General features: G+C 48.1%; 6 protein-coding genes across 9 annotated transcripts in view; all 6 read left to right on the top strand.

Annotated features, from left to right (window-relative positions):
• The first annotated feature begins 1,410 nt into the window (after positions 1 to 1,410).
• Positions 1,411 to 16,110, top strand: LOC131568682 (keratin, type I cytoskeletal 14). Of its 3 annotated transcripts, none has more exons than XM_058820787.1 (8): positions 1,411 to 1,940; positions 3,422 to 3,504; positions 4,014 to 4,170; positions 4,677 to 4,838; positions 5,495 to 5,620; positions 5,709 to 5,929; positions 15,636 to 15,685; positions 15,874 to 16,110. In XM_058820787.1, the coding sequence occupies exons 1-8, from the start codon at positions 1,434 to 1,436 to the stop codon at positions 15,969 to 15,971; spliced, it is 1,404 nt and encodes a 467-aa protein (XP_058676770.1). In that variant the 5' UTR covers positions 1,411 to 1,433; the 3' UTR covers positions 15,972 to 16,110. The 3 variants fall into 3 exon arrangements, with proteins under 3 accessions (XP_058676770.1, XP_058676772.1, XP_058676771.1); XM_058820789.1 differs by lacking the exons at positions 15,636 to 15,685; positions 15,874 to 16,110 and adding exons at positions 6,496 to 6,533; positions 6,893 to 7,148; XM_058820788.1 differs by lacking the exons at positions 1,411 to 1,940; positions 3,422 to 3,504; positions 4,014 to 4,170; ... (1 more) ...; positions 5,495 to 5,620; positions 5,709 to 5,929 and adding exons at positions 11,751 to 12,280; positions 13,856 to 13,938; positions 14,214 to 14,370; ... (1 more) ...; positions 14,874 to 14,999; positions 15,088 to 15,308.
• A 5,751-nt stretch (positions 16,111 to 21,861) lies between these two features.
• LOC131568545 (keratin, type I cytoskeletal 19-like) lies at positions 21,862 to 25,166 on the top strand. Its single transcript, XM_058820640.1, has 7 exons — positions 21,862 to 22,386; positions 22,712 to 22,794; positions 23,020 to 23,176; positions 23,262 to 23,423; positions 23,730 to 23,855; positions 23,951 to 24,177; positions 25,079 to 25,166. The coding sequence occupies exons 1-7, from the start codon at positions 21,862 to 21,864 to the stop codon at positions 25,164 to 25,166; spliced, it is 1,368 nt and encodes a 455-aa protein (XP_058676623.1).
• A 6,618-nt stretch (positions 25,167 to 31,784) lies between these two features.
• LOC131568568 (keratin, type I cytoskeletal 19-like) lies at positions 31,785 to 36,687 on the top strand. The gene is made up of 8 exons (XM_058820669.1): positions 31,785 to 32,402; positions 33,329 to 33,411; positions 33,757 to 33,913; positions 34,085 to 34,246; positions 34,682 to 34,807; positions 34,912 to 35,138; positions 35,442 to 35,587; positions 36,357 to 36,687. The coding sequence occupies exons 1-8, from the start codon at positions 31,833 to 31,835 to the stop codon at positions 36,380 to 36,382; spliced, it is 1,497 nt and encodes a 498-aa protein (XP_058676652.1). The 5' UTR covers positions 31,785 to 31,832; the 3' UTR covers positions 36,383 to 36,687.
• Positions 36,688 to 41,199: 4,512 nt separating this feature from the next.
• Positions 41,200 to 46,263, top strand: LOC131568579 (keratin, type I cytoskeletal 19-like). The gene is made up of 8 exons (XM_058820679.1): positions 41,200 to 41,746; positions 42,610 to 42,692; positions 43,205 to 43,361; positions 43,749 to 43,910; positions 44,367 to 44,492; positions 44,640 to 44,866; positions 45,331 to 45,449; positions 45,990 to 46,263. Exons 1-8 carry the CDS (start codon positions 41,255 to 41,257, stop codon positions 46,013 to 46,015), a joined length of 1,392 nt encoding a protein of 463 aa, XP_058676662.1. The 5' UTR covers positions 41,200 to 41,254; the 3' UTR covers positions 46,016 to 46,263.
• A 6,851-nt stretch (positions 46,264 to 53,114) lies between these two features.
• Positions 53,115 to 58,765, top strand: LOC131568638 (keratin, type I cytoskeletal 9-like). 2 transcript variants are annotated; one of them, XM_058820738.1, is made up of 9 exons: positions 53,115 to 53,699; positions 53,785 to 53,867; positions 54,346 to 54,502; positions 54,911 to 55,072; positions 55,350 to 55,475; positions 56,192 to 56,418; positions 56,721 to 57,055; positions 57,499 to 57,600; positions 58,485 to 58,765. In XM_058820738.1, the coding sequence occupies exons 1-9, from the start codon at positions 53,115 to 53,117 to the stop codon at positions 58,508 to 58,510; spliced, it is 1,803 nt and encodes a 600-aa protein (XP_058676721.1). In that variant the 3' UTR covers positions 58,511 to 58,765. The 2 variants fall into 2 exon arrangements, with proteins under 2 accessions (XP_058676721.1, XP_058676723.1); XM_058820740.1 differs by lacking the exon at positions 57,499 to 57,600.
• A 6,541-nt stretch (positions 58,766 to 65,306) lies between these two features.
• LOC131568637 (keratin, type I cytoskeletal 14-like) overlaps positions 65,307 to 67,749 on the top strand; it is a 5,827-nt gene continuing 3,384 nt past the window's right edge. Inside the window, exons 1-3 of the mRNA XM_058820737.1 lie at positions 65,307 to 65,996; positions 66,739 to 66,821; positions 67,259 to 67,415. Coding sequence (XP_058676720.1) covers positions 65,307 to 65,996; positions 66,739 to 66,821; positions 67,259 to 67,415 — 930 coding nt within the window. The remainder of the gene's footprint in view (positions 65,997 to 66,738; positions 66,822 to 67,258; positions 67,416 to 67,749) is intronic.

A 67,749-nucleotide genomic window follows, 5' to 3' on the forward strand; every position in this document is an offset into this window, starting at 1 on the left:
TTATTGAGAATGCCATGGCTGGAGCCAGGCAGGCCGGGCTGGGTGTGCAATTTTCCACCGCACACAACAAGAGCTGGCATCACATCAGCGAAGGGCTTTTTCCCCAAGAAAGAATCAAACAGAGCAGTCCCACATTTCCTGCTGCTTTGCTGTTTTTTTCCACGCCAATACCTGTCCAGATATGTTACTGCAATCATTCTGCTCAGTCCTTCAGTGGCCTGGGGCAGGTGTGGCCAGCACTGTCCCTCTCCTCTGTGCCACAGTGGACAAACTTTGGAGTTTGCAAGGTTGGGGTGTGTTGAGCTTTGCCCATCACCACTTTTGATAGAGGTGATGCTGCTCTTGCTACCATTGGCATCACTGTCTTCAGCTGCAAATCTGTAGGAAAAAGCCTAGAGCACAAACACTGATAAGGATTGATTGATCTTCCTGCTGATAAGGATTTATTCTACTCTTCCCATTGATAAGGATTGATCCTTCTCTTCCCATCAGGAATTGCTAGTAACCTGCTCTGCTCTACCTCTATCTTGTAGTTTCAGTCCCTCTCCTCTGATTTAGGATGTTTCAGCATTAAACCGTGCCTCGGTGTTGTGGTACAGGACTTTTTAGCTTCTACACATTTTTTAGAAGTTACAAGCAGTTTCTGTGGGATTTGGGAAAGGTGGTGAAGCAAAGCAGGTACTGCTGGGAAACATTACTCATCCACCCTTTAAACTGACTGAAAACCCACTACTGCAGGGACTTTCCAGTCTCTGTAGGGAGATTCAGCCCAGGCTGGTACATAAGCAGAAATTGCTGGAGTTTATTCTCTTTTAAGCTGTAAGATTTCTGCCAAATCCTCTATCAGTACACAAATCCTGCCAGGTCTGTGCTTGTCCTGCAATAAAGGTCCTGACAGGAAAGTTTCCATCCAAAGTTTCCATCCGGCTTTGGCTTGGCCCATGTAAAGATTATGGATGCACAGAGCTCTTGTGTGCATTTGGCTTTAGACTCTTTAAAAAAGCTTTCCTTGGGTTTAGACTCTTTAAAAAACCAAATAAACAGATTTGTAGATGTTTGCAATGATACTTGCAGGTGACTTGGCGGATAACAGAGGATTCACTTGTGTTACTCCAAGAGGGAGCAGCGGGTGGAGCAGGAACGGACACTGGGAACGCCAAAACATAGCCCGGAGCAGGGACCGGCACCACGCCAGGCGCTGGGAATCAAAGAAGAAAAAGGTCCCATGGTGGATGTGACAAAAGATGTGAAATCAAGGAGAGGAAAATGATGATTCTGGAATTTGGCTTTGGCTGTCAGGGGTGTCGAAAGGCGCCGGCAACGCCTCCTGGCCGGGCTATAAAGGGCCCCGAGGCAGCGGAGCGAGCACTCGCTGCTGCTGCTGCTGCTGCTGCGCTGCCGAGCCGCCTCTCTGTGCCCCTGCAGCCTCCAGCATGAGCACCTCTGTCCGCCAATACTCGTCCTCCACGTCCCTCAAGGGCTTCGGCAGCCTGGGGGGAGGCTCCAGCAGGGTCTCCTCCGTGCGTGTCGGGGCCGGGGGGTACCGGGCCCCCAGCGTGCACGGCGGCTCCGGCAGCTACTCCGTGTCCTCCCGCGTGGTCCCGGGGCTCGGCAGCGCCTTTGGGGGCAGCTACTGCAGCAGCGCAGGAGGGGCCCTGGGCGGCGGCTTTGGGGGCGCCTATGGGGCCGGCTTTGGGGCCGGCTTTGCGGGGGGATTTGGAGGCTTTGGGGGCGGCGATGGCATCCTGCCGGCGGGGGAGAAGGAGACCATGCAGAACCTCAACGACCGCCTGGCCAATTACCTGGACAAGGTGCGAGCCCTGGAGGAGGCCAACACCGACCTGGAGGTGAAGATCAGGGAGTGGTACAAGAAGCAGGCGCCTGGTCCTGACCGTGACTACAGCCCCTACTACAGGACTATCGAGGAGCTCAGGAACAAGGTAGGATGCTGGGGTTAACGTGACATCTTCACCAAAGTCACTTTTAAAGAGAGTCACTTTTAAACCTTTTTCATGTTACAGCCGGAGGGGAGAGGTTTATCAAATAGCAGGTAATTAGTGTGAAATGAAAAGCAGAGCTTTGGAATAACAGTCACTATGAACAGCAGATCACCAGGCACCAGAATGGGGCTTCTGTTGACTGTTCTGGTGTAGGGAGAAAGATGGGGCAGGAAAGGACTCCCATAGTGATTCAGGTTACCTGATGATACTTGCTGCCACACTGTCACCTCCTGCCTTCCTTTTCACTACAGGACTATTGAGGAGCTAAGGAACAAGGTAGGATGCTGGGATTATCACTGTGGGATGTGTCAGGGAGGAAGCAGAGAAGATGACTGTTACCTCTGTAATTAGTCATTACTAATTATGTTGTAAAAAGCGTCCCAGTGGCATGTGTGGAGTTCCCGGCTGGAAATTAGAGATGTCTCAATCTCAGCTTTTGGTTACATCCTCCTGAGTGGGACAAGTGGCAGCTTTCACTGGCAGGAACAGATCTAAGAGGATGTAAGGCAAAAATGAAGAAAACAGACAAGTCTGCACTGATCTTGTGAGTTCTTGGGAGTTTAAAATTAAGGTGCAGGGAAATTTGCAGCTGTGGGCGAACTATGAAACACTGATGTCATATTTGGAAACACTCAGGCAAAGAATTTGCAAACTTGTTTCAGCTCCTCCTGTGGTGGAGATTTAGATGATAAAAAGATGGAACTGACCAATAAGAGTCAGAGTTTTTTGCCTCTTTTGGCAATTACTGCCCCAGGGCTGGAACGGTACAAAGTCCCCAGCCCAGGCAGCTCAGGGGGGATTCCTCTCTGTTTGATTGGAGTCCCAGCATACCATTTTGGAGGAAATGCTCCAGTTTACATTGTTCTCTGTTACTTCCCATGCATGAATTGCCCCCAGGGATTCCAGAAGCTGTGGACAGCTGGAGCTGCAGAAGTGCTGGCAGAGGATGCAGGGAGCTCATTTTCCCCCCTCTCCTCAACAGAGTTCTCCTCCCAGTGTGGGTTATTTGCTCCTGCTTTGGTAATATGAAAATCAGAATCTGTAGGCACCTGCTCACTGCCTTTTGCTCTGTTTCTGCTGCCAACCAATTAAATCCATCCCAGAATAAAGTGTAACAAGCACAGACACCCCACTGGTCCCTCTGACCTTTGCACAAACAGCACCTGCCCTGGAGGATAGGAACAAAGGCCACCATCAGATCTCACACATTTTATGTGGCCTCACTGCCTTTTGAAATGCTTACTGGTGGATTTTTGGAAAGGGAGCTCATGGAGTAACCAGCAGTCAGTCTCAGCTGCATCTCACTTGTCCTGATTCCAGACTTCTGCTAAGGAAATGCCAAACTTCCCCAGAAGTGTTGTTCCTGTCCCAACACTCAGCCAGGAGGAATTCCTGACACTCTTTTATCTTTCACTGCCCAGGTGTTGGCGGCCACAGTGGACAATTCCAACCTCCTGCTGCAGATTGACAATGCCAGGCTGACAGCAGATGACTTCAGGACTAAGTAAGACACATTTCCTGGAAAAAAAATGGACTAAAGTGTGCAGGGAAGTTTGATGAAATGAGGAGAAAATCTTGTCCACACCCCAGAAAGGCAGTGTGGAAGCAAAGCCTTCAAAATGAGGGTGCAATTTCCAAAGCAGATGGTTCTCTCAGCCTTACAGGCACACAGGGATTATGTTGGTTCTTTCCAAACCCACAATTTTATTCCTGTTGCTGATTTATCTCTGGTACAGAGACCTTGCCCTGTGCCTCACTGTGCTCTTAATGTGAGTGTGCAACTCCACAGAGCCCAGGGCAGTACCAAAGCCTGGTGTAAGGAGCAGGGTGATGTTATAGACTCAGGTGGACACTTCTTTATCAGTTTCCCCCCACTTTGCTCAGAGCTTCCCCTAGGAAAATTGTCAATGGGGCCATGTCACGATGCCAACAGCAGTGTGGAGGCACAGACAGGGGCTGTGTGTCCAGCTGGCAGGGCTGGTGCAGCTTTGCTGAGTGTGTTTGTGCCCCCAGGTTTGAGTCGGAGCAGGCTCTGCGCATGAGTGTTGAGGCCGACATCAACGGCCTGCGCCGGGTGCTGGACGAGCTGACCCTGTCCAGAGCTGACCTGGAGATGCAGATTGAGAACCTGAAGGAGGAGCTGGCTTATCTGAAGAAGAACCACGAGGAGGTGAGCACAGAGTCAGGCTCTAAAAAGGCCACTCTGGGTAGTGAAATTTGAGTTCTGGTCCAGCCTTTAAGGCTGTGCTGGGTTCTGAACTGCTGGGCAGGAGGTGAGAAGTGCTGGTGAGGCAGCAGAGGGGATGCTCTCTGGACAGCAGCACATCCTCTCTGGAGCCTGTGGAAATCCCATTCACCATCTGCCACATTAGTAATACCCATTGTGGCTGTTAGAGGTTTATTAATAGCCCTTGCAGCTTCTGGCTGGGAAGGACAGTTCCCTGATAAATGAACCACCTACAGGCACTGCTTTATTCTCTGGAAAATTAACTCCAGTGGGGATTTCACAAGAATTTGAATTATTTTATTTGTGGTCATGGAGCAAATACCCCAATTTGCTCCCTTTTGATCAGCCCCCAAATGCTCACTTTGCTGAAGAGCTCTTTCTCAAGAGGAACATTTTAAATGCTGGTTCTTGAATTGCATTATGATGATGTTCTTCTCCTTTTCTGTCAGGAAATGACTGCCCTGCGTGGGCAGGTGGGTGGGGAGATCAGCGTGGAGATGGACGCTGCTCCTGGCATCGACCTGACCAAGATCCTGGCGGAGATGCGGGAGCAGTACGAGAGCCTGGCGGAGAAGAACCGCAGGGACGCCGAGCAGTGGTTCTTCAGCAAGGTGAGGAGCTGGGGCTGAGCACTGAGCACAGGGCTGGGGCTGGGGCTGCTGTACAGGGGGAGTGTGGTGGTCTTGGAATCTGCTTTCTCATACAACATCACATCATCATTGGAACATGACGAGAATAGTGGAATAGAATAAGGAGTTGTAGTGGAATCATATTGTTTGTCCTGAGGTGGTTAGGAGAGCAGCAGCTGCTCCTAGGATGGGTCAGGGGCTAGGGAGGGTCTACTACGTGACAAAATGTGCTTGGTGTGCCACTGAGAGTTAGGTATTTTCGTGTAGGTAAAGGCTCAGTAGGAGCACGAAGACATAGGCTTGGATTATCGCTACTGCTACCTCTAGGATGGCTAGTAAGAAGAGAATTAGTAGAGTTAGAAGCTAAACTGCTGGTGTTGTGGAAAGTAGGGCTGCTGTGGCTGTAGAGATGAGTTGGATGAGAAGGTGGCCTGCTGTGAGGTTTGCTGTTAGGCATACACCCAGTGCTAACTAGGCTTGTTGTTTCCATTAGGATTAGGGCTGGGATTAATGGAGTTAGAGGTGCCTTCTGGCAGGAGGTGGCCTAATGGGGCGGAGGGTTGGTTTTGCAGTCCTGTTAGGAGGGTGGCTAGTCTTAGGGGGAAGGCCAGGGCTCTGAGGGCTTTGCCTCTCTGCAGACAGAAGAGCTGAACCGGGAGGTGGCCATCAACACGGAGCAGCTGCAGAGCGGCAAGACGGAGATCACGGAGCTGCGGCGCACGATCCAGAGCCTGGAGATCGACCTGCAGTCGCAGCTCAGCACGGTACCAGGGCTGGGCATGCAGGGAGGGCAATGCAGGGCTGTGCCCACCCTGGCCACCCCCTGAGCCCATCCCCGTGGCCGTCCCGCAGAAAGCGGCGCTGGAGGGCACCCTGGCCGACACCGAGGCGCGCTACGGCACCCAGCTGGCCCAGCTGCAGATGCTGATCACGGGCGTGGAGGAGCAGCTGGCCGAGCTGCGCTGCGACATGGAGCGCCAGAACCACGAGTACAGGGTCCTGCTGGACGTCAAGTGCCGCCTGGAGCAGGAGATCGCCACGTACCGCCGGCTGCTGGAGGGAGAGGACGCCCAGTGCGTGAGGGGCTTCGCTGGGAGGGCTGTCACTGTCATGTTTTCTGAAAAATCCCTGTGCCAGGATTTCTTTTTGAGTTTCCTCAGCTTCCCAGGAGAAGAAATGCTGGCGAAGGGATTTTTCGGAAAATATGACAGTGACAGAGGGCAGCTGGGAGGAGATGGATCATAGCAAAGGAAATAGAAAGTGAACCACCTGCATCCCCTGGAGGGTTCTCTCAGCCCATTCCCTGACCCATTGCATGCAACAGTGGCTCTCCTTTTAGTCCCAGCAGTCCACAACAGCTCAGTGGTTTTAACAGCCCTGCAGCACCCCTGGGTTCCAGCTGCCACCCTTCCATGTCTGTGTGATCCCAGGCAGGTGCTGCACTGGTGTCTGCAATCCTGTGTCACACACCCATCCTTAGCAGTTTCTTCCTTCAGTTGGGACACTGGCAGTTTCCAGAAGCATTTGAATCATGTATTAGTACATAGTATTAAGGCAGGGTTTAAATAATGATCTCATCATGGACATTACTCACTTTTTTCCTGTTTCTCACCTCCTTTTCCTTGTTCTCCTCCCATAGCATGTCTTCCCACTACATCTCGCAGCCTGTGAAAGAAGGTAAGGACAGGTCTTGGCTGAAACTCTGATCATACACAGCTCTCATACCCTCACCCACCTTCTTAGCACAGACTGCTTTTACTTTTCTACTAAAGTTACTATTTGATTATATTTCCAAAATTTGAACTTATATACAAAATTTTACGATACAACAAATTTATTATATAACAAACATCACGATATACCAAAACATGTGTCAGAAATTACCTGAACAGACTGAATCTGTACAATTTAGCAGTGGGAATGCGGTGCTATATTGGGTTTCTGATGGGATGACTGTAGTAATAAATCTGTAAGGTCTTTAAGGCACTTCCTACTTGCTGCCATGGCAGTAACATCTCCTTCTTTCCCCACTGCAGGACCAGTAACCACCCGCCAGATCCGCACCATCTTCGAGGAGGTCCAGGATGGGAAGGTGATCTCCTCCCGGGAGCAGATCACCCAGGCTGCCCACTGAGGCACTGCCTCTTTTGCTGCAGACCCTGCCCAGCACAGCCAAGCAGATCCCAGCTGATGTGTTCTTGCCATATGGATCACCAAAAGCACCTTCTCCCACCATCACCCCCCTCCTTACCCTCTCTCACCCTTCTCTCACAGAAATCAAATAAAGCTTCTCTTTGCATTCCTGCAAACCCAGGTCTGGTCTCAATGCTCTTGGGCAGTCCCACTCCTGCAGCTGTGGGACAAAGCTGGGAGAAGCAACATTCTCCATCCTTGGTGTCCTGATGGTGGGGCCTGCACACCCACACCTCTGTAACTCCTGAGACCTGGCAGCTTCAGGGGAGAGGGTGTGGGGGGAGTTTGGAAAGGAGCTGATCTCAAGGGGGTGGGAGATGAAGCCTGTGAGAATCACAGACTGGACAAAGCGCTGCTCCCCCACTGCAGTGCCCAGCAGCAGCAGGGCTGAAGCTTTAACCCAGCCAGGCCAAGCAAGTGAACAAAGCCCAGGTGGTGCAGACAGGACCCTGTAAATGCCATGCCCCAGCTCTGCCCCAGCAGCTGCTCCTCATTCTGGATCCCAAACTTTGGGGTGAAACAGTCTGATCTGCAGGCAGGACAGGGATCTGTCAGGAGGGCTGCTGTCCCTCCAGACAGCCAAACTCAGCTCAATTGGGCTTCTGCTTCCAAAGGCGCCACTGAAGGGTGAGGAAAACACTGATGGGAAGAGAAGGGTATGGTCTGTGCAAGGAAAAGGATTAAAATTCTTCTGGGAGCTCTTGTGGCACTCCCCGGCTGCCGGTGGCTGCTCCTGACACAGCAGTTCCCACTGCTGACAGCCAGCCCAGCGTTCCTGGAAAGCCAGTCCAGACACATTCTTGGCTGCATTCTGACACATTTATTACTTTGTAAATCCAACTTCTAACTCAATGAAATGAATCAGAGCAGAGCGACTGAATGAGAGTGAGAGCAGAGCTGGCCACACAGCTTTGAAACCCTTCTCCAGAAATCTGTCTGGAATGTAGGAGCAGATAAGAGAGAAATTCTTTATTTTCCCCCAAACATTGGAATGATGCCTGCAGTGCACCATCTGCCCTGCAGCCAGGCTGGCAGGGCTCCATGGTTTTGAGGCCCCCAACCCCCTGCCCTGCAGCTCTGCCCAGTGCCTGGGCTGTGCCCTCCCTGTCTCAAGCTACATCAGGGAAGGTACAGGTTGGATATTAGGAATTTTTTTTTTTCACTGAAAGAATAATAAAGTACTGGAATGCTCTTCCCAGGGAGGTGGTAGAATCACCAACTCTGAATGTGTTTAAAAAAAGACTGGACATGGCACTTGGTGCTACAGTCTAGTTGAGGTGTTAGGGCATAGGTTGGACTTGATGATCTTAGAGGTCTCTTCCAACCTCATTATTCTCTGATTCTGGGATTCTGAGATTCTGGGATTCTGAGATTCTGGGATTCTGTTCCCTTGGTGCAGACCCCTGTGACTCTCATGGGGCATTGGCTGCCCTGAGCATCCCCAGCATCCACTAGCCAGAGGAGACACGGTTCTGGTTTGAAGTTTAATGCTGATGATCAGTGAGCTCATCAGTGGGTTGGGATAAAGGCTGCTGCACATCATGGCTGATCCACGGGTCAGCAGCAGCACAATTCCCAAGCCTCCCACCCCGAGGCACTCCCAGCCCCAGCACCTCCACGGTCCTGCAGACTGTGTTCCCTCCACTCCCACAGCCCCGAGGAGAGAGCCCAGAGCAGCCCAGGGACTCTCCCTGGGGGAATTCGTGTCCCAGAGCTGGGTAAAGACAGGGCTGAATTGCTCAAGATCAGATACCTGAGAAGGGTCGGGACAGACACAGCTTGCACAGCCACACCCCATTCCAGGTCACCTCTTAGGGACCCTGTTGTCCCCACGGGTGGTGCAGGGACCACCAACACGCCTTGCAGCCCCTCTGAGTCCCCTGCCATGCCTGTGCCCCTCTGGCTGTTGCAAAACCCAGTGCAGGGATGCTGTGGTGCCTCTCTGGAATTCACCCTTGCTTTGTGTTTTCCTCTGGTAAAAGTCTTGGCACACCTGTGTTCCTATAGAAACAACAAACAACGCTTTGCTAATGAAATCCCCTGCTTTAATTACTCCGGCACAGTGTGAGGGAGGTGTGGAAAACAGATGTCAATTTTCTCCTGCCTTGAGCATTAATAATTAGTCCTGACCTTAGGAAACCTCATGGAGGAGGGAGCTGCAGGGGTGGCTCACGCTGACAGACAGCAGCAGCTTGAGGCAGGTCTCAGAAAGTGGGAATTTAGTCCAGAAAGATGGTTTGACTTCTCAGGCAACACTGAATTCCTCTCACAGAAAAGACCACTTTAGAAACATACATTAATGCATGGTTCTCAGCTCATTTTAGGAAACTTTTTGATGATAATTTGATTCCAGGGCAAACTTTATAAACATATAAAAAGAGGAAAATGGTATTATCCAGGTAGAATCTGCATCTGCTGATATGTAATTTTGGAGCCAGAACTTCACCTCCATTTTCCCCCAAAGTAAGACCAATTGTGTGTTTGAACACCATTGTGCTACCATGAAGCTCCTGTTATGTCGTAGGACTGGAATTCTGATTTTGAATAATATTAAAAATGAGATTACAGTGTGCACGTGCTCAAGAAGAGAGGCAGGATCTGGTTTCATACTCAGCCTTTTACTTCAAAGGGTGTGATAGAAGCAACATGCAGTCCTTGTGGTTGTGTTCAATGGGAGGTCATGGAAATAACGTCCTTGAGTGCTTAATGTAGTTTTAAGTCTTAATTAACGCTCATGATTTTAATTGCTGCCCTGTGGCATTACCAAAGTATCACAGATATTCTGGGCTTTTATGGCATAGCAGATCAATGGCAAACAAAAGATGAAAGGAAAGGCAATTGCCCATAGAGGAAGAACCGCGCATCACCTGTGTGACACACAGGTGACAGTGTGACACTGTGCCACTCTGAGGGGCTTCGCTCAGGGCAAGGCTGAGCGTTTGGACTCACACAGGGGCTCTGCACCGGTTTTGTCTCTGAGATTGCCCTTTGCCCACATCCCCGCTGCAATCAGAGAGCACAAACCGCGGCATTGCCCGGGCAGAGGTGAGGAAATGAAGACGGGGACGAAGCACATTCCTGGCATTGCCACGTCCTGGCCGCCCCCGCCTGCTGCTGCACCTTTTCCATCCGCACCTGGGCAGGACGAGCGGTGAGTGGGCGTCCCCTGGCACGGTGCCCGGCGCTCACACGACAGCAACACTCCAGGGGACAGAGCCAGAGCCAGCAGAGGCTCTGATCCTCCAGCTCTCTGATCCTCCAGCTCTCCGATTCTCCAGCTCTCCGAGCTGCACGGACTTGTCTCCATCCACCAGTGAAGATAGGGAACCTCCATAGCAGCCACCCCTGATATTCCAAGGACACATCCCACTCCTGTACCATCTCCAGCTTTCTGCAGATGGAGGGGAGGGAGTTGTGCCCTCTGAGCTCGTCAGCAATGTACCTTTGTTCTTCCTTCCATACCCTTTCTCCCCTCCTTTGGCAAGTGATCTAAGGAAGAACTTGGCTGTTGGGAAGGGGCTGTTTGGGCCTGTCTGCAGAGACAGCCCAACAATCCACCGTGTGCACACATGAGCAATCCCTTCCCCTCCACACCCTGCAGGATGAGCCAGGCACACTCACATTGGTGGGTTCTTCCTGGGCCGTGGGTCAGCAGGGCCTGGCCACACCGCTGTGCTCAGTTCTGGAGCCTTTTTGCTCGCCAGAGGTGATCTCTGTCTCTCCTGAAGCTCTGTTTAGATGGGAAGCGTAAACTCCAAATTCACAGTGAAGCTGTTCTGCCTGCTCACAACTGACAGAAAAACATCACAGCAAACATCACTGGCACCAGCTGCTGAGCTGTGCTCCTATTCACAGCACTTACACACCAAAAGCTTTTTCCTTATGTCCTTCATCTACTTTCTGCTGTCCCACATTTTCCGTGGAGATCTCATAATTCTCAGCTAGCCGCCATACCCTGTCCTTTTGGGAAGGTTTGCTAAGCTCACAAAGAAAACAACCCATCCTATAACCTTTCCACAGTCCCCCACTCTTGGGTGGTCTCTGAAGTGAAGACTCCAGTGAGCCCCGGAGCACAAATTCCCTTTTCTTTGCTTTGTCATGACTGCTCATCCCTCTCCCTGCGGATAAAAGAGCGGACTTGTATTTCCAGGATTGGCAGCCAAGTTCCTTCCAGCACCATTGTACTCAGGGGCTTTGGAGGTGCATTCAGGGTCTCACAAAACAGCTGCTGTCCCTGCAGGTGTGTGTGTGCAGCCAAAGCAGGGACAGGAAACTGTAGCTGGGACAAAAAGCCACAGTAAAAGAGATGCTGAGCTATTCCCTCAAATCCTGCACCGCTCTGTTTCAAAGCTCACCGTGCAGAGGGAATTAAATCATAGCCCTGAGCAAGGAGCCTCCTCCTTTTAATCACACCTGACAATTTACTTGGAAACGGAAGAAGCATAAAGATGCCCTTTGTAAGAGAAAAAGCTTCAAGTGCAATATGACAAAAAGCGTGAATAGAACAAAGGCAAAAATGACGATTCTGGAAGTTGGCTCAGCTTTTATGAGTGATGGAAATCGTCGGGAATGCAAGGAGAAAAAAAAAAAAGGAAAAAAAAAAGTGTGGCAACGCCTCCTGGCCGGGCTATAAAGGGCCCCGAGGCAGCGGAGCGAGCACTCGCTGCTGCTGCTGCTGCTGCTGCGCTGCCGAGCCGCCTCTCTGTGCCCCTGCAGCCTCCAGCATGAGCACCTCTGTCCGCCAATACTCGTCCTCCACGTCCCTCAAGGGCTTCGGCAGCCTGGGGGGAGGCTCCAGCAGGGTCTCCTCCGTGCGTGTCGGGGCCGGGGGGTACCGGGCCCCCAGCGTGCACGGCGGCTCCGGCAGCTACTCCGTGTCCTCCCGCGTGGTCCCGGGGCTCGGCAGCGCCTTTGGGGGCAGCTACTGCAGCAGCGCAGGAGGGGCCCTGGGCGGCGGCTTTGGGGGCGCCTATGGGGCCGGCTTTGGGGCCGGCTTTGCGGGGGGATTTGGAGGCTTTGGGGGCGGCGATGGCATCCTGCCGGCGGGGGAGAAGGAGACCATGCAGAACCTCAACGACCGCCTGGCCAATTACCTGGACAAGGTGCGAGCCCTGGAGGAGGCCAACACCGACCTGGAGGTGAAGATCAGGGAGTGGTACAAGAAGCAGGCGCCTGGTCCTGACCGTGACTACAGCCCCTACTACAGGACTATCGAGGAGCTCAGGAACAAGGTAGGATGCTGGGGTTAACGTGACATCTTCACCAAAGTCACTTTTAAAGAGAGTCACTTTTAAACCTTTTTCATGTTACAGCCGGAGGGGACAGGTTTATCAAATAGCAGGTAATTAGTGTGAAATGAAAAGCAGAGCTTTGGAATAACAGTCACTATGAACAGCAGATCACCAGGCACCAGAATGGGGCTTCTGTTGACTGTTCTGGTGTAGGGAGAAAGATGGGGCAGGAAAGGACTCCCATAGTGATTCAGGTTACCTGACGATACTTGCTGCCACACTGTCACCTCCTGCTTTCCTTCTTACTGCTTGTGCCCCATAGCTGCTCCCTGTAAGGCTCCTGATGGAGCTCTCAGCAGGCAGGGACTTTTTATCTCCTGGGCCTGTTCACTGCTGAGTGATATGCAGATGAATAGTCATTCTCACAAGTATCCTACGAATCAGATTTACCCCCCATCCTTTGAGGAGGGTAAAGGTAGAAGTTAAAGTAGAAAGAAAGTGTCCTATGGGATGTTGTTCTTTGGCAGCTGTAGACACAGAATCCAGTCCAGGATTGGAACACTCTGGGCTATGGTAGGTGCTGAAATCAGGTGTGTGCTCTGCTGTAAAATTCAGCAGATGAAGTCATGGCCAAGGTAATTTCTGTCTTCCAAGCAGCTCCCTGGATGATTTTAAACAAAGTCCTTCAGCCAGAGCACCAGAATCTGCCCATCCCTCCCTGGCCTGCCATTGCTTGCCCCCCTCAGCCCTTATCACTCATCCTGAGTGAGCTCAGGCTCACTGAGGGAATGAGGTGTGGGCGGTTGGGCAATGTCATACCTGGTCTGTAAGAATAAATTCCTGGGAAATGGGGCAGGGTCAGCCCCTGGAGGGAACTCACATTCCTAAAATTTCTTGGGCTTCACCCTCGGGGAAAGGGCTTGCCTTGATGCAGGAAGCTCCTCTGCAGATTCCAGCATGTCAGTGTGCTCTGATGGAGCACAGAAATATCTGGAGGCAGGATTTGAGTGATGAAGTGCTGGGTCTCACAGAAACCTTCTGCTCCTGATCCAGGGGAAGGCAGATCCTTCCCTCCCTCTCCCCTGTCAGCTGGGAAATGACCACATCAATATTCCTGGATTATTCCTTGGATATCCTCTGAAGCAGGAGAATTTACAGTTCTTCATTAGCTTGTGGCTACAGAAATTCCTGCTCACTAAATGGCCAATCATTTTCATAATGTCAGAGCAAATACTTGCACCTCAGGTGTAATTATGAAAGCCAAATGAGGTAGGCACAAGGCACTCCCTTCCTTCCTCAACCCTTTTTCCTTCTTAGCTGGGCTGCTCCCATTCCCAAAGCCTGGAGTGCTGCCAGGGCTCAGCATGGCATGAGCACCTGGAGGTGCCACCTGGGCATGGCAGTGTTCCCAGGAGACTGAGCCTGTGCTGATGGGAGATGGAAACGAGCACCCCATCTCCTTCTCTGCAGAGCCCACATGGAAGTCCATGGCCCAGTGCTGCTCCAGCCCTTCTCTGGATGGGATCACTCAGTGTTTGAAATGACTTTTGAACTCTTTCACTTATCCCCCATCAGATTCTTTCTGCAACTGTTGAAAATGCCAACATCGTCCTGCAGATCGACAATGCCAGGCTGGCAGCAGACGACTTCCGAACCAAGTGAGTCCAACACCTCCAAGAGCTTTTGTGAAAAAGGGGGGAAATCCTGGCTGTTCAGGGTGCTTTTTATCTGCATCTGGGGTTGCTCCACTGGAGTGGGAGATTTGGGAATAGTTCATTTCTTCCTGGGCACAGCGCTGCTATTTCTTCACGTGAGAGCTGTGCACACACATTGAATTAAAGATTCTTGGCAAAAATACACTGAGCTGGGGAAGGAAAAGATAAGAAAAGTGCTGTATCAGGTGGGTATATGCAGCTGTGTGTGTTGTCCCAAGGTTCGAGTCGGAGCAGGCTCTGCGCATGAGTGTTGAGGCCGACATCAATGGCCTGCGCCGGGTGCTGGACGAGCTGACCCTGTCCAGAGCTGACCTGGAGATGCAGATTGAGAACCTGAAGGAGGAGCTGGCTTATCTGAAGAAGAACCACGAAGAGGTGAGCATGGAGTAGGGCTCAAATTAGGACCTACAAACATTCCTTGTGCACCAGGGAAACAGTCAGGACAAACACACAGGAGTCTCTGGAATCAGAGCTGTCAGGAGACACTAGAGCAGGAAAGGGGAGAGATATAATCCCTTCAGGCAGGACCTCCAGGAACTCTGTGGGGTTCCTGCACTGGGTTCAAATAAGAAATTTCTCACCATGGGAAGATGACATGTCACTCTGACATGTGTTGTGTCTTTTTTGTGTCAGGAAATGACTGCCCTGCGCGGGCAGGTGGGTGGGGAGATCAGCGTGGAGATGGACGCTGCTCCTGGCATCGACCTGACCAAGATCCTGGCGGAGATGCGGGAGCAGTACGAGAGCCTAGCGGAGAAGAACCGCAGGGACGCCGAGCAGTGGTTCTTCAGCAAGGTGAGGAGCTGGGGCTGAGCACTGAGCACTGGGGCTGGGTTCGTGGCTGGTGCCAGGGCTCTGAGGGCTTTGCCTCTCTGCAGACAGAAGAGCTGAACCGGGAGGTGGCCATCAACACGGAGCAGCTGCAGAGCGGCAAGACGGAGATCACGGAGCTGCGGCGCACGATCCAGAGCCTGGAGATCGACCTGCAGTCGCAGCTCAGCACGGTACCAGGGCTGGGCATGCAGGGAGGGCAATGCAGGGCTGTGCCCACCCTGGCCACCCCCTGAGCCCATCCCCGTGGCCGTCCCGCAGAAAGCGGCGCTGGAGGGCACCCTGGCCGACACCGAGGCGCGCTACGGCACCCAGCTGGCCCAGCTGCAGATGCTGATCACGGGCGTGGAGGAGCAGCTGGCTGAGCTGCGCTGCGACATGGAGCGCCAGAACCACGAGTACAGGGTCCTGCTGGACGTCAAGTGCCGCCTGGAGCAGGAGATCGCCACGTACCGCCGGCTGCTGGAGGGAGAGGACGCCCAGTGCGTGAGGGGCTTCGCTGGGAGGGCGGTGGGAGGAGATGGGTCACAGACAGACACAAAGTGCCCAGGGTGTCAGCCAGTCAGAGCTTTCAGGGCTGGTTTCTCTGTTCACACCAGATGTGTATGCCCAGTGCTCTGTGCCTGGTGTCTGGCTGTAGTGGGGGTAGCTGCTGTGGTTCCTCTGTCCCTCAGGAGAGGCCAAGTGGAGCAACACTTTTACCTCCATGAGCCTTCTCTGCTTTTCTCCTGCCTGAACGCAGAGCCTGTGTAGCAGCAATAATCAGTGTTGGTCCCTAACATCTCTTTGGTTTTGTGCTTCTCTTGTAGCATCTCCTCCCAGTACTCCTCAGCCATGTCCTCACACTCTGGCAGAGACGGTAAGAACCCACCTTTCCACTCAGCCTGGTTCTTTCTCCTTCCCAGTCAAAGCAGAGCTGTTTAAAGCAGCATTTCCCACTCCCTTGTGGAATTCCCACCAGCTCTTGAAGAATATTCACAATCTGATAATGTTTCAAGGAATTTCTCTCCTTCCTGCCGTGAATAATCGTCACCCTTTCCTTTGCAGTCGTGACATCGTCCCGCCAAGTGCGCACAATCGTGGAGGAGGTGCAGGACGGGAAGGTGGTGTCCTCCCGGGAGCAGGTGGCACTCACCACTCGCTAGGACAGCCCCTGGCCCAGGAGAGCATCAGACTGAGCCAAGAAGTGCCTGAGGCCATGTGTGCTCCCTTCACCTGCTCTTCCTCATGTGTTGCCCTCATTCCATGCAGGTGTCTCTGGACACACTTAATAAAGCTTTTTCTTCTCGCTCATGCAACTGCAGACTTGTCTTGTCTGATCACTGACATGTGATCCCTCAAAGCCTCTGGGTTCTGTGTTCATGCCAGGGAAAGTCCTGAGAAACCACAAGAAGCCAGTGAGAGGAGGGGAATGGAGGGACATGGGTTCCACCTGGAGGGACAGGGGCTCTGCCTGGGACAGCTTTTTCCTAATGAACTCAGTGCTTGTAAATACATGGGACTGGCTAAGACATAAACTGTGTGATGAAGGCAATTATGGAATTATGAGGTTTGAGGTCAATGTGCGACACAACTGGTAATTAAAGCCAACAAAATAAAGCTCAGTTCTCACACACTTAAGATCATAAAAAGTCACTTTCTCCTGTAAGCTGAGCTTAGATGGCTTCAGCAAGGCTGCTGCTGTCAGATGCTCTCTCTGAGACATGAGCCCAGCATCCAGCTGTTGGCAAACCTCATCCCTACAGGCCTGCTGTCTCTTTTGACTGCCTTTAAATCACACTGTCAGGCACAAAAACTTTTACAGGGCTATTCATGCTGCCCCAGGGCTGCACTTGAGGAACTAAAGTAACCATTGCTTAATCTGCACAGGGATGAGCAGCAATAATTTCAATCACTGTCGTGTGTAACAGATCACTGCTAAAACCCTTCCTGAAACTACCTGAGAGGTAGAAATGATGCCTGAGGCTGAGCTGCTGCTCAGGATTAGTGACTCAGCTGGGCAGCAGCAGGTTCTGGCTGTGCCTGTGCCCACTCGCCTGCTGGAGAGCGACCAAGGGAGAGCCAGAGAGGAGAGGAAATTGTTTTAGAGCCAAAAACCTGATGGAATCACTTTGATCCAACTTCATGCTTTCTAGTCTGTGGTAGCTGGGAGCCCTGTGCATCCGCTTATGTCCATCCCACACCTCAAGGACACAGATCTGGGCTCAGACCAAAGTGAGAGGGAACAGTTTGCATTAAATCAGCTTCCCTTATAACAATGGACAGCTGAGGCTCAGCTTGCTCATCCTTTGGGTGATCAGTGCTTCATTCACCCTCCCTGAGTCTCCCCACAGCATTACAGTCCCCAGGGTGCTCCCTGGCCCCAGCAGGTTTGGAAAGAGCTGATGATGTCACACTGGGCATGACAGGACAGGCAAAGGAGAGGAAAGGAGATCGAAGAAGTGGGGAACCTGCCAGGTCTATCCAGAGAAGGGAGTGTGAGATTTTATCATTGTGTATCATCATTCAGCAATTACAGAAAAGGGCAGGAAACGAGACACAGAGAGTGCAGAGTTCACGGACTGTATTGTGCTTCTCCCTTTCCTGGAATGACAGATCTTCTTTGGGGAAAGTCTTCCAGGCCAAACAAACCAGAGCTATCTCAAAAATGAAAACCAGATCAAGGAAAAATGTACCTGAGCCTCAAGTTATCTCAGACTCTCTGGCAGCAGGCAAAGCTGCAGGCTGGAAATTCTGAGCAAACTGCTAATGTGCTGCCATTTTTTTTTTTTTTTTTTTGCATCAGAAGAGTGTTGTAGTGTTGTTATACTTTAGCTGTAAATGGCTTTTTAAGTCTTGAACCATCTGCAGAATGCCCCAAGTGTATGAACACAGAAAAGCTTTCTGCAAACCACAAATATAACTGATTAAATAGAAGTAGGAGGCTAAAAGGAGACGTCAGTCCAAGAGTGATTTCTGTGCTGGCAGCACAGAGAGATGGGGCCCCTTCTGCAGCCAAAAGGGCACAGGGGAGAGATGGATCCCGCAGAACACTCAGTCATCTCTGGGATCTGAGATATTTCCATCAGCCAGCAGGAGCAGCAGAGATGAATCCTGAGGAGAGCTGGGAGAGCTGATGGAAGAGCCTGGTTTGTAATCAGTGGATTCAGTTCCCCTGGGAGGACCTTATCAGGGGATATTCATCAACATATATTTGCATCAATGAAAAAGGCTTTAATTCTGCACACAGCTCAGTGTAACCCTGTTATCACAGGCAAGAGCAAAGTCCAAGCTCAGCACAAATGATCTCTGTGTGACATTATAGTGCTCTGAAGAAGGAAAGTACCACAGAACTATAATGTAACTTACTGCTTGTTATTTACCCTTTGCTACACACATTTGTGTCTGTGAAACAGGGACAAATTATCTCTCCAAGAGATGGACACACACTGGTTTTGGAGAGCATTTTACAGATTTGCTGCAAGCTGCAAGTACAAGAAGAAAAGTCTTTTTAGGATTCAGTTGGGAATCACAGAGGCAAGACCTCATTGAATGACGGTGAAACTTTATGGACAACAAAACAAAAAAATGGAAACTTTAAAATGGAAAAGAAATGAAAACATCCTTTAAAGGTATTTCATGATGGAGACATAGAGAGAAATCAATGGGACGTGCCCGTGTCAAGAGTAATATAAAATAGCAAGAACACAATGAATAATACTGAATTAAATGCCATCTTTCCAATCTCTAAAGCCCCATGTGCTCCTCAGACAGTTGTTTTTACAATGCCCTCGAGGAGGAGGATAGTTGTTATTGTTGTTTCCATCCTACAAAGGATGAAATCGAGACTTGGAGGAGCTGAATGATTTGCCTGGAGTGACTTGCAAAGCTGGGATCAGACCCTGGAGCACCTGGTGTCACCAGAAGATGGAGATGAGCCCCAGGACAGCCAATAGCAGGCTGACAGAAAGTGGCATGACAGGTACATCACCAGCCAGATAAGCAAATACTTTGTAAATACTTTGTAAATTGAGAACACCAGGATTTTCCATAGGTTAACATGGAAATTCAGCTGACAATGAGAGAGAGGAGCTCGGGGTGCCTCTGGAGGAGCCTCTCCCTGGCCAGGCTGGTGGGTGCTGGCAATGCCTGGCTCCAGCTCCTCCCCTGGCCCTCCTGTGCCTGGGCACCAGCAGGGATTTGGGGTTTGGTGCTGTGTCTGAGTCACTGAGTCCTCAAGGAAGTCCTCTTGGATGTGAAAACACCTGGTGATTCAGGGAGTGTTTGTAGTAACATGAAATGCTGGATCTCCTTCTTGGGGGCACATTAAACTTCATCTGCATTAGCCTAAGAAACAGTCTTAAGCCTTAAAAGATATCCTGAGACTCCCAAAGATTTCCCTGCAGGGAAATCTAATCTTTCCCATTTCCATTGTCCTGTTGAGTCTGATAATTCTGCTGTAGAGGACTCTTGGGAATAACTCCAGCATGTCCACCCTCTGCCACCACCCCACTCTGTCACACAGCCCAGGACGCCGATGGAAACCTGCAATCTGATCCCTTCCTTTCTGTTTTGTACAAAGCTCATTACGTGGGAGCAACACCTTTGCCTGGGGGAGGCTCTTCTGCTCATTTGTTACTTGAAGTAGTAATTTTTCCTGGTCAGACCTGTGCTGCTGTTCCTGAAATGCCCACGGGAGATCCTCATGAGCCGTCATTCCTCTGCTCCCCTGTCATTCCTCTGCTCCTCTTCCTCCCTGGGGTGCAGCAGTGCCTGCGAGGGGCTCCCAAGTCAGGCAAGGACAGCTCATCAGGGCATTGCCCCTGGCTGCCTGCAGGGATGTGGGGAGCAAATTTCCGTCTGCAGACTCCAGCCGGGAAGTCAATCAAGGCCAATTCTGGCAGGAGCCTTCCATTAGGCATGGAGATGCCGTCATTAGCAGATCTCCTCATCACAAAGTGAAAATGGCTTTAGTAAAATGAGGGCTATGACTGCTGGCAGGGCTTGAGGTTTGTTCTCATGGAAAAGCAAGAGCTGGTTTTAAAGAAAATTTTGAATTTTGGAAAGGAATAAAGCTGGCATGAAGAACGCACAATTCCAAGAAAATAATAAAAAATTACTGTTCTCCTTTACAAAAGCTGTAGGAATTCTAATCATCTTTGGTAAAGCCTGAAGGAAAGAGTGAAAGAGAGAGAGAAAGAAAGAGAGAGAGAGAGAGGAAGAAGGGAAGAAGGAAAGGAAAGGAAAGGAAAGGAAAGGAAAGGAAAGGAAAGGAAAGGAAAGGAAAGGAAAGGAAAGGAAAGGAAAGGAAAGGAAAGGAAAGGAAAGGAAAGGAAAGGAAAGGAAAGGAAAGGAAAGGAAAGGAAAGGAAAGGAAAGGAAAGGAAAGGAAAGGAAAGGAAAGGAAAGGAAAGGAAAGGAAAAAGAGAAAAAGAAAGTTTGGGTTGGGACCTTAAAGACCATCTCATTCTACCCCCTATCACTTCCCACTGGACCAAGTTGCTCCAAGCCCCATCCAACCTGGCCTTGAAAAATGAAGAACCATATAAATCTTGATTAAATGAAATTAAATGTTTACTCAGCAGTCACTTTATAATTCTTTGGTAGAAAAAAGACCAGTTGTGATCAGGCTGCAGGTGGGCAGCCCTGCCTGACCCTGATCCCTGGCTCCAGGCAGGGTCTGGCCATCACTGTGGCACCAGAGCACCCTGGCTTCCCTTCCTGATGATGGCTCTAACCAAGGATGGGCCCCCACAGAACCACCCCAGAGTTCAGGAGTGCTGGATTTGCAGTGTCAAGATAAAATTGAGCTTAATAAACTTGCCCAAATGGCAGAAGCAATATTTGTGAGCTAGGCTGCACCTGACACATTCTTTATGCCACGTGTCCAGGTGACCTGGATGCCAAACCCAAAGCTGAACCACACGTGGGTGAGAGCCAGCCAATATTAGCATTGTTATATTAATGTTATTAATAAAATGAAAGATTCAGATGACAAAACATTTTAATTATTTCCCTTCTTCCTTAATTTAACATTCCGGAAATAAAAAATTAATTTAATAAACTTTTAAAAATATCTTTTCTGTTGTCCTTTCTAAATTTAACACCTAAATTGTACTGGGGAGTTTTCATGGTGCTGGTTAGAACTGGATCAGACTTCTGTAGAGTCATGCATCTCCTGAAATTCTCCACATTACTGCTTCAGAAATCTTATGAAACATCCTGTGTGGCAGTGAATATTCAGTGGACCGCATGTTTGGTGTCCAGGAAATATCCTTTCATATTTTAGATAAATACTTGACTATTTTGTCTACTCTTTAAAGCAGCAAAACAACCCAGACCTCTTCAAGGGGATGTTTTGATGGATGTAGAATAAAGAGAAGGGATAAACCAGCCCTGGTACATTCCAGGGCAATATTCCTCTGCGCTCTCCTGGAGCATTTGAGCTCTAAAGACCCAGACCAGGGGCTCACTCCACACCACGTGGAATGGAACAGACCTTGCTGCAGGCCCAGGGTGGTCTCCTGGCCCTGGTCCCAGGGACTGAGGCCAGCTGAGTGAGGGGACACCCTCGTTTCTGGTCACAAAGGGGTCGAACAGGCTCTGTCAGATAGGATGCCTTTCCCACAGCTTTCACTTTCCGGGTAGGCTCGCCCACGCCGGGGATGGATAATTGCTGTGGTGCTTCATTCCCCGGGCACTCTTGGGTATCGTCGGGTTTTTGTGTCACTGTTGTTGAGTTGTCATCACAAGCCAGACCTGATGATTCAGGAAGTAACATTTTTGATGTAGTTTTGAAACACGCTTCTGTTAACCAAAGCATCTTTCTGTTGTGGGATTTCTGGAGACAAACGCCTTTGGGGAATTATTTCCGGCTGAAAAAAAAAGAAAACACCTCCTAGCCAGGTCACAAGGAGGAAGAATAAACAGCCCTTCTCCAGTGGCACGATCCACAGGCACTGGTATAAATAGAGGACCAGGGGACAGAGGTATCACAGTTGGATCCTGCAGACACCTGAGCACTTGCCTTGGGCTCTGTTGGCTCTGCACACACACCATGAGCTGCACTGTCAGGCAGGTCGTCACCACCTGCACCCAGGGCAGGGCCAGCACGGGCAGCAACGCAGCTGGCACTGCCAGGAGGGTCTCCTCTGCCTCCTCGGGCAGACACGCTGCCTATGACTTGGGAGCTGTGGTTGGCAGCTTCTCCGGCGGCAGCGTGAGCGAGGGATTGCTCGGGAAGCAGCTGAGCGCCGGCAGCGCGGCTGGTGGCAGCTTCGGAGCCACCCAGAGGGCTTGTTCTGCCCTGGGATTCAGCACAGGAGGAGTCTGCACTCGAGGTGGCTTCCCCAGGGCCGGGGCTGGCTGTGGGGATGGGATCCTGTTTGCTAACAACGAGAAGGCGACCATGCAGAACCTCAACGACCGCCTGGCCTCGTACCTGGACAAGGTGCGGCTCCTGGAGGGGGACAACGCCGACCTGGAGTGCAAGATCAGGGAGTGGTACGCCAAGGTGGGGCCCATCTGTGAGCCACGGGACTACAGCTGCTACCACAAGGAAATCGAAGACCTTCAAAACCAGGTAAATCCTTGTTTGTCAAAAAAATCCTGCTATTTCTTTGGGCTTTGCTTTCATATTTGCACAGAGCCTGTCAAAGGGCAGAGGGAACAGCTCTGGAGCAATGGTTTATATTAAATGATGGTCTATGGGAGGAGGATTCAGCATTTACTGAGCACTGATGCTTCAGCAAAGCTGGGTCCATCCAGTTGGCACATGGGTTTCCCTGATTAATAACCCCAATATATGGAATTATCATAAAATACCCCAGGTAAATGTTTCCTCTAGGGTCTTCTGGAGGCAGAGGAAGATGCAAGCCCACATATTCCTCTTATGATTTATTTTCCAGATCCTGTGTGCAGCCATGGAGACTAACAAAATCCTTCTGAACATTGATAACAACAGGATGACTGCTGATGACTTCAGAGTGAAGTGAGTAAAGTCCCCTGCTGGCCCATGGAGGGGCAGGTGAAGGGTGGTGATGGGGAAATCCCAACCCTCTGCCTGTCACACTGCATAGTAAAACAGATCTCTGACACCACTGGCAATGTTCATAGCACTGCATGTGTGGAGGGAAAGAACTTGTTCCTCATTTTTTCCCCCAACCTCAACGGAAGGCCTTGCCCTGCTTTGCTGACATGCTGACCTTGGTTTAAGGTATGAGACCGAGTGTGGTCTCCGGCAGAACGTGGACGCCGACATTTGCAACCTCCGGCCCGTCCTGGACCAGCTGGCCAGCTGCAAGACTGACCTGCAGCTGCAGTGTGAGGCTCTGACAGAGGAGATGTGCTGCCTAAAGACCAACCATGAGGAGGTCAGCTCTCTCAGGGCACTGAGAAGAAGGAAAATCTCCCCAAAAGTGGATGGATATTACTGATACAGGCACGTGTTTCCTGCAGGAAATGAGCTGTCTGAGGAAACAGGCCACTGGGGATGTGAGTGTGGAGGTCAATGCCTGCCCTGGCCCAGACCTGAGGAAGATCCTGGAGGATCTGAGGTGCCAGTACGAGACACTGATGGAGCGCAACCGCAAAGAGACGGAGCAGTGGTACGCCTGCAAGGTACCTCGTGTCCTCAGAGCTGCAGCCAGCTCTGCCCCAAGGGGGAAAGGGAAAAATGAGGCATTAGGAGGTGTCCTAATAACAACAAGTGTCACAAATGTGCTCAGATCTAACTGTACTGCCCGATTTCTGTGTTCATCCACGGCAAAGCGGCCACCACGTGGTGTCACTGGGTCAGAATGGAATAAACAGGGTGTCAGCCTTGGGTGTGCTCAGGGCACTGCAGGGTGTGGGGAGGTCCTGGACACCACGAGATGCAGCGAGGAGGTGAGGAAAGGGCTGTTCTTTTCTTTTCTGACCTTACAGGTGGAGGAGGTGAATCTGGAGGTGGTCACAAGCAGCCAGGAGATCGAGTCGAGCAACAAGCAGGTGACTGAGCTGAGGCGTCAGCTGCAGGCCCTGGAAATCAATGTACAAGCCCAGCTCACTATGGTAGGTGATGCCACAAGGATTCACAGCTCCAGCTCTCGTGAGCAGGGCTGTACCTGTGTCCAAACCAGGTACCTGTGAGTTTGTTCCATTCTCAGAAAGAAAACCTGGAATCCTCTTTGACGGAGACCGAGTGTCGCTACAACAAATGCCTGGATGAGCTGCAGAACCAGATCTCCTGTGTGGAGCAGCGGCTGGCTGAGATCCGAGCGGAAATGGAGTGCCAGAACCAGGAGTACAAGACCCTTCTGGACGTCAAGTGTCGCTTGGAGCAGGAGATCCAGACCTACCACTGCCTGCTGGAGGGTGGCCAACACGACATCATGTATGCAAACAGAGCTGGGCACCCTAAAATCTCTGTGCTTTGCCTTACAGGGATATGAAAATCCTAGTAGGAAAAGCAACACTGTGGTGAGGAACCAGTGCTGACCTGTTTCCAGACAGGGCTGATTAGAAAACCATGAGGCATCTGAGGGTTTGGTTCTGATAAATAACCAGGGAGCACACCAAAGACCATTCCTGGTCAGGGAATGGGCTGGGAGAGCCCCCAGAGCTGTCCCAGCCCCTGGCACAGTTCAGCAGCTCTTTAAGGGAAGCTTCACCAGGAGCTGCACAAAGAGTCATGTAACTGAGTTTTATTGGCTTGCCAGAATGAGACAGGTTTAGGGACTAGCAGCTAATTTAACTGAAACGATGAATTATCTAAACATTTTCAGTTTCGCACAACAAGTTTAATTAAAGTTTTGGAAGTTTAATTTGTATGCAAAGCAGTTGGCTCTGCCCTGCCTTCCATTGACTGAGGTTTTGAAACAGCCAGGCTGTTAATTCCAGACCTTGGCTGCACACACACAAAACTGCCCTGAGCACCCACCTACTCCTTTTGTTTTGTTGGGAGAGGAGCCTTTGGAATGGTGGTGCCCTGAGGTGGGCTCCTCTGGACTCTCCACTCCTAAATTATTTACAAGAAAAGTCAGTTTTTGTTCCAAAATGCCTGTTGCAAGGGCTGAAGTGGCACTGTTAGTGCTTGTTTGGGGTAACCCTGAGTGCCAGATGGAAAAGCATCATCACCAAAAGACGGGGGCACAGAGGTGGCTGCAGCTGGCCTCGGGGCTGGGAGGGGGAGCTGTGGCTGAAGAGACAGAGCTAAAGCAGTGAGGAGGGCAGGGGGAGATCCCCAGGGGGGCAGTGCTGGGGTCTGGGTGTCCAGAGCTTGTCTTTTTCCACAGAGGGGCGGCAGGAAGAGGAGTTGGTGCCACAGCAGCTGGCAGAAGCACGGGGCTGAAGGGCAGCCTGTGCCAGCCCTGCCTGCCCTGAGCCCTGCCCGGCCCAGGGTCTGACAGGTGAGGGGGTCTCCAGGGAAGGGGGACCAGGAATGGCTTCTATGGCTTCTTTAGTGCTGGGTACCAGGAGGATGAGGGGTCTCCAGGCTTTTCTGGGTGATGAAGAGAGGCTGGAGAGGGTTTTCCCTGGAGAGAGGCTGGGCTGGAGTTAGACACTCGGGATCCCAGCTGTGATTGTTGGTGGGAGGGAACTGGGATTAACTGGGATGTGGTGGGAAGCAGTGATAAGGGATGCAGCTATGGGATATTTATTTATAAACCTCTGCACAGAAATTGTGTTTGACACTGCGGGGTGCCCAGCAGTAAATGTGTGTTTAAACAAGGCTTTCAACACAGCATGGGAAGGAGGAACTGGCAGGGAAATCAGTCACAAGTCTTTCAACAAGGATAAAATTTAGCAAAGCTTGGAGTAGAGGGAAAGAGAAAAGGTGAAGGGGTGTAAGAGAAAGGCACAGGATGCTGAAAAAGTTATTCTTCTCATTCTCCTTCAGGTCACTGCAGACCAGAGAGTCCCTGCCAGCCCCACTGCACATCCCCTGAGGAGCTCTTTGAAGAAAAAGTCTTTTGGAAAATCAAGGCAAAATAACCTGGGAGTTCTCAGTTGTGCTCCGGCAGCAGTCAGAGGGCCTCTGCAGGACAGCCCCTCCTGCCTCCCCTGGGTTGTGGCCATTCTCTAACAGAGACCAAGGCTTGTCTCCAATAAAACTTTGCTCCTGCTGATACAGCCTTGAACCTGAGAAATAATTTCTACAAGTGAATCAATATACAAGTATTTAAAAAAATATATTATAAATCCACCTGTGGTTTCCAACCACACAGCAATCACTACAGGGATAAAGGAAAACAAGCCATCAGTGCTCCAGCTGAACTCAGACTGAGGATAGGGATGGAGGGTGGAGAAGAAAGACCAGACAAGGTTGTGGAAAGGGATATTTGCTACCAGAGGAGGTGGCAGGAGCCAAGACATGAAGCAGAATGTGGTGAGGAAAGAAACACCCAGGGAGGCTGAGCAGAGGGCAGGGAGGGAGTCTCAGGGCTGTCTGACTGACAGTCTGCTACCGAGAGAAAGAAAAGGGAGTCTTCACTTAAGCAGACATATGCTAATATAATATAATATAATACATAATATCACACAGTATAATGTAACACACAACACCTTTGAGTTATTACAGATGCACACTAACAGGATAAAATCAAGAACAAGTTTTCTCAAATAATACCAAAGCAGGAATTTTGAAAGCCAGGCTCTGCTGGACTCTCCACTCCTTTCTGGTGGAGGAAAACAATTCCCAGAGAAAACACTAAATAAAGAACCTCTAAATGGATTTGTAAAAAAGGCAAACAGGAAGAACCAGCTGGCAACATGTAGGAAGATAAAAGGGTGAGACAAATTAATATGTGGGAGAGAATTTTTTTAAAAGTGAGACACAATAAACAGACAGAAAGAAAAAAGCTGCTGGCATTTTATTAGCCCAGAGAAAGGAATGGCAAACACATTTAGGAACACAACTGCATTTTGCTGTGTGTGCAAGCCCAGGCTCAGGATCCAGCCTGTCCCTCCTCGCTGGCAGCAGTGTCCCAGCCATGGTTGGATGTGCTGGGAGTGGTGGCACAGCCCTTGCTCCTCACTGTGGGGCTCTGGCAGCCTTTCTTTATGAAATGCTGGATGGGGTTTGATGAGTGACCTTAGACATGAAGGTTTCTAACAAGAAGGCTTTGGGGGATACAATGAGTCTGAATTAGGGCCTGTTTCTAACAAGAGAAACAGCTCAGACAGCCCTGGAATGGCCTCTTCCTGGGCTCTGTCCAGGACACTTGTTAGCCCTGTGCAGTAATTGCTCTAATGAGCTCCTGGACAAGCTCTGTGTTACTTTCCCTGCTCAGTTCTGCATCTCCCATTCCTGCAGCACTAATCATGCTGAGCATTTTGGGGTGATTTAACGCACCTCACTGCTGACTCAGCACCTCTGAGGTCACTGCATTGCATCTGTGCAGAAACACAACTCTGCCTTCCCTGCCCAGTGCTTATAACCTGGACAGGGATGGGAAATGGTGACAGCTGTGGAGACAGCACAGGAAAAGACAGGGAAGGGAAATAAATGAAATGGGGAGGACACAGTGCATGGAACAGCAGAACAGGAGTGAGCTGGGACCTGCATTGCACAGCAGATCACAGGGTGTGCAGCTCATCCGAGCTCCTTCTGTCCTCTTGTAACATGCAAATCTTGCAAAGCAAGAACAAACAAGCAACTCCAAGACAGAGAGACTTGGGCTGAAGGTACAGGGCAGGGAGAGGAACCCAAGGATACAAAGAGCAAGGGGGGATGCCCCTGAGAGAGGCAGGGGTGATAGCAGCACTCAGGCTGGTAAGCAGACAGTGAAATGCACTGTGACAGCTCAGCAGATGTGTCTGTGTTGTAAGAGAGCAGGAACATGGGAATTACACCACCATCAGGAAAAACCCCTGAGGAATTAACACACCAGAGCTTTAAGGGATCAGTGAAGAAATGGGAAGAAAACAAATAATTTTGTAAATTACTAATGCTGGAAATCAGCCATGAGTTCCAGACTGCATGGCACAGACAATTATCTCTGACTACAGGCACAGTGCACTTGGAAAAGCAGGCCATATTCTGGTGTGATGTATAAACTGTAATTTCTCTACAAAAGTCTATTTCATAGAGTATGCAGACAGGTACAGACCTACACCCACAGTAACTCTTTGTGGGGTTTCGATTTTTGTTTATTGGCTATGTAACATTTGTAAAGAATTACAAGAGATGAGCAAACTGCTGCTGTAACCCAACAGGAGATTTCTCAGTTCAGTACACTGAATAATAGAACCTAAACTGCCAGTATGAGCCACATTATGGAAGTGTATTGAAATTAAGAGAGTTTTGAGCACAAGTATGACATGAAGATAAAAGAAGACGGTCTGGGGAGTTCTGGCTGTGCTTCACCTTTGCCTGCCTGGCTCTGTTGCACCCCTGGACAATGTCTGAGTGCAGGAAGCACCTGGAAACTCCAGGCTGTCAAGCTGTGACCTGATCCTGTGGCTCTGCAGCACAGACCAGAGGCTGAAGCCTTGGTTTCCCTCCTGTCCTGCACTGTGCTCAGCTCTCCATGGAATTGCTGCAGTTTCATCACCCATCACTATTCCCATATATCCTAAGAAATTCTCCAGTCTCTCCTCTGCTGTGATAACCTGCAGTGCCACCAGAGATGTGCCTGCTGGAGGCCTGACTGCACTGTCAGCACTGTCAGCACTGGGCAGGTTCTGGAAGGATCTAAAACTCTTCATCAAGTGAATCAGGGGAGACTGAACTTTGCTAGGAAAAAACCTGGTTGTGTCCACCTCCATGTCCTGCTGAACTTTTCCTTCAGCACTGCAAATGCTCAGAGTGTGCAGATGTGAACACTCAGCAAGAAAGAAGCTGGAACAGAGTCGGTCTCCAAGGTGTATTTAAGCCTGTGCTGTTACCAAACCCACTGTGGTAATTATTTCAGTTGCCTTACAGGATTTGGCTAAACATGGTGGTATAAACCAATGAGTCACTAGCCAGGGAAAAGTCGTGGTCTGCATTTGAAAGATGGGAGTATGGGGCCTGGAGCCGGCTCAGTATCACATCAAAGAAGAGTTTAATAAGTGATGCCTAATGGCCATTATGCAAATTATTAATGGTAATTACAAGTGACAAGATAAAATCATATTCCAGTGTGGTTGCACAAACATCACTGAGGCAATGCTTATGAAAGCAAAGTTCTGTTGAACCAGACACACCTTTCTTGTAGTTGACACAAGAAAACATTATCAGCTTTGATAAGCAAAGCGAGGTGAGCGTGTGGAGCCGGGCTGGGCACAGCGACAGCCACAGGACCAGACTGTCCTGCCCACAGCACCCCTTGGGAATGTGGCATCCTCCTGCCTCTCCATGCCTGGGCACCAATACTCACCCTTATCCCCTCTTTCACTCTCTTTTCTCATCCATCAAGCACACAAGTCTCAGCAGCACTGGAACTGACATTGTGTGTGACCACTGCTGGTTGTCCTGGCCAAGGGCCTCTTGTGGCTTCCTGCACCTGAAACCAATTGTTTCCTCCAGTCCTACACTGAGCTGGTAAATCCTTTAGGGACACGTTTATGTCTTAGACTTGCACAGTCCCTTCCCTGTGTTCTGCCCCAAGGCTGTGTCCCAAGGCTACAGGAATAGAGTAATAACAAAAGTGGAGGTAAAGAAATCAGTTTAGTGGGGGGAAAGCCAGTACTGAGGGAGCACAGACCTGTCTGTCTTGGTGCCGAGCCCTGGAGCCCTGACATGGCCATGAAGACAGAGACAACACCACAGCTTGTGTTTAAAATACAACCAGCTTAGCCAGGGACCAGCTTCTGGGTGCATTTGCTGTATCAAACACATGTTCCGTGCCCCAGTGAAATTGGCAGGAGCCCATAAAAACTCCAAAGAATGCAATTGTATCCCAAATACGAGTTCTTGGGAAGAATTGTATGCTCATGTCTAATCTTCATAGGTAAATTGGGATTTGAGAGTCTGTGGACCATTCCATCAGGACATGAGTGAAAGGTTGTACAGTGCTGCTGCTGTTTGTTTTGTGGAGCAAGACCTGCTCCTTCGTTCCATCAGAGAGCTGCTGAAGGAAGCGGGGCTGGGTGCTCCATGCCCACCTGTAGAGAAATGCCCAACATCTGCAGTGTCTCCCCCTGAATTCAACAATCTGCAAGGGAAAGAAAGGCACCCCCAGCCCCATCTCTGCAGGTTGCGCTTGGGTAACTCCTGAAAACCTCTCCAGCAGAAGCGAAGCTCCAAGCAAGCATTATATTAATTTCTCTTGGCTCCAACAGCCACACCCTGTCTTCAATTATATTCCTCAAAATGACGGATGAAAGCCAGATTTGCTCCCTCTCCTCCTTTTTGTTCATGATTTTCCCGACTGTGAGTCTAGGCTGTGTGGGGAGCACAGGGGCTGTGTCTTGGGGGAGGATGGACTTGTATTTCAGGCACTGCAGTCTCAGGGAGGAATCCGAGCTCCGACAGACTTCAGCTCTGTCCTTAAGCAAGTTATTTCCCTGCACCATATGAATAATGAATATTCCTGGATGCTGCCAGCCTTGGGTAGGCGGCTTTTTATCATTTTTGATCTAAGTAAAGAAATAAATTATCCCACTGGAGAGTGGAAAGCTTTAACTCATGCTGGTGTGAAGACGATCCTATCTAAATGTGCTTGGGGACACTCTCCTGCCATGGTGACAGCAGTCACCAACTTCTCATGAGTAAAAGCAGCTGAGGGTACAAGCATTGGTTTTCTCTGCTCTTCCTCCCAGAGGGGACGCTGCTCTCAGAGCTCCTGCAGTGTCACCCTCACTGCCAATAGGGATCTGTCACAACTGCTCCTGTGCATATGGACATCCTCCAGTCAAAGGCTGCTTTGTGAGTAAGAGTTGAGTGGAAATTCCACGCTGTAGGGAACAGAAGCCATTGTCCCCCGGAGAGTGGAATATCCTCTCATTACAGCGACGGCTGGAGAAGGACACTGGCACTGGTGGAGCCAGTTCTCTGAATTCTCCCTTGGCTATTGCCTGCCTGGATGGGAGATTGTGCTCCTCTGACCAGCCAGGCTGTGCTGATACCTGCTACTGCTCAGAAAAACTCCATTAAGAAATGCAGAAAGCTTTTCTCCTTCTTATTTCGTGTGCAGCACAATCTTCGTAATTGCAATCTTCGTATCCAGGGATCTGGATATATCACTTGTGGATACTCCCTTTCCTGTCATCTCTGTCTTTATCTATCATCACCACAAATGGAGAAAGCATGGACAGCAATTAAAGCAATTGAAAAATAACTTCAGCAAGGTCCTTCATGCAGTTGACATCAACCTATGTGTCACTCATGCACAGGGGACACTGAGCAGGACTGAGCTTCACAGTGTGAGCAACTTGACTTCTTGTGTTTGCATAACTAAAGACATTTAAGCCATAAATAGGGAACTAAATCCATGGGGGATTTACCTCAATGATTTTGGAAATCTCACAATAGAGCAGGTATTAAGAGCTGTGCCAGGTGACCAACATCCACACCACAGTGTCTGTTGTCTCTTCTCTATTACAGTCACAACTGTTCACACTTTTCAGAAGTGAGAAATTCTATTAGTTTTCCATTTTTTGTTTCACAAGCTCTACCATGTGATATAAAAAAAGGTTATTGGACTAAGAATAAATACAAATTAATATAAGATAAAAGGCACTTTGATGTTATAAATACCAATGATTCTTCTTTGTACATAATCTAGGGCAACTTTTTTTCTTGACTTGTTGCAAAGTTTGCATCATACAAAAAGCTGATGACTCATAAAACACTATTTTACTTTTTGGAATAAGCTGCTGACATGTAAAGTATCTTCCTTGTGAACTGGGATTTCTAGAGGGAAACTGCCTATGGGCTATTTAATCTTGGCATAAACAGCCAGACTAGCCAGCCCCGTGGGAAGAAGAAACACCCCACAGGTGACACCCCCTTTGGAAGGTATAAATGGAGACCTGCAGCAGCTGCCAGCCTGCAGTCGGACTCAGTATCACGCTCTGCATCTTGCTTTGGGCTGTGGGTTGGCGCTGCAGCTGGGCCTCGCCATGAGCTGTAGTATTAAGCAGACAACTGGCTCTCTCAGGGGCAGGACCAGCGGCGGCAGCTGTGTGATCGGTGGTGGCGGTGGTGGCGCGGCGCGCATCTCCTCGGTCTCCTCTGGAAGATACACCAGCTGCGGGATAGGCGGTGGCCGAGGCTTTTCTGGGAGAAGCTACTGCGGTGGTGTGAATTATGGAGGGGGACTGAGCACCGGCAGCTTGGTCGGTGGGAACTTTGGAGGTGGCTTAGGAGCCACCGTCCTCGGAGGATGCCCAGGCATGGGGTTCAGTGGTGGCAGCGCTCGCTTTGGCGGTGGCATGGGAGGTGGCATGGGGATGGGTCTTGGTGGAGGTGGTTTTTCTGGTGACGGCATTCTTCTTTCTGGTGACGAGAAGGTCACCATGCAAAATCTGAATGACCGCCTGGCTTCTTACCTGGACAAGGTGAGGTGCCTGGAACAAGAGAATGCTGACCTGGAGTGCAGGATCAGGGAGTGGTATGCCAAGCAGGGCCCTTTTTGTGAGCCACGGGACTACAGCTGCTATTATAAAGAAATAGAAGATCTTCAGAACCAGGTAACACCCCCTCCCAGCTGCTTTCTCCCTTGCAAGGCTCTTTCTGGTGCTGGTTCATAACTCAGTCCATTATCAGGAGTAAAAAAATCATTGTTGTAAAATGTCTTTTGTAAACAGCTATTACAACTTCTGCCCGTGGAAAGCCCAGAGCTTAGAGATAAAACTGGAGAGTTTGTCTCTGTTGCTGTTATTCATCAGATATATTGAAGGGGAAAATGTTACTTCATGGAATGCATCTGGATGGGCTCAGTAGTCTTTTTTAATCTAGTTTGTGCCAAAGTGGTCAAATAGGTACATGGCAAGAAGAGAACTAAAAGATAAATAAGTAATGGATCACATCAATTTACCTGAATTTATGTTATTGTCATAGTCTTGCAAAATTTCAGTTAAACTTTATTTCCTTTTCCTTATTAGTTTACTCTTTCATGTAGAAGTGGGAAATACAGGACATCTAATTAAAACTAAGAATAAAGAGAACATGGCCATAACACATTTAGAATGGGCAATTTAAAATTCAAAATCTTTGCAAAGTGTTTGGCAAATATTTAAGATGTCAATACACAAAGAGTAAAGAGAAAAGAATCCAGGAAAGAGACTGAAGAAGATAGGCTCATCATTAATTAATTTAAATAAAACTTTAAATCTCATAAGATTTAGATTTAATGGGCTGAGGTGGATTGTAGCAAGTGCTGGACAGTAATTACATCTCCTGTACTCTCTGCACCTGAACCATGAATTTTATAATTTTAATGATTTCACTGCCCTTCCCTGAATATCTCTGTGAGTGCTGCACTCCTCAGGTCCCCATCCATAATACCCAGGATTTTAAAATAAGAGAGGAGAAAGAGGGTGTGGTTGCACCAGGCAATGGGTGCCTTGAGCCCAAGGACAGGAGCAGAGACCTGGAATAAATGTTCTTTTTCCAGATTGTCTGTGCAACCATAGACAACAACAAGATCATTCTGAACATCGACAACAGCAGGATGACAGCCGATGACTTCCGAGTGAAGTGAGTACCTGGGGCTGTCCCCTCCGCTGTCACCCCCCTCAGGGCTCTCAGCTGCTCTCCTGTGACCCAGGACAGGCTGAGGCTGTGCAGAAGAATTCTCTCATCCAGTGTCTAATTAGGGGCAATTCCAGGAGGGGGAGTTTGGGATGCCAAGCTGGTTTAGAGTGGAGATTAAAGGAAGCAGAAGGGATCTGCAGACTGGGAGCAGTGAGGGTTCAGCCAAGCTGCTGCTCCAGCATGCACTGTCTTATAGAGGGGAAAGTTTTGGTTTTTCCTGTCAGAGCTCAGAAATGCAAGTGGTGTCAGACACTGAGTGCTCTTTCTTGCTTGCCTCCTCCCTCGCAGGTACGAGACGGAGCTGGCGCTGCGCCAGAGCGTGGAGGCCGACATCAACGGGCTGCGCCAGGTGCTGGACCAGCTGACGCTGTGCAGGTCTGACCTGGAGGCACAGCTGGAGTCGCTGCGGGAGGAGCTCTGCTGCCTGAAGAAGAACCATGAGGAGGTAGGTCCTGCCCTCTCCTGTACAAAGCGTTCACTCTGGTGGGATCCATCACCCTGGGGTGATGGAGACCATTGTGTGACCCAGGAGCTGTGAAGATCCTGGGCTCCGAACTTGGCTCCCTCAGTTCTTTCTTTTGTTTTAAACCTGACCTGATCTGGATGGTGTTTGCAGGAAATGTGCTGTCTGAGGAAGCAGTCGACTGGAGATGTGAGCGTGGAGGTCAATGCCTGCCCTGGCCCAGACCTGAGGAAGATCCTGGAGGAGATGAGGTGCCAGTATGAAACGCTGATTGAACGCAACCGCAAAGAAGTTGAGGATTGGTACGAGTGCAAGGTGAGTAAATAATTCCCACAGCTCTGACTTTCCCTGGCTAACTCCCAAGCAATCAGCCCACAGGGATTTATTGCATGTAAAAACCACAAAAAAGCCTGTAAGAACATTTAGCATTTCTTGACACTGACCAAGTGACACAAGGGAGGGACACTGCCACCCTGTGTCCCTGTCATGGGCTGAAGGAAGCACTGCATGTTGGTGGGATTTGAGGTATGACTTCTCTACAAAGCAGTAAGTGGTGAGAAGAACAAGAAGCTTAATTAGAAGAACAAGAGGAATGACAAGCCAGGTTTTACACTGCCATTAGGATGAGAGTTTTCACCCAAACCTTTCTCATTTCATGTCTTTGCTAACTTCTTTGCTCTTTCCTTAATACTTGATCCAGCTCATACTGCACATTCCCTAAAGCTCTTTACCCTGGATTGGTGATTTCAGATTGAGGAGGTGAATCGGGAGGTTATTACGAGCGGTCAGGAGGTGGAGACGTGCAACAACCAAGTGACTGAACTGAGACGCCAATTGCAAGCCCTGGAAATCGATCTCCAAGCTCAGCTCAGCCAGGTGGGTGATGAGCTGGTGCAAACCTCATCCATCTCACAGAAGTCATAGCTAAATGCAGTGTTTCTCCTGCCTGTATTTGTCTTATGCCCCATGTCACCCCTCAGAGGGACAATCTGGAGTCCTCGCTGGCAGAGACGGAGTGTCGCTACAACAACCACCTTGCTGAGCTGCAGAGCCAGATCACCTGTGTGGAGCAGCAGCTGGGTGACCTGCGGGCAGAGATGGAGTGCCAGAACCAAGAGTACAAGATCCTGCTGGACGTCAAGTGCCGCCTGGAGCAGGAGATCCACACGTACCGCTGCCTGCTGGAGGGAGGCCAGCAGGACCTTATGTAAGTGGGCTTGGGACACACCAAAAAATACAATAAAATACCTGTGTCCTGGTTATTTCAACATAAGAGAAAAGTGAAGGACCTGCTGAGCTCATTCTCCCTTACTGACCTATTTGACCTGCCTGGTGTCAGGGTGGTGAACTGCTTCTTCTCCTGTGCTGTTGGTGCCACAAGGAGAATTAGAATTGCAACATTTTTCTGCTGAAAATGGAAGCAGACTGAGAGCAGCAAGGTGCTGACAATGTGTAGCTCTAGCTTATCTGTTATTTCTGTCACTAAAATATTCTTTTCCTGTCTCCTCAGTCAGCAAGGAGGAATTGGTCAGTCTTCAAGTCTAGGAGGAGGAGTTGCAAGAAGCAGTGGGATAGGAGGAGGAGGCATCATTAGGACAAGCCACACTTATACTTCGTCTGCCCAGATCCCATCCTGTGCAGCTGCGGAGATCCAAGGTAAGAACTGTTCCGCTCTAAACATTTCCAGTCTTCTCTGCTCTATCCAGCACTGATGGGCTGGAAGAAAGATCTTTCCCCTGTAGCTTACAGGTGCTACTTGAAAGTTTTATTGTGGGGCCCTTGGGAAATACAGGACAGGAGCCACGGAGGAGGGGCTGAGAGGAGAGATTTTGGGAGCTGGGACTCTGCTGGGATGCATGAGAATTGCCAGAGGGAAGAGGGACACAAGGGAGAGGGACAGAGCCAGCAGGCAGGCAAGCCATGGAGAACTTGGGGAAAGGACTGACGTGAAATGAGGGATAAAAGAAAGAGGAGGAAAAAGAAAGGTACTTAGAAATCAGGTGGGCAAAGAAAGGGCAGAAATCATGGGAATACTGGCAGATAACTACTAGCCCTCATTCACAGCAAAACTTCCAGCCAAACTGAAAAGGAAAGAAGGAAATATAGTGACAGCTGGGCCAGGAGAATGACGTGAGCAGGGGCATTGATGTAGCATGGACCCCACTGCCATTCCCTCATCCAGATTGCTGCTGGAGCAGTGTCCGCAGCTTCCACCTTTTGGCATTTTGATGCAGCCTCTGCTGCAGCCAGTGACAGATCCATCTGCCAGGCTGGCAGGAGCCATCAGATCTTCCCAGGAAGGGGCAGTATTTATCTGAAATTCTAATTGAATTGGCTTGTGAAACGATCACGTGTAGAGAATGACAGTGTGGGAAAGAATCTATTTTTGCTATAAACACAGTAATGTTTCCTTTGATCTCTCCAGTGCCTTGCCGAAGGATTTGTGATTAAGCAGAGAAACGAGAATATCCAACAAGAGAAGCCTGAAGCAGAGCTACAGATGAAGAGAGAGAATATTTAGTGCATGTGTCTGCAGAGAGCACGGAGCGTGCTCCTCTGTTGCTCAGCCATGCTAAGCAATGTGTCAGAGGGATGAGCAGAGCATTGAGCCACATTCTGCTTTATTTTGCTATTTGCTTTTCAGTCTGTATTGCTGTGTGTGGCCCAGCACCAAGACTATTGCTGTAGTCAGCCAGGGCTATGATCACTTATGTACCTGCTGCTGAAAAATGTCTCTAATAAACTTTGCTTCTGCCTAATGCAATCAAGAACCTGTGTCTGAAACTGAGTTCCTTTTGAACACCAGCTGCTGATCCATGAGCAAGGGGCGCCTAAACCAGTCAGGATCATCCTGCACTGGGAACAAAGCTGCTTTGCCAGCAGGAGAGAGGGGCCTTGCTGACCTGGCAAGTCTCGTCCAGCTTGTCCTCCCTGTTGTCACAGCTTGAGGCAGATGTTGCCCATTCCTGTGTGACACCTGCCCTGATCCCTGGGCTGAAACCCAGTTTTAGAAGAACTTTGAAAGTCAGTGATGGAACATCCAAAGATAGTTTGCCTTGGTCCCAGTCTAGTGCTGACAGATCTGAGCTGAGCACTCTCATGCTCTATCTCCCAGTCCGGGGACTGTTGAGGATGAAATTTTGGTGTCCACAACTGATTCCATTTCTGCTGACATGGCTTATGTTCAAACCTATCCCTTTCATTCTATGGGAATCTTCACACTGGGAAAAGGACTGCAGGCAAAAGGTTTATCTCCTCTCTTTTCACACAGGGACTGAGTCATTTACTGGTCATTCTCTGATTGCCAAGAGTTTCAACCTGAACATCGAGAGTGGTTGAAAGATCATCTCTGTGTTAAACATACCTTGTCTGGGAAGCTGCAGAGGCAGGGTGGGAACTGAAAAGCTGCAGCTTATCAAAGAATAGATTTGAGAAAAAAGCCAGGCAGGGCCTTTGGACACCCAGAGCCACCCAATTGTCACAGACCAGGCAGGTCAGTCCCTCCCTGGCCTTGACCAGCAGCTGGTGCTGAGCTGGTTTTGTCCTGGCCCTGACCTGCAGAGCAGCCGTGGGCCACGGTGAGCTGGCAGAGTCACTCTGGGTTTGGAGAACTGGCAGTTCAAAGTCTTATGAGGGTGTTTTGAGGATTAAATTGTTGGTCCAGAAAGCCAAGCAGTGGTGGTTTTGGTAGTGGTGTGCCTGTTACAGAGTCACATTCACCTGTGAGATGACCCAGTAAAGCAAAACTCCTGGTTATTCCTTTTCCATCAAAGGCTGGAGTTATGGAACAGCCAGACTCAGGACAGGAGGAGAACAGGTACAAAGGCAAAACCACCTCAGGACTGGACATACAGCATAGTGTGGCACTATTTTCTACTGCCAGTTCTTTTATAAAGACACCAATTTCTCTGATGAAACAGAAATTTAACATGGGAGCAAGTGCCTGAAGAAATTCAACCACTAATGTCTCAGGCAGCAGGTGAAAGGTGCCCTTCTCCTGTTGTGAGAGGCCACAGAGAGAAGATGTTCCAGTGATATTTCTTTATTTCATCTACCACACACTAATAGTATCCATGGGCAAGGCAAGATAATGCAGTGCTGGAACACCTGCAATGACTCAGAGGAGTGGCCAAAGGTAGAAGTTTTTAACCAAAACAAATTAAGCATTATTTAAAGTTCAGTTCCAGCCCTGCATGAAGTACCAGACTTGATGCAGAATTCTTTCAGTAGATATGTATGGCCAGTGTTTCACAAGAGTTCAAAAGAGATACAAATTGTGGCTATAATGGAAAATTCCCTTGTGTTGGACTCCAGTGGATATCCCCGTTGTTCTCAGAGCTCTGGCTGAGAAGTTAAAAAGCAAATCTTTCCCTTTCCATTCCCACTGTCTCTTCCTGCCTTGTTCAGTGCAAAGACAGACAGTGACATAACCCACTGCTGCACTTTTTGGCCTCAATCCTTCCCAATCTGAGTCCTCACACTCTTGTTTCTAGAAATACAAAGACACTGCACTGAGACTCTTCCAGTTTCCAGTCTTCTGGAAACTCTTGGCTACCTGTGGTACATAAAAGCTTCCTAGTCTCTCCTGGCAGCCCCAGCTGATTCCCACCAGCTGTGGGCTGGTTCCTCCTCTTGCGAACTGCTACTGACATCTAGCTGCTCCTCCAGATTCCCTGGGCTCATATCAAAGACCTTCCCACCCTTTCCACCACATCCAGCAGGTCCAAAGCATGCACTTTCATAAAGGAGCTGTCCTGAATTCCTGAGAGGTGAAAGAGAACTAATGACACGCTCAGAAAGAGACTCTAATTACCCAGAAATTATGAATATGCCCCCGGAAAGGCCCTGGGGGGTACAGCCTCAGCTCCTGGGACGCTCTGATGTTGTTTGTGGACCTACAAGTTGGGTTGAGTCCTGAAGGCAGCTCAGGAGAGGCAGGTTGTGATTAACAGTTCCCCAGCAGAAAACACCCTGGAAACGCTTCATTTATTAAAGAGCTGCAAATTATGGAGCTGCAAAGGTTGGAAGCTACATTTCCATAAGATTTTCCTATTTCTTTGTGCTGATGAGACAGACCCAGGAAGCTCATGAGTTCAAATAACTGAATGGAAACATGAGGGAAAGCTTAATTTAATTTTTTAAGGAACAATTACTTAGTTTTGTCTTAGTGCCCTCATTTCCTGGAGACAAACAGGATAAAAACAAGGCAGAGGGAAGTGTGTGCAGGAGAAGCTCTGGGCACAGGGGGTTGCTGCAGGCACCCAGAGCTGTGAGGGGCAGAGGGGACTGAGGTGTCCTGGAGGAGCAGGAGCGTCCCCAGCCTGCAGACACCCTCCACTCCCACGGAGCACAAGTCATCCCGTGTTTCTGCCTGAGCTACACTGATGTGCCCGGTGATAACTGCGGGGCTGGGGAAGGAATGTGTGCTCACTCAGGAGATGCTGGCTGCACGCAGCTGTTGGGAAATTCCTGAGGAATCATCCGCAGAGCGGGCGAAGCTTCCAGCGACGCAGCTTTCAGCAGTTTCGGTTTGCTCCTGCCACCACACCCTGACTCCCAATTATCTTCTCCAGTCCTAGCAATGAAATCTGGTGATTCTTTCCTATACGCAATAAACTTCATTTGAGCTTTTAGCTATTCTGAGCTTTATTTCTGTGTGGTTTTGGGCCAGAGGGAGGCCCAGTGTGTCAGGGAGGGTAGGTTGATGTGCAGGCACTGTGTTGGGTCCAGCTGCAGCTCGGCCAGCTTGGAGTAAATCACTTTGGGAAGCATCTCCACACCTGTCTCCAGCCTGCTGGAGAGATCACTGGAATGCTTCTGCCTTTCATGGCATGGATAAGGAACATCCAAGGAGGCAAAGAAAAGGGGAGACATCTTTTTAACAGCAATAAGAATAAGAGTAATAAAATGATAGGTAAATCCATGAATACTGGGGAAAGTCAGTCCTTAGGTAAAGAGATCATTTACCTGCCATAACAACAGCTATTCCAATCCACAATCCTGACACTCAGTGAGGATTTCAGCAAGAGTTTGAGCTCACTTTTCCCTGCTGAAGGAGGTTTGGAGAATTTCTTACAAGGAGCTGTTGGGTTCAGAAAGCCATGGAATGCCTGTCCCTTGCTGCATGGCCACTGGAAAGGGGGTCCCTAGGGAGAAGGCCAGTGCTCTGGAACCTCAGCAAAACATCTCATGAAAAGAGACTTAGCCTGAATATTGATTACAAGACTGTGAAAAGATTCTTACTTTTTATTTTCTTTGCTTATTTAAGATTTGGAAACATTACTGATAGACAGTCTCTAGTTTGTACCAAATCCAGCTTCTCCAGCCCAGGTAGAACTCCGCAGGGCAGTGACTGCTCTGCAGCTCTATCAGCAGTTCTGTCTTTATATGTCCCAGGACAGCAATCCCAAAGCTCTGATTAAAATGCAGCATGTATTGACAGAGAAATTGGCCATAGGATGTTTCCACTCCCATCCAGGGTTTCAAACCCACCCTTTCCCAGCAACAATTACAATCCATAATAGGAGAAGTGCAGAAATTATCTTTCACTGAACTACAGGAAATACTTAAAGCACTTTTACCTTCCTTTACACACTCCACATAATGAAACAAATCCTTTGTGGATTACTGGAGAGCCACAATCATGTATGAAGAACCTTTCATCCGTGCCCATTATGAGTTCCCTCCTTGGTCTCACTTGTCTCACAGCAGAGTGTTTCAGATTTGTCATCTTGGCAGTGGAGAGATTTAAAGGTTAATCTCTGTGTCTCTGATCTTTCCAGAGTTCTTACATCATGCTTCATACATCACTCGAAAAGCAAACTTAGTATTTCTTCTTTCTTTTTCATCTTACATATTCCAACCTCAGCACCTTGCATGAAAACTGCTTATTCAACTCAAAATAAAATGAAAATAAATTAATGAGAGATAAAGACCTCTTTGATGCAATAACCTTTAATGATTTCTTCCTGGTATGTAATTTAGGACAGTGTTTTTCCTGGCTTAACGCTGTAAGTTTGCATCATAAACAAAAAGCTGATGATTCATAAAACATTATTGCTAATGTATTTTTGAAATTAGCAAGAGACATGTAAAGCATCTTCCTTGTCTACCAGGCTTCTTGAAAGGAAACTTCCCTTTGAGAAATTATTCTTGGCACCAATGGCTGGAGTAGCCAGCCTTATGGGAAGAAGGAGCAGAGGTGACACCCACTGTGGAAGGTATAAATAGGGATGGGCGGCCAGGGCCAGCTCGCAGTCTGATTTCATATCAAGCTGTGCATCTTGCTTTGGGCTTCTGCTTGCATTTCCCACCGCTGTCGCCATGAGTTGCAACATTAAGGAGACCATTACTGTGTCTAGCAAAGGCAGGAGCAGCGGTGGCAGCTGCATCATTGGTGGTGGTGGTGGTGGAGCACGGATTTCTTCCTTTGGCATAGGCAGTGGCAGAGGTTTTTCTGGAAGGAGCTACTGCGGTGGAGTGAATTACGGAGGGGGACTGAGTGTTGGGAGCTTGGCTGGTGGGAGCTATGGAGGTGGCAACTGCTATGGCAATGGCCTCGGGTTTGGCCTCGGAGGCGGTGTGGTTGTTGGGGGTCTTGGTGGCGACTGCTTGCTTTCATCCTGCGATGAGAAGGTCACCATGCAAAACCTCAATGACCGCCTGGCCTCCTACCTGGACAAGGTGAAGTGCTTGGAGAAGGAGAATGCTGAGCTGGAGTGCAGGATCAGAGAGTGGTATGCAACACAGGGCCTCTCCTGCGAGCCCCGCGACTACAGCTGCTACTACAAAGAGATTGAAGATCTCCAGAACCAGGTAAGCCCCCCTCGGGTTGTTCCTCCCCTTTGGAAAGCTTATTCCTGAGTTTGGAACTTACTGCAGTTGTGGGAGGGAACTCTGGTGCTTGTGAATGTCTTTGCAAACAGAAATTTTGGCAAATTCCCCTATGACATTGCTGAGTGTGGGTGCTGCAAGGTGGTATGAGTGTGGGAGAATGCTCTGAAAGAGGAAAAGGATGCTTTGCTACATTGTATGTGACTATATAATTGCAAATGTAACCAATCTACTTGGAGAAAATATAGTGGTGTCAGCCCCACAGGGAGAGCAATGCAAACTAAGGGACAATCAAAAACATACACTTTGAATGTTTTGTCAGACTTTATCAAATGAAAGATTATAAATCTCTAGGTGGGAAAAGCTGAGAATTGAAACTAATCGTCACAGTGACACAAACAGCCTGACATTAGTAAGTCCACAATGAAATGTATGGTTGATCTTAAGGCTTAAAGACCCCTTCCCTCCATGCTCCCTGAAAGTCCTTAAATCTGAAGGCCAGAACATGCCAGCTTGAATGTCAGTTGAGATTTACTATCTTAAGGAATGTTCTTTAAGCTTATTTTTTGAAGCATCTTTGGAATTTGCCTTCAGATCTTGAAAGTGGGAAGTTCCATCCCACAACTCTTTAATTCCCAGCTCTGTGTGGCTGATCTCCTTTCTTCTGTGAGTAAAGGAGGCAAAGCCACCTCCCTCAGCTTCTCTGCTTAAGGGACAAGGTTACTTATGTAAGAAGGTAACAGAAAAAGAGAAATGTGAAGAGTTCCTACCTAATTGCAGGGCAGAAAAACCTACAGAGTAGAACAGCAGACAGGAGACATCTCTCATGGTTTGCTGTTTTCCAGATTGTCTGCGCAACCATTGATAACAACAAGATCATCCTGGACATTGATAACAGCAGGATGGCTGCTGATGACTTCCGTGTGAAGTGAGTGCCCCTCTATGAACCTGCTGCCTCCCCCCTGCTCCTTTCCCCCTCCCTGGGAGGCTCAGAGCCCTAATTACAGAGGCTCTAGACACGTCTCCCCACGCCACTTTGGTAGGGCAGGATGATGAAAGGCATTTTGCTCCTGGTCACCAGCCCTCCCTTAATTAGTGTTCTTGGGTAAAACATTTAGCGGCGTTTGTGGTGAGGCTGGGGACAGCTCAGGGAGTGGCTCCTTTTCACCCCAGACCAGCACAGATGGGATCAACAAAGCAGAAATGCAGCTGAGTAAGTGACACCAAATATACAGTGAGAAGGAGCAGGAAAAAAAAAAAAAAAAACATGAGGAAGAAAAGCTTTCATGTAACAGACACGAAGTGGTGCAGAAATCCAAGGCATGCAGAAATCCAGCAAAATGCAGGTCAAAGCATGGAGCTGGGGAAGGAGATCCTGGCACAAACAGAAGCCATGTGGGACGTCCCCATCCTGAATCTGCGCTTTATGTCACAACCCAGGTACGAGACGGAGCTGGCGCTGCGCCAGAGCGTGGAGGCCGACATCAACGGGCTGCGCCAGGTGCTGGACCAGCTGACGCTGTGCAGGTCTGACCTGGAGGCACAGCTGGAGTCGCTGCGGGAGGAGCTCTGCTGCCTGAAGAAGAACCATGAGGAGGTAGGTCCTGCCCAGCCCTGCATCATGGCCCTGGCAGAAAGCTTTGCCACTGTGCTTGGAATGTAAATTATCCACTTTCAGGCCACAGCTTTCCCACCGAACTTTCTGGGGCTCAGAGCACTCTGCCTCAGAAGGGAAGGGAGATCTGGCAAGGGCAGTGCTCGCACTGGGAATGCCAGAGGGGAAAGCTGCTGCTGACTGCAGTGGATGAAGAAACAAATTAGCCAACAGATTCCCTGGAAAAACACTTGCACCATCCTCCAGTGCCTTTCACAGCCACAGCAGGGAGGAAGGTCTCACAGCGAGGGCAGTTCTTGGCCACTGAGCTTTGCTCTTCTGTGCTGCCTTCCAAAAACCAGTATGATCTGATCTGGGATTTATTTCCAGGAGATGAGTTGCCTGAGGAAACAATCAACTGGAGATGTGAGTGTGGAGGTCAATGCCTGCCCGGGACCAGATCTCAGGCAAATCTTGGAGGATTTGAGATGTCAGTATGAAACACTGATAGCGCGCAACCGCAAGGAAGTCGAGGATTGGTATGAGTGCAAGGTAAGCAACAAACCAAACTTGCGCTGCAAACCAGACTGACACACACAGCCCCGGGCCCAGGAGCCTTTCAGAGACCAGACATGGAGACAATAAGCAGTTCTTCCTTCCCAGTGAAGCCCAAGAGCAGCACTTAACATACCCTGTGTTCCACAGGAGCCACAGGCCTGTCTGACCAGTTTGTTATGTCCCATCTGGAACAGCAGCATTTACCACAAGGCCTTGTGGTGTGTTGTTGGAACAGAGATATTCCACATTTGGATTAAAGAGATTTAATAGCCATGAGGTTAATGGGATTTGTAAAAAGAACAAGCAGGGGAGCTGGTAGGGAACACCCTGTGCACAGGGAACCTGCCTTGCTCCCTGTTTCCTTTTACTCACCATGTTCTGCCCCTATCAAAGCAAATCCAGCATACCCAGATGTGCCTAAAGCTCTTTACCCTGGATTGGTGATTTCAGATTGAGGAGGTGAATCGGGAGGTTATTACGAGCGGTCAGGAGGTGGAGACGTGCAACAACCAAGTGACTGAACTGAGACGCCAATTGCAAACCCTGGAAATCGATCTCCAAGCTCAGCTCAGCCAGGTGGGTGATGAGCTGACTCAGCTCCAACTGGTCACTGCTGGGTTTCTCAGCAGAAACCAACCAGCACAATGGTGGTGAATGGCCCGTCCATTTTTTGACTGGAGGGTTACACTAAAATCATTGTTGTTTTTTTGATTATCTTATCAGAGAAATAACTTGGAATCATCTCTGGCTGAAACGGAGTGCCAGTACAACTCTCTCCTCAGTGAGCTACAGAACCAGATCACGTGTGTGGAGCAGCAGTTGGCTGAAATAAGAGCAGAAATCGAGTGCCAGAACCAAGAGTACAAGACCTTACTGGACGTCAAGTGCCGCCTGGAGCAGGAGATCCAGACCTACCGGTGCTTGTTGGAAGGAGGACAGCAGGACCTCATGTAAGTACCTCTCCAGGTCCACTAGAGAATTAATGAAAATGTCAGGGATCTGCATTACAGATTGGGTATACAGCCTGATCTTCAGTCCTGCTTAAGGCTTTCTCTGAGATGAAGAAATTGCCTCATTAACAACTTCCTTGTGATGAACATCTGAATCAGAACTAAATGTCAGTCCTTGGGATCTGCAAAGTAGAACACCAAATCTGTTAACTGCTGGTGACAACACTGTCACTCCTGGCATTATGTCAGCATTGGTGACAGTCCCTTTTTTATAGTGAGATGGATGAGAACTGTCCATGCCAAGGGGGAGCACAAATGTAAAGCAACTCTGAAAGTGAAAGAAAATGTGATGTAAAATACTGTAATTCCTATAAAGGCCATAATTTGAGACTTTGTGTCAGAAGTCAGTCAGCAGTGACATGCAAAGTTCTAAAATTCCCTATTTCACCAAATTTACCCACTAGTCACGGAGGAGGAATGGGAACTGGCGGAGGGGTCATTAGGACGAGCCACACCTACACAACAACTTCAGGTGCCCACTGCCAGGCCCAGGTCCCACCCTGCAAGACTGGAGACATACAAGGTAAGTGTTTTAAGGGCTGCATTTTCACAAAAGGAGAACTGCCTTTGTTCATTTCCTCATGCACTGAGGCCAGGAGACAGCACGTTCCTGGATGTGTCATTGGCATCCTCTCAGAGTCACTGTGCTACAGGGGGGATCTGATACCGTGGTGGTGTCACCGAGAAATGGGTTTAGAGAGCTTGGACTGAGCATGGGATAGAGGAAGCAAACAGGAGACAAAAAGGAGCAGTAGAATGCAGAGGAGAAGGCCAGGGAGATAAAGCATGATGGGAAAATTTGGAAGAAGATGTGAAGGAGACAACAGCCAAAGCTTAGCAAAAGAGTCTGGAAAGAGTGAAGAGTAAACCTGTAACTTTACAAGTGAAAATTCCCATTAAAGCAAATTATTTAGGGAATTTCTGGAGCTTCCTGGGTTGCTGCCAGCTGCACCAGCTTAGCAGTACATTCCAGAAACAAGGGCACCACCAGGATCTGATATCTGTTATGTGAAAGATTTTACTTGTGTTCCAATCCAATAACACTGCTATGTTTTCTCTCCAGTGACCTGCAGGAGAATTTGTGATTAAGGAGAAACGGACTGGAAGGTGACAGGGAAACCCAGAGAACAGTCCCTGTTCACTGCACCCTCTGTGCAGAGAAAGTAGAAGTAACTCAGTGATGCTTGGCCACGTAGCTAAAGGGGGTGTCAGGAGCCACCTCCTCTGCTCTGCTCTTCTGTTCTGCAATGCTCTAACCTCTAGAAGTTACCTGAGCTAGTCAGGTCACTTATGCACCTGCTGGTGAAAAATGTTTCTAATAAAACTTTGCTTCTGCCTAATGCAATCAAGAACCTGCGTCTGAAACTGAGTTCCTTTTGAACACCAGCTGCTGATCCATGAGCAAGGGGCACCTAAAGTGGTCAGGATCACTCTGAACTGGGAACAAAGCTGCTTTGCCAGCAGGAGAGAGGGGCCTTGCTGACCTGTCCAGCTCCTCCCTGCTGTCACAGCCTGAGGCAGATGTTGCCCATTCCTGTGTGACACAGGAGGAGTCAGAGAAAGAACAGCGACAGAAATTCCCAAGGCTCAGGCAGATGTGAATCCACACACAGGTACCACCTGAGCAGCCATCTCTGGTGCACATCTCCAGATGTGTCAGGTGTTAAACTGGGAGATGTGCTGGTGCTGGGGGAGCACGGTGTCTGTCACACACATCTCACCAGGTGTCTCCTGGCCCTGCCTGTCCCCAGACTCGTGCAGTGTGGGCATGTCTGAGCAGGGGGATGCTTCTGGGCAGACCAGCCTCACCTTCTCTGTGTCAAACCACTGCCCGGGGAGGGGACAGTGTCCCTGCCAGCAGGGCAGCAGATATCCTCAGCTCCTTTGCCCTTCAGATAGCCAAGGGGTGGTTGGACATCCACAGCTGTGCAGAGACACCCACAGGACTTCTGGCTAATGGCCTGGAAGCCGTAAGCTGGTTTTGTACCTTATGTGACATGCTACAAAGATTTCTCACACCTAAACACGTATGGAATACTTTGGACTCCTTTGTTGAGAAATTAAAAAACATTTGAAACATAAAGGCAAATTCATTTCCCCAAGTCGCGCTCCTGACTGTGCCACACGCGTGTAAAGGAGCATTTCTGCGTCTGCTGTGGCCGGAATAAGCCGGGAGCAGAAAGCGGCAGAGGGAGGGCGGAATTCTGGCAGTGAGGAAGCGGAGAAGGGACAAGAGTGATCCCTGGCGGCCGGGAGGCGCTCCCGACCAGAGATGCTCATCCCGACAGGGGAGGAGGAACGGGGGATCCTGCCGGCAGCGCTGCACCTTCGTGGGCCGGGCCAGGGCCTCCCCCTGCTCTTCCCAAACTTGAATTTCTCCCTTGAACAACGCCCCGGAGCTGCTGCTCGCTCCTCCCAGCAGAACAGCGTGAATCAGATCCTTCGTGAGCGAGAGGCTGATGCTCATCGAAACTAAAATCCTGGGAATTTGGCATCTGACTTTTCACCTTCTGCTCCATCGGCACTGCCCCTCTTGTACCACAGAATGAAATACCGAACTGAAGAACCTTTGAAAATATTTACACTGGGTTGGGTTTGGTTGTTTTTCCCAGAGGAAAGAGAAATTTAAAATACCTGTACTGGGTTGGTTTTATTTTATTTGTTTTCCCCAGAGACACTGAGCGTGCCTGAGAAAAAAGGGCAAAATTGGCCAATCCAAAAAGTGTCCAGTTTGGACCGAGTCTGAAGCAGAGGTTTGCCATTAACACTGTATTTCTGTATTTAAAATCACCAAGAAAAAAAAATTAACAGAAGCTGGAATAATTAGTAATCTTGACTGACTGCAAATGATTCTTGCGTTGAAAAACAAGGAAATTGAGAAAGTGTCTGGGAAATCCTGGCACTTCCCAGCTCTCCCCATCAGGTGTCAGCTGTTCCCAGCTGGCAGATCCCAAGGAAACACTGACCTGTCAGTGTCCCGGTGCCGAGCCCTGTCGTGTCCCTGCTCTGCCCCAGGTGTGCAAACACTGTAACCTGAGACCAAGGTCTGAGACTGCTTAAAGCCGAGCTTACATTTTCCTAAGGGGCCCAGAGACGCTGAGTTAAATAAGGGCGAATCCCGACTGTGGCTAAGTGGAAATAGTTGCTGTTAGCCTATCCAACAGAAGTACAATTATATGTGATTAAAATGATATAAAAATGCATTGATCCACCACCGTCTGCAGCAATTTCAGCCCTGTCCAGCCCCCCGGGTGGGCAGCGCTCCCTCTGTGCCACCGAGCTCACCACGCCGAGGGATCCCGACACATTGTACGTGTCAGCACACATATATTTTGAGATTTTTTTTGGAGATGCAGGATGAATGACCTGCGCTGCAGGTGCTCTCTAGAGGGCACTCGGCTCCTGCGGCAGAGGCAGCGCTGGGGGCTCGGCTGGTCCCCTCCCAGCGGGATGTGCTGGGGACACCCCAGTGCCCCAAACACAGCCCTGGCATCCTGCTCCAGCCCCGCCGGAATTCAATGGTCACACTCTCACGAGGCTGCTGTGTCCCGGTTTTGTGTGTGACTGCAGGGACGGTGCAGGTGTCCCCCTGCCTCCCGCACATCCCAGATGTTTGTGCTCCCGTGCGGGGGTGTGCGGGATGGGCGCAGACTGAAACTCGCTCACCAGTTTGCTAATACCTCTTTGTTTTCCAAACTGCACCGGAGTATTTTGCATTGTGTCGTTAGTGGGAGCACAGTGAAACCCAGGATCTCCTCATGGTTGTAAATGTGCTGTAATGACCCTTTGCTAATGAGGGTCTTGCAGCTGAGACCCCAGAGAGAGAGCTGGGCCGGGGCTGTTTGGAGCCACAGTGAAGCAGCTCCAAACCAAAGGGTTTGTGCTCTGAAAGTCTCTTACAGCTCTGACTCACCTAATTACTGCTCCTATCACAACCACCATCTCTGTTGGGTGGTGGAGCTTTTGAAGGTGCTCTTTAATGTTTCATCACTGCTCGGCTCTGCAATAGGGAATGAGTAACAGATCAGGCAGAATGTGGGCAGGAATGATGCTTTTCCTAAAGGAGGGATGTTTGCTGCACTGGACTCTCCCACTGCCCTTCCCAGAGGGCAGCAGGTCACCTGTCCATGCCAAGCCCAGCTTTAACTGAGCAGTGGCTGAACGTGCTGCACTGGGACCATTGGACACAACAGGACAGATTCCAGGGATGTTCCCTGTGACCACACACCTTGGGGTGTGGGTGGACACCAAGATTACACCCCTGTCTTGCAGAATAGTTCAGGAGAGGCGGGACTTTCTCACTTCAAAACAGATATTTTAAAACCCTTCGCTTAAGAAGAGCATAAATAGTTTTTTGGCATAAGGGAATCACAGAATTATTTAGGTTGGAAAATCCTTCTAAGATCCTCGAGTCCAGTCCTTCACCCAGCACTGCCAAAGCCACCACTTGCAGATGATTTTCACAGAATATCACTGAGATCTAAAACAATGCTGTGTGTTTTGGGCTGTGGGAACAAACCCAAGCACTCTGGTTAGGAGCCCCATGCCTGGAGAAGAATGAGGCACCATCTTTTGACAGAATTATTTCTAATTATAAAAACACATTTATAGAAAATCACACTTTTCACGGGAAATTGTTGGAACTGAGCATTTTCAACCTCAAATATTTCTGGATGGAACTGTTGCCAGGCACCCACAGCTGTGTTAGTGGGGGGACAAAAGACTCCAAACACATTGTACCCTCACTACAGAGTGAGCAATTATGAATTGTTGGGTAGGAATTACTTTTTGCTTAGAACTCTCAGTTAATCCACTATTGAAAGAATAAATGTGATTGAGCTCTAATATATTACAACTGATCTAAATCAGATTTTTCCATTTTCAAACATCTAGCTTTTTATTGGATAAGAAAAAGGTCCTCATCATTTAAATTTTAATGGGGAAGAGAACAGCCTAATGCTATGTGTCAGGCAGCTGGAGCTCACTGGAATGAAGAGTACAAACAAGAATGATGTTCATCCTCCAACACAGTCACACTGCACAGTCTGCCTTTCTTTTCTACTATGGAGAAATCCTATGGGATTACCTGGTGATAATAAAACTGCCTGATGATCATATAATGGGAATTATTTTATAACATATAATTACGAGAATGAGTCATATTCCCCAGTTAAATATTTCATCGTTTTTTTCTGTGTAGCAGCATAGAAGAATTGAATTTTCCAACAAGACCTGACCAGAAGCAGGAAGGATGGAAAAGGATCCCAATGAAGCACCAAAAACGGGGACAACAGTCCAGTTGTGACCCCACAAATGTGCTCAGCAGCCTCGGTGGTTTCTCCCAAACACAACAGTGTGGGGAGGGTGTGGAGCTGGGCAAGGTGGTCCTGGGGGCTGAGAGGAGCTGGTGCGTGCTCAGCCACAGCCCCAGCCCCTTCCTGCTGCCACACTGCCAAAGGAACAAACTCTCCTGCAGCCTCTGCTTCAGCCAATCTGGGCTGTGCAGAGCACAAGAGAACCCAGGCATTGAAATGCTGATGAATTCCTGCCGGTGCTGGGTGAGCCACTCAGGCTTAAATAGTCCATCCTACTCTTTGGGCAGGAGCTCAGGCTTAAATAGTCCATCCTCCCCTTTGGGCAGAGTTCGTAATTGTTTCATCACAGGCAAAGGGAGAGGCCTCATTGAAACAACTGTGGAGCCACCTGCCTCCTCCTCCTCCTCCACATCCCCATCCCCATCCCCATCCCCATCCCCATCCCCATCCCCATCCCCATCCCCATCCCCATCCCCATCCCCATCCCCATCCCCATCCCCCAAACTCTCCATCCTCTCATCCCAGTTTCTGGCTCTGCTGCAGTGAGCAGCACCAGCCCCAGATTCTGTAACATTTCACTCTTCCATTTCACAGGGACTGCTGGGGATCCTTCCAGTTCCTGAAGTTTATTGCCATCATTTTTATGTGAAGGTTTCCCAACCCTCCAGCTGCACTTCAGCAGCATCTCTGGATTTTGCTGGAATCACTATCTAAGATCACCAGGAACCTCAGTGTGTTGCAAGGGTCTAGACAATACTCTGAGACAGAACTGCAGAGAAAATTACCAGCTCATAAACCAGCTTCCATCTTACAGCAGCTCTGAAATAAAACATTCCTTTCAGGAACTGTAACTTCTATCTCTGATCCTGGCCAGGATTTCCAGACATGATGGATCTGTCAGGCTTCTTCAGTTCTAAGGAGCTAAGTTTCACTCTTGAAGCACATTGCCTTCACAAGTTCTAGGGGGGAAATGGCAAGAAATCTTCCTCTCATGTATTAAAAATGAAGCTACGAAATTGCACACAAGCATCCTCACTGATATCTAACCATCCAAAAATGTTCTTTTGTCAAGGGAAGACAGGAAGGTTCGTTTTCCTAAAAGGAATGACTGATACAGAAGATGTAATAAAGGTAAAGTAATAGAGGTAAAAAAAACCAAAAACCCAAACCAACAAACAAACCCTTTCTGCAGAATTATACAGAACAACATGGATTTGTTCCCATGTCTCTGTATCAGTTAAATGGGACATAACCCAAGTGCTTCTTGAGCCAAAATAGCTGTGAGTATACAAGAGAATTTCATTCCCTTTGGGAGAAAAGGATTTCTCAGTGGAGAAAATGATCCCCCAGACTCCACTGAGTGCTGAGGTGAACCATTGAAATTTCTACAATGCAGGGGAGGCCCTGCTCCCTCAGATGTTTCAGAGATGAAGTGGAGCAGCAGGTGGAACGTGAGGCATGTCCTTTGCGTGGGCCAGGGTGTGCTGGGAGGGGCCTCTGCCAAAAGCTGTTTCCATAAACAGTTGCTGTAACAAACAAAGCTTAATTAGCAACAAGCACCACCACAAAGGCTGAGTGAGAAAACAGTAATATCCCAAATCAATAGAGGAAATTGGGTGTCACAGCTCCACCTACAAGGTAACAGACTGGGATTTGCTAAGGATCAGGTACCTGGGCAGGAGGAGAGGGGTGAGAGGTACCCAGGGGAGAAATGTCTGAGGCTCAGAGTGCTGTGAGAGCTCACAGGGCAGATGTACAGCTGAACTATCCACTGCATTGGGCTAAGATACAATCTTAAAAGAGAAAATGGAGGACAGCAGATATTTCCTACTTTTGATCATGTTATGTCTGTGAATAGAAACAAAATCTGAAGGAAAAAATGCTGTTTTGATGTGGTTTATTGACTAAATCCCCAAACCAGGAATTTTACCTTTCTCCTCCAAGTATTGTATTTGTGCTGCACAGGGAAAACATCCTGATAAAATTCTGAATCCCCTTCAGGAACATGACCAATGACACTCCCAGCCTTGTCAGGAGGGACCGGGTCTCTCAACCATCCTGTATCTGCACTTGGTCCAAGGAAGGGTTTTTCCCTGCCACAGCTTGCCACACTTCCTTCCCTCAGCCTGACACAGAGCAGTTCTGCAGTTGTTGTGATACCATTTTTCATAATTAATTTGTTATTTATAAAACACAATTATAGAGGTGTGATTGAAATAATTGCTGCCATGTGATATTTGCCATTATTCACTGAGTTTTTATGAGGTATTACAAATAAGTCAGAGTAGTTCTGTGTACCTACAACGTGCATCCTGCAGTGGGCTTTCCAAAGGTAATAAAGGATTGCAAATAAGGAGCATACAGCATAGGATAATGAAAAACCTATGAAAATCTCAGTTAGCTATAAAAAAATCAGCCAGAATTCCTTGACAAATATCTGAGGATTAGAAGAGAGATGGGAACATCCACTGCTGTCCTGGACTGTGGCAGTGTGGTGTTGTGCTGGGAGGGCTGTGACCAGGACGAGGTGAGTGGGATGAATTTGTTTCGGGTGACTGTCAGCCCATGCACTAGATCTCAACAGAGATCTCCCTAATTCAGAGCCACCCAACAGAAATTACATGTTTTGTGGTAATAAACAAATGGTCACAAACACTTAGAGGAAGGGTTAAGCTTCCTGTCACTGCCAAGCATCTCCCTTTGGCAAATTAAGGCTTGTAGCCACACATGGAAAGCGGGTACTCCCTTCCACGGTGACACCCACTGTCTCAGGTATAAATGCAGAGGAGGCTGGCTGGAACTTGGAGCTATGATTCCAGAACAACTGTAGGACCAGCTTTGACTTTTCACCTGAGTTATTTGCTGCTGCCACAATGAGCTGTGGCTCCAAGCAGCCCCTCAAGAGCTGCCTGCGAGGCAGCAGCGGTGGAGGGGGCAGCTCTCATTCCTCCTCGAGGACAGTCACCTCCAGGAGCAGTGGTGGTGGCAGGTTTTCTGGCAGCAGCTGTGGTGGAGGAAGCTCCAGGAGCAGCTGTGGTGGAGGCAGTGGCTATGGCAGGCGCAGCAGCTATGGAGGAGGAATGAGCAGCAGCAGCTGTGCAGGGAGACTGGGGGGTGCATGCTATGGAGGGGGAATGGGCCACAGCAGCATGGCCACGGGCTTCAGGTCTGGGAGTGGCTTTGGGGGCTTTGCTGGAGGGGGGGCTGCTTTCAGTGGGGGCAGCTTTGGCAGTGGTGGCTTTCAGGGAGGGAATGTGGGAATTCTCTCCTACGATGAGAAGCTGACCATGCAGAGCCTCAATGAACGCCTGGCTTCCTACATGGAGACAGTCAGGAATCTGGAAAAGGAAAATGCTCACCTTGAACAGTTAATCAGGGAGTGGTACCAGAAGCAAGGTCCTATTGGCCCAAAGGACTACAGCCACTATTATGAAAAAATTGAAGAACTGCAAAAGCAGGTAGGATGCTCTTTGCCAGAGAAGCTGTAGCACTGACTGAAAGACTCACAGGAAATGTTTTCCTAACATTTTGTGTCTCTTCTAGATTGTGGCTGCAGCTGTGGAAACCCACAAGGTACTTTTGGAGCTGGATAACACAAAGATGACTGCAGAAGACTTTAGAATAAAGTAAATATATATTGCTCTTTTACAGGCACTGACTTCCTTCCTCCTGCTTTCCTGAACTTAGCTTCATAGATTCATTCCATAAACAAATATCAATCCACAGGGACTTGACTTTCTCCTGCTTCCATGGCAGCACAACTGAAATAATTTGTGAAGCTTCAAATTTTTCAGTATTCCTAGAGTGGTCTTTGATGGGTATGCTGCCTATGGCTGCAGAGCCAGAGCTTACAGAAAGTTTTATTTTTAAGAAAATAAATATTGGGATTATCTATCACTGAAAGTCAGGTTAACCAGATAGATGGAATCTGCACAAAGTTGTAGTAAGAAGAGAGGATGAAAGAGACCACAGAACACATTTTAATACTAAAGTTTGATATTAATATTAAACTTTGCATTTATTTAGTATAAAGAATAATAACTTCATGTTATTAAGTAATATTATTAATTAAATGGCTGACCTCTGTGCCTGTCCCTGGCATAGGTACGAGATGGAGAGCGGGCTCCGGCAGAACGTGGAGGGCGACCTCAACAGCCTGAGGCCCATGCTGGACAACCTGACCCTGGCCAAGTCCGACCTGGAAATGCAGTTTGAGTCTCTGAAGGAGGAGATCATCGATCTCAAGAAGAACCATGAGGAGGTAAGAGCCAGCTCCTTGAAATGCACACTGGAGATGTGGGAATCTGATATCCAACACTGACCAAGGGGCACGGCCAGGCTGCTCCAGGGTGTCCCTGAGCTCAGCCCCCTCAACAAGCAAGGACTGGAAAGTCAAGGCTAAATAATTGCAACACAAACCCTCCAAATATATATATAAAATATATGCATATACATATATACATATATACATACATATATGTCTGGGAGTTCCTGCCCCCAGGCACCCACAGCTGTTTTAGTGGAAGGACAAAAGATTCCAAACACATTGTACCCTCACTACAGAGTGAACAATGATGAATTGTTAGGTAGGAATTACTGTCATATATGTATATGTTGTTGAAAGGCTCTGTTTGTGTTCATTGTCCTGGGGCCTGGGTTTTCTCTGCAGGAAATGAAACAGCTGCAGTCCCAGTCCAATGGGGATGTGAATGTGCAGATAAACACTGCTCCAGGAGAGGATCTGCTGAAAAAACTGAATGAGATGAGACAAGAATATGAAGCTATAATTCAGAAAAACCGTGCAGAGGTTGAGAAGTGGTACGAAAGCAAGGTAAATGGTGACAGCTCTTGGTAAGAACTTCCTGTAAAGGAATGACACAACATCCATTGATTTTACAAAATAACAGTAGAGTCCTTTTGGTCAAAATGAAGTAAATCACAAGTGGGCTTGAATTGCTCTGGCAGAGCCACACAAGCAAGTTTAACAGGCCCATTCTATCAGTGCCCCTTCTGCAAATTGTTGTGTTCCAGATGGTCCCATGATAAACTGCCATGTTTGCACTGTAAGTAAAACTCAGAAGCTGCAATTCCCTACATTCATTTTTCAGATGGAAGAAGTGAGTCAACAAGTCCACTCAAGTAGCCAGGAAATAGAATCAAGCAACCAACAGATCTCTGTGCTGAGACGTGAATTTCAGAGCCTGGAAATTGAGCTGCAGTCGCAGATCAGTCAGGTAGGTAACAACTGATCCTCATCCCTGGTGAGCAAAGAACTCAGGAGCTGCTGGAATGCCAGGATGCCAGCTGTGACAGCCAGTGAGCATCCTTGGCACACCTGACACTGTAGCCACATTTCTCTTTACAGAGAAAAGCACGGCACAATTCTCCCCAGGAATATTTCTGGGTTTCACATTCTCTGAACGTCAGAAAAAGGGAAAACACAATTCTTATCATTTGCTGTGCCTGTGTGTGTACAAAAGTAGAATGCAATGTGGAGATTGTTTACCCACAGTGATAGTGTTTTGTCTCCTTGGCCTATCAGGGCCAGGTGTGTGTGTGTGTGTGTGTGTGTGTGTGTGTGTGTGTGTCAGGACTGTCACTGACAGTCACGAGATTCTGTGCAGTGTGAGCAGAGTGAGTGCTTGGCAGATTCAGCTTAGATGTAATGTAATATAATGTAATATATTAGAGAATAATATAATAAATATTATATTATTTATTATATTCGTCTATGCTATATTATAAAATATAGTATAGAATAATGTAATAAATAGAATAAATTTAATAGATATAATAATTAATTAGCCTTCTGATAAGATGGAGTCAGATGCATCATTTCTCTCCCCTCGCTGGGCTTGCCTGCAAATTCTATATGACTTCATGTTGGGCATGAGAATGAGCTAATCCTGCCCCATTCCCTTAAACATTGCATTTTGTTTTCCCATTGCAGATAGACTCTCTGCAGACCAACCTGGAAGACACAGAGCGTCGTTACAACATGCAGCTGCAGCAGATCCAGAGCATGATCGGGCCCCTGGAGGAGGAGCTGGCCAGCATCCGCTGTGAGATGGAGAGCCAGAACGAGGAGTACAAGATGCTGCTGGGCATCAAGACCCGCCTGGAGCAGGAGATCCAGCAGTACAGGGCACTGCTGCATGAGGGGCAGCAGGGCATTAGGTACAGACATCAATTAATTAACTTTCTATCGATGCCATCACGGAAAGAGGACAGCAGTAATGCTTGTATTAGGAACTGGTGCAAGGGATTAATCAAAATATTTACTACAAGCACAAGAATTCACATGGAATCTAAATTTTAGCTGGCAGCATGCAAAGCTGTACTTGTACAAAAGTGTTTAGAATTGTAATTTGCCATTTCTTCCCCTAAGTACCATCAGGAAGTGATGGCACATCAGGAGATGCCATTATTTGGGAAAATGAAAGGTAAGAAAGAAATAACACACCCCTTCCTCCTTACAGCACTTCACAGGGAGGAGCTGGTGGTGGATCTTCAGGAGGAGGAGGAGGTCATGGAGGAAGTAGTGGATCTTCAGGAGGAGGAGGTCACGGAGGAAGAAGCTGTTGGTCCTCAGGTGGAGGAAGCAGTGGAGGAAAAACCGGAGGATCCTATGGAAGATCTTCCTCTTCTGAAAGCGGAGGAGGAGGGAGTGGAGGAGGAAGTTCAGGAGGTGGAACCTGTGGTAAAACTTCAGGTGGAGGAGGTGGCAGTGGAGGAGGAGGAGGAGGGGGTAAATCCTGCCTCTCCCGCTCTTCATCTTCCCAGTCCCAGCCTGGCGACTCTTGCGAAAGCCCAGGTAAAAATGGAATTAAAAAACACATCCTGCAATCCACAATTCTCTCTGAATAGCAGGAAAGGATCTAACAGCTTCCTTCCTGGAAATATTTTTGCTACTTTTCCCAGTCTTGTTTTAAGGCCACTGTGACATTTATTCTTAGTGATAAATCAACATGAGCAGCACAAAGGATGGCACGAAGAGTTGCGTCAGAGGATGGGTGAAAAGAGGAAATGGAGGGGGAAAAGGGAAAATAGTGCCAAATCCAAAGTATGCAGGGAATTAGGAAAGTCAGAAGTTAGAAATGTGACTGGTATTAAGCTGGGGTTATTTAAAGCAGAATAGAATAATTGGAACATTCAAAACATTTAAAAGTGTCACTGGCTGCAAAATACTGAAGCAGTAAAAGATGGAGAGTGACCAAAGGTCCTGATCCATATCTGACTTCCTGGCTCTGGTTCCAGGAAGTGTTGAAAACATGAAGCTCTGCCTGGAAGGAAATAAAACATTGGAGAGAGGAGCAACCATGGAGGAAGTGTCTGAAGCCATAAAACAGATGAGAAGGGGTAAGGGTCCAGGTCCAGGCAGCACCTCAGATAAAAGCCTGAAAGTGGTGAAAATGAGCAGAAAGATGTCATTTTTAGAAAGATTCAACTCCACTTTTGGTTTTCTATGAAAAGATGGAAAATGGTCCTGCTTTGAGATTGGCATTTACTCCTTATAATGACCAGGTTCAGTCAGGCTCTGTCCCAGACACAGTTTCCACTGCAGACTGACAGTCAGTCATGACATGAGAGCTGGCTCTCACCCAAAGGGCCTGAAGCCATCAGTGCAAACAGCAGGAACACTGCACAGACACTTCTGATGCTGAAAACAAGGCAGTGAATTCAGGAGCATTTTGTGTCATGAGGAAGATTATTTGGTAAGATTTGGCGTAGATGAGCTGTAGTTTTTAAAATTTCCTACATAGGCTTTGCAAACTCCTCTGCAAAAATTTTTTCCTCTGATCAAACATCCCCTCTGCCCTGCAACACTCCAGGGCAGTGGAATGTTATATATTAATATTAATGTTATATTAATGCTTGGTAGGCAAGATTAAAGCATATTATGTGTCATCTCTCTTTAACTTATAAAAATCTACTGTAAATATCCATACACACACAAATGCAGGTTCTAAGTTCACCTCTATTTGGTTTGTAGTGCTTCCGCCAAACTAATTTAAAGTGATTTGCACTGCCATGGCTGAGAACAGAAGCAGATCCAGGTAGTTAATTGCTAAACCTGCACACACACTGTACAAACTCAGGTCTGGCACTGTCTGGACCTTTCCAGAAGTCTGGGAACAACCCTGATGCATTGAGAACTGCACAGGTGATACTTAGGAAGTAACATAAGGTTAAAAATGCTGAATTCTTCAAAGAAATTCTTGTTTTCCTCCATCTTTCAACAGGGAGTTTTAGAAAGGTTGAGGAGTGATGAGCAAGACCAGCATTTTCCACTGCACAACCTCCCAGTGAGGCCTTTGGACCAAGCAAGACTCCACTGAGCAAGGCTGAACGTCCCCTGCCACGAGCAGGAGTGAACTCTTGTCCAACTTACTCAACTCTGCTCACTCCAGGGGCTCTTCTGAGCTCTCTGCATGTCCTGTCTGCTTCCTCCATCTGTGTTTCTGCTCCAAATCACTGTTACCTGAGTTAATCTCCACTGTGATTGGTGCTCCTGTGGAATAAATGCTAATAAATCTTTGCTTCTCTCTGATGCAACCAGAAAGCTGTGTCTAGTCCAAGTTTCTTTAGCAGAGATTTTTGTTTGAATCAGTTATAAATATCAAACTCTACCTGTGGAATACACAATGATGTATCAGATTACCCACAAGACCCAAAGTTTTCAGGGACATATTCACCACTTAAGACTAACTGGGCAAAACTTTGCAGTCTGCACTGCCAGGAAAAATGCTCTGTTGAGGGAAAACTCAGTCAAAACCCTTCTGCTATTGATTTCCATCAGGGACAAAAGGGTGGGTTTAAGGAACTGACTATTCCCCATAAAACCTCTTGAAAATATGACCTCTGTTGGGAATTTCACTTGAAAATAACCCAGGGGGTTATTTGTATATTATGTATATTTGTGTATTATGTTGTATTTTACACAACACCTGCTCACAGATTCATCCTTTCTCCTGTGCACACCTCTCCCCTCACCTGCTTAAGCCCAAATAGAACAATCACTCTATGAGTCTTTATCTCTCAGTTTTACAACCATGAGGTTTGATTTTTCTCTCTGAGGAAGGCATCACTCATGGGAGAATGTTGGGAAAGCCAGACTGAGTGGGAGACCGTGGGAACAGGAATCCCAAACTCCTGAGTTCCAGGCAGATCTGTGCCAGTGATTCACAGTGTTGCCTTACGCTGGGCTCTCAGCCATGAATTACTATTGGAAAACAAAAAAAAAAAAATCGGATTTTTTCCCTGACCAGTGTCCCTCTGGGGGCTGGAGGAACCAGCTCACCTGCATGAAGGACTCTTTCACACACAGGCACGTGCTGATGCACCTGGCCTGACATCACAGCAATAGTGGGGATTGTTTGTCAGGATACCCTCAACTCCCAGCTGTTGCAAAATCACCTTTTCATTTTTAACCCCTTGCAGCATCCCACCACACTTGTCTCTGTTCTGCTACCTGTCCCCTGAGCCTACTATCTCCAATTGCTCTGCTCATTTACCACCTCTGGCAGGTGGTGCCAGCTATTCCTCAGATTCTTCAGGGTACTCAATTTACAACCCAAATTAAGGAATATTCCCAATCCAGGAGCCCTGCTTCTCATCCCTCCCCTAGGAGCCTGCCAAGTTAACCTCAAAAATGTTGCTGCTCAGGGTCTGCTTCCTGGCTGTCCCATGGTGATTTACAGTTCTCTGGCCTCACACCGACACCCAGGAGGCTGTTGGGGTGCTTGGATATGATTTACTCAGAGGAGCAGCCTGTCCATGCTGGACTTCACTGCTCTCTGCCACTGTGGTGCCCCTGACACCTGTTTCTCCTGTCCTTTCCAAAAATACAACTTACTTTTCGTATTTTACTGCTGGTTATCAGGCATCTCTGCATTTAACCCTGCAGAAGAAATTCTCCTGAACTGACCCCTGGAGGAGCAAAGCAGAAACTGGGATTTGGAGCGTGGGAAGGGCAGTGAGGCAGCTCAGGGGCTGAGAACCCAGTGCTGAGCACAGACACGTACCAGGGTGCAGCATGTTGCAATACTCAATGCACTTCTGCTGCTGATTTAAATGCTTATTTTGATATGTTATAATCAGTAACAATTTCTGAGCCATAAGGATAAATAATATACTCCTACTACTTTTGCTACTCAGCATTGATTGTACTGTCTTTTCCTTATCAAAAATCTGTGGCTTTCTTAACAAGATGTTTTTATAATGTTTATACATTTAATGAGTTTGCATCTTCTACAGTGTAAATCAGCTTCATAATATGATTTACTGAATGCTATGGTATGGGACAAAATAAAGACAAACCACCAAAAAACTGACAAAACTCCCTACTTAATCATGGCATTAGGACTCATTACAGACAAAAAGGAGACTAAAATGAGATGGTTTCTTACCAGACCTCAGAAGAAAAGCCAGTTTTAAGGATTCTTTCCTTTTTACATTTTGTTTACAAAATCTGCACGTGGGTTATCACTGGCACTTGCTTACTGAGAAAACAGGCTTATATGGAGGAGCAGAGCTGGAAAACTCAAAGCAGGAGTAAAAAATACAAACATTGTAGTGTCAGGTGTCAAAGCTTGGGGAGGCTCAAAGTGGGGCAGCAGCAATACTGAGGAGTGAGGAGAACTTTGCACTTTTTATTTGCATGCAGTCATTAATCAGCATAATAAGCTTTAATTTTATGAGCACAAAGTGTTGCAATTCGGATACTTATCTGGTGCTCCTATTAGTGCTCTGAGAAGATAATTGTCGTACATGTTGGGACAAGACCTTCAGAGCAACCTTAGGCAAAAAGCAATGTGCACACACTCCTGTGTTTGTCTTTAGAGCTCCCAAGCAATCCACGTGTCCATTTGAAAGCGTTTCCAAATTGCCTGTGTGTATATTGTGCTGATGCCTCTTTTGTTGAGCATTGATTGTCAGCCCTGTTAGTTGCCAAATGCTCCCCAGGCCATCTTCATGGGCTGCACAATGAGGACAGCAGGTACATCGTGTCACAGGAACAATGTGACAGGGGACAGGGGACAGGCAGAGCCCACCTGGGCTGTCCCTGAGTGTGTAAATCCTCTGCAGAGCTCAGCCCAGCAAGACCTTCCTCCCTTGCTGTGCTGCAAGGAGAGCAGAAGCCATGGATGTCCTCCTTCCCCACCCAGCATGAGCCACAGCAGTGCCACCCTCCATGTGCCATCTCACAGGACTCTGCACGGAGCAGAGCCAGCCAGGTGTGGGTGCCCACAGCTCTGGGGGGCTCTGAGGCTGCCCAGCCCAAACAGACTGAGGTACCTGAACCTCAGAGAGAGGCAGGGACCTTGGTGTTCTGACCATGGCCTCCAGCTGTTCTGGTTTGGTACCAGCAAAAGGAATTATTCCAATCTAATTCCTTCACTCTGTAGGAGACTGGGGAAATACAGTGGGACCACTCTGATTGTGGCTCAGAAACTGCTAGAAACACTGACAGCTGACAGGAGGGAATTAGCAGCCTGCAAAGTGTCCCCAGCAGTGGGGCACACACCCCCTGAGCCACAGCTCTCACAGCTACATGGCAAAGCCCACGTGTGCAATTTTAGGATCTGTTCTTCCCATCAGCCTCCTTGCATGGAGGGTCCAGGTTATCCTGCACTAAAGGTTGTCCTGGGAGAGTGCTGGAAGTTTTAAACTTCACAAACAAGCCCACTGCTGCCTTAGGGGTTCCTGTTTGCTTTGCTGGGTCTAATTTAAATTTCTTCAGAAACAACAGTGATTTCACTAGAACATTCTGAGCTGAAGCAGGAATGAGAAGTGAGCACCGCCTCTGAGGTGAAAACAGACCCTCTCTTCTTATAAAATTTTCTGGTAAGAATGATGGGAAGAGGTCATTAAACAGAAGAAAAGAAACTCCGGTAGCTGCCTGAGGTAGCAGAATGACATTGAATTCAGGGGAAATGTTTCAATTTTTCAGCACACAGGTACAAAAGGGAGAACACATTTTCTCCAGGTCTGTTTGGAATGCAGCAGCTCCAGCCTGTTGGAGAAGTGTCCCAGCTCTGCAGCATGGGCTGCTCCCAGGGTTTGTCAGCACTCTGGTGGTTGGAAGTCACTTTGATATGGATCACAGAGACCTGATTAAAAGGAGAACAATAACAGAGTGAGAGTGAAGGAACACGGCTGGGCTGAGCCTGAGCAGAGGCTGTGCACTCAGAACATTCCACTGTGCATCACACAGGGGAAAGAGATGAGAGATGGTCCTAAACCTGATGATTCCTTTTTGGGTAATTCCAAAAATTACATCATCCATATAATATATTAGGGAAAAGCATCAGAGAACAAAAATCTTTAAAGGCTCTTCTAATGAGCTCAGAAATCAAAAATTCCTTCTGTCCACAGAACAGATCTTCTTTGCTTTACAAGTATTTGCACAGTCAAATATTTAATAATCAAAAAGTGTTTAAAAATCAGCCAGGAGGGAATTCAGTGTGTGCAACTTTACAGGAAGATGAAGTATTCATAGTTCTCCTGTATTTTTGAGGCACTTCAGCGTCCTGCTCCAGAGAGACACACAGTGACTGTGACAGAAACCAAACATGCCAAGGGCTGTTCTCAGCTCCAGGAATACACAGGAATATGGCCCAGCCTCATGGCCACCAGGGTTCCTGTAAACCAAGGTGTTCCACACCCAGGTGGAACTACTAACAAAAATGAAATAGCAGCAGTGCTAAAGACAAAACAGGAGCACCCTACACGCATGTGACTTAAAAATTACCTTAGATCTATAGGCAAAATCTGTGATTTATGATCCTCTTTTACATACAAAGAGTGGCAACAATACAAAGCTAAAATGAAATGTCAAGGTGAGTGGAAGTTCTCCCCACTTAGTGGTTTGAATCTTTCCTTTCATTGTTCTTATTTTTTAAAGTATTTTCCAAGCCTGCAATAAGACTTGTTTTTATCAGAAGAACTCTTACATATGGACAAATCCCTGCTGTGAATAGTTACATATGGAAAAAGACATAGTAAGTAAAATAGGAAATAATGTGGGTTGTCAGAAGATAAAGAAACAGATTAAGATATTATTTTGGCAAAGTTTTTACTCTTTCTTTAATCATTCTGGGGAATTTTGCATTTGCTATCACTAACAAACCCTATTGATCTTCTATCTTGGCTGTGAAAAGCATGTCTAAGGCATATCCCTGGAATCAATGATGGGAATTTGAACATGAGAATCAATTTTACTCACCACAGCAGAGTTTGGGACAAAGGGTCCCACTGAGCAAAGCAGCACTACCCAGACCCAGAGGCAAAACAGCACAAGAAAAGAAAAACCATTTTGCCTGTAGCAAACTCCCTCTTTCTGCACCAATAACAGACTGTGCTAAAGCCCAGAAACTGTTTATGCTGCTGAGGTGTCACTACCAGCCTACAGCTGAGAATCAGGAGAAATTATTCCATCACCAAAGTGCTCGGAATCTTTCATCATCCTTCAGCCATTGAGAGATCAAATAGCAAGATAAAATCAGGAGGTTTTGAAAGCAATTGCACAAGCAGCAATAGAGCAATGCTGGCACAGACGTGGCAGGACAAAGGATGCGGTCAGGAAATGTTAAATAATCCTGAATTTACAATCAACATCCCACCAAGGCAGCTTTTGGGAAGCAAGGACTGTGCTGCATTGTCATCTCCAGGAGGTCTTGGCTAGGAGAAGGAGAGCAGAGCACAAATGGCAGATCCTTGGGCGAGCCCTCTGCTCCTACACCTGAGGTTTAGGGAGATTGTTGCATTCCATAACTCCCTACAGTCATTAAAGGCTCCATAACCCCACAGAGAGGAGGGCAGGCAATGAAGACATTTCAGAAAGAACAGAACTGTCACTGGGAAGCTGTGCACGTTCTCCTGGGCAAACTGGGGACACTTTGGGTCCATCTATAGCAAGACACAAATGCTGGTGTTGTGCTGTTATTTGCACATCTGCCTTCAGACACTTGGCTTTGGTATCCAACCCACTTAGTGAGGATGGAAACTCTTCCATCCAGCATCAGGGATCTGGGGATCAGGGCAACACTGGAGTGTGGGGTCATTTCTTTTGTGGTCTCAACAGTCTGATTTCTACTGGTTTGTGTAAAAAGTCTTTCAGCTTTCCTCTCAAGATGTTATTTTAATCTCAAGGATCTTTGCTTTAAGAAAGTAGATATAATTACTTTATCACCTACAATATATGACACATTAACAATAGAGTGAGCTGCTTTATATTAAATGATAAAAAGTCTTCCCACACACTAGTTTTTAAATCATTGTCTGAAATAAAAGAGCTTCTAATTGGGATACAAATGACTTTATAATACAATTAACACCTCCTTGATCTTCATTCATTTTAGATCAACAGTGCTTTGATGAAAAGAGTTCAGGATTATTTTTCTTTTTGAATTCTAGGACTTGGCTGCTTGTGAGCTGCCCTAGCACTTTCTTCACAAAGGAGGGATCTTGATTTTTAAACAATAATCCCTCTGCATTGTTTGAAATAGCCTGTTCCTATTAAATAAGATGCTCTCGAAGTGCTGGCAGGGATAGCAGGGATACATGAGTACAATCTTCACAGACAAGTCACACAATCCTATCAATAAAACTCTTGCACTACCACGTATGGTGAGAAATGGAACATAAGCTGTGTAGAAAATCTGAAATGCACAAAGTTGGAAAGAACAAAAGAGAACAAACAACAATCTTTAGCAATAGCAGCTACAAAACCTTAGCAGAGGAATCACCTATTCCAGAAACTTCTAAATGAAAGGAATATGTCTCTCAAAAGAAGTAAGATGTTCAACCTTAACCAAGCCTCAGAAGCCCAGATGTGGGCTGGATTGCCTGAGATATCTGCACAAAAATACTGTTCAGCAAATTATTCTTGGCACAAACAAGAAGTTTGGTAAATGCCCTGGGAGAAGGAAACACCCTGATGGTGACACCCAGTGTCAAATGTATAAATACAGAGAGCTGGGGATGAACACTTGCAGTCCTGAAGCTTATCAGGTTCTGCAGCTAAATTTGGGGTTGCGGTTTCACTCTTTCCTGCTGTCACCATGAGCTGTGGCACCAAATCTTCGAGCAGTACCATCAGAATTAGCAGTGGAGGAGGAGGTGGTGGTGGTGGTGGAAGATGCAGTGGTGGAGGTGGTGGAGGGGGTAGGTCTGGTGGATACTCCTCGATGTCCTCAAGAAAATACACCTCTTCTGGAGGCAGCGGGGGCTTTTCTGGGAGAAGCTTCGGTGGAGGAGGCTCCAGGAGCAGCTATGGGGGAGGCTTTAGCAGCGGCAGCTGTGGCAGGATCAGCCGCAGCAGCTATGGGGGCAGAATGAGTGGTGGCAGTTATGGAGGAGGAATGAGCTGTGGAAGCATGGGAGGAGGACTTGGATCAGGAGGGGGTGGTTTTGGGGGAATGGGAGGTGGTTATGGAGGTGGTGGATACAGTGGAGGTGGATTCAGTGGCTTTGGGGGTAGTGGTGGCTTTGGTGGTGGTGGCAGCTATGGAGGAGGCAGTTTTGGTGGCATGGGCTTTGGGGAGGATTCTGGATTGCTCTCCACAAATGAGAAGCTGACCATGCAGAACCTCAATGATCGCCTGGCGTCCTACATGGATAAAGTGCGGCGCTTGGAGGAGGAAAACTCCCAGCTTGAGCAGCTGATCAGGGAGTGGTACAAAAGCCAAGCTCCCTCTCAGAGCAAGGATTACAGCCAATACTACAGGACAATTGAAGAGCTGCAAAACCAGGTATGAGGTACTTTGATTAACGTAGAACAGGTAGTTATTGGAGTGGCGCTTTCCTCATGCAGCACAAGGCCCCCGTTTGGAGTGATATTCCCATTCCTGGGCTTTAGTCAGGAAGCAGAATGCTGTGGGGACCAGCTGCTGTCGTGTATTTGGTGCAGGGAGCATTGCTGGGTGCAGGGGCAGATCAGCACCAGTGTCCATCACACGGCCTGTGCCATGCTCCCTTCAATGCTGGGCTGCTGCTCTCTCGTTCTTCACTCTTGAACAGCAGACTTCATCCTTGTCATGCTATTATTGCCATATTAATTGGATGTTTTTGTGAATATAGAGGATGAGCCAGCATGTGCAGTTAGTCTCATTCCAGCCCTCAGCCATTTAACAGTCATGTATCTCTTGTGTGAACATGGCTGTTCTCAAAAGTAATGGAAATTCTGCTTTCTCACTGTTTTTTGTTGGTTGGGTTGGGGTTTTTTGTTTGGTTGATTTTCTTTATTGAATATGAGGAGTTAATTTAGTTATTCTTTCCAACAAGGTATTTTTAATGGATATTTAACAGTAAAGGCACTTTTTTTATCTGGAAGCAATAAACTCATCTCTCTCAGTAGCTCCTGCAGCTCTAGTCAGGCTTGAAGGCTTGACATTGCCATAAATCGTTTCTGCAAGGTGTTTGTGCACAGGTGTTTCTTGTCTCAGACATCAGACTGAAAAGACAACTGACTAACACCTGCCCTCTCCATTTCAGATTGTTGGTGCAAATGTGGACCTTAACAGGATGCTTCTTGACATGGACAACACCAGGATGACTGTGGATGACTTCAGACTGAAGTGAGTCACTCCCTTCCTAGTTCCATCCACTTTGTCTCCCTTTATCCCCACGAGTTTCCATTGTCAATTAATCTTTGTAGAAGCTGGAGACTTTTGGCTATGATCACAGGATACAGAAATGTTGGGAAAAGCATTCTGAGAAGGATTGCTTTGGGTTTTCATTATTATTTTTCTCCAGACAAGTTCTTAAAGAGACACATTTGAGAGACTCCATTCTAAGTTTCTCCATCCTTGCACATAGATTTATAAGCATAATCCTCATGGTATAAATCTCAGAGAAACTGGACTGAAATCAAACACAGCTATTGGAGATAGAAAGAGAATGGGGTCCTTTATTCTAGGAATTGACTATAGATGTAAATGGGAACTGTCCATAACTGAAATACCAAACAAAGAGGTCTGGCAGCACTTTTACTCTTTTTCTTGTCTGTATTCAGGTATGAGACTGAATACACCCTCCACCAGAGTGTGGCAAGTGATATCAATGGATTACGCCCACTTTTGGATCAACTGACTCTGTCCAGATCTGACTTGGAGACACAGTTTGAGTCCCTGAAGGAGGAACTGATCTTCCTGAAGAAGAACCATGAAGAGGTAAGTTTCTTCACACTTCAATAATTAAAGGCAACTCAGTGAATTTCCCCTTGATTTTTCCACCACCAGCAACCAGGTTTTGATCACCCAACTTGACACAAGCCAGCTTTGATGTTGAGGAGTGTGCAGAGGGCACAGCTGCCCAGCTGCCCACAGCTTGTGTCATGAGACACCAGGTCAACATGTGAAACCAGGGGGATGAATGGCTTTCAGTACAAACTACAGTTTGCTTGCTGAGCTCATGGAAGGAAAATTGGATAGACTATATGGAGGAGTCAAAAGAAAGCATTTTTACTTTCTTCAATGAGATTTCCCACTGAGAAGAAAAGATTCT

The sequence above is a fragment of the Ammospiza caudacuta genome, chromosome 27 (genome assembly GCF_027887145.1).
Source record: "Ammospiza caudacuta isolate bAmmCau1 chromosome 27, bAmmCau1.pri, whole genome shotgun sequence".
Classification (NCBI taxonomy): domain Eukaryota; kingdom Metazoa; phylum Chordata; class Aves; order Passeriformes; family Passerellidae; genus Ammospiza; species Ammospiza caudacuta.

What these genes read in the sequence shown, in the direction of transcription:
- LOC131568545 (XM_058820640.1), top strand. Translation starts at nt 21,862, where the DNA reads ATGAGCTGCACTGTCAGGCAGGTCGTCACCACCTGCACCCAGGGCAGG. An exon ending in TAAAGACCAACCATGAGGAG is followed by an intron (nt 23,177 to 23,261) that starts GTCAGCTCTCTC and finishes TGTTTCCTGCAG; the next exon opens with GAAATGAGCTGTCTGAGGAA. An exon ending in TACAAGCCCAGCTCACTATG is followed by an intron (nt 23,856 to 23,950) that starts GTAGGTGATGCC and finishes TTCCATTCTCAG; the next exon opens with AAAGAAAACCTGGAATCCTC.
- LOC131568579 (XM_058820679.1), top strand. Translation starts at nt 41,255, where the DNA reads ATGAGTTGCAACATTAAGGAGACCATTACTGTGTCTAGCAAAGGCAGG. An exon ending in TTGAAGATCTCCAGAACCAG is followed by an intron (nt 41,747 to 42,609) that starts GTAAGCCCCCCT and finishes GCTGTTTTCCAG; the next exon opens with ATTGTCTGCGCAACCATTGA. An exon ending in GGAGGACAGCAGGACCTCAT is followed by an intron (nt 44,867 to 45,330) that starts GTAAGTACCTCT and finishes TTTACCCACTAG; the next exon opens with TCACGGAGGAGGAATGGGAA.
- LOC131568568 (XM_058820669.1), top strand. Translation starts at nt 31,833, where the DNA reads ATGAGCTGTAGTATTAAGCAGACAACTGGCTCTCTCAGGGGCAGGACC. An exon ending in TAGAAGATCTTCAGAACCAG is followed by an intron (nt 32,403 to 33,328) that starts GTAACACCCCCT and finishes TTCTTTTTCCAG; the next exon opens with ATTGTCTGTGCAACCATAGA. An exon ending in AGGATTGGTACGAGTGCAAG is followed by an intron (nt 34,247 to 34,681) that starts GTGAGTAAATAA and finishes TGGTGATTTCAG; the next exon opens with ATTGAGGAGGTGAATCGGGA.
- LOC131568638 (XM_058820738.1), top strand. Translation starts at nt 53,115, where the DNA reads ATGAGCTGTGGCTCCAAGCAGCCCCTCAAGAGCTGCCTGCGAGGCAGC. An exon ending in GCAGAAGACTTTAGAATAAA is followed by an intron (nt 53,868 to 54,345) that starts GTAAATATATAT and finishes TCCCTGGCATAG; the next exon opens with GTACGAGATGGAGAGCGGGC. An exon ending in GAGGGGCAGCAGGGCATTAG is followed by an intron (nt 56,419 to 56,720) that starts GTACAGACATCA and finishes TCCTCCTTACAG; the next exon opens with CACTTCACAGGGAGGAGCTG.
- LOC131568682 (XM_058820787.1), top strand. Translation starts at nt 1,434, where the DNA reads ATGAGCACCTCTGTCCGCCAATACTCGTCCTCCACGTCCCTCAAGGGC. An exon ending in TGCAGTCGCAGCTCAGCACG is followed by an intron (nt 5,621 to 5,708) that starts GTACCAGGGCTG and finishes GCCGTCCCGCAG; the next exon opens with AAAGCGGCGCTGGAGGGCAC. An exon ending in CTGGAGGGAGAGGACGCCCA is followed by an intron (nt 5,930 to 15,635) that starts GTGCGTGAGGGG and finishes CTTCTCTTGTAG; the next exon opens with CATCTCCTCCCAGTACTCCT.